The 71,729-nt window shown below is 46.8% G+C and overlaps 1 protein-coding gene across 2 annotated transcripts; it reads left to right on the forward strand.

The window, feature by feature from the left end:
• CSF1 (colony stimulating factor 1) lies at positions 17,308-38,063 on the forward strand. 2 transcript variants are annotated; one of them, XM_013962557.2, is made up of 9 exons: positions 17,308-17,753; positions 20,927-21,049; positions 22,442-22,504; positions 24,061-24,231; positions 28,236-28,383; positions 29,626-30,647; positions 31,172-31,224; positions 31,546-31,604; positions 36,283-38,063. In XM_013962557.2, exons 1-8 carry the CDS (start codon positions 17,715-17,717, stop codon positions 31,589-31,591), a joined length of 1,665 nt encoding a protein of 554 aa, XP_013818011.1. In that variant the 5' UTR covers positions 17,308-17,714; the 3' UTR covers positions 31,592-31,604; positions 36,283-38,063. The 2 variants fall into 2 exon arrangements, with proteins under 2 accessions (XP_013818011.1, XP_017901371.1); XM_018045882.1 differs by having other exon boundaries at positions 17,309-17,753; positions 30,517-30,647.

The following is a 71,729-nucleotide window of genomic DNA, read 5'->3' on the forward strand; positions in this document are numbered from 1 at the left end:
CTGGTGAGTCACGCGGCCCTGGAGACCCTGTCACTGCCAGATGAGAGGTGCAAGATCCATGAAGGAGCAAAGAGACGCCATTCCAACCCTGGCAGACTGGTTGGGGTGAAGGCGGGGTGGACTCTGGAGCCAGTGAGGGCATCAGCGTGGGGACAAAATCTGGCAAGCCTTTTTAAGGAAGCGAGAGCTGAAGGAGGAGGGCAGAGGGCCACTGGCTCCCAGAAGGGTGTATCCTGGAACTGGGACCAGGTCAAGTAACCCATCCCTCTGACATAGAAGCTGGCAAGAGTGAACTCACTGTGACGGTCCGTTAGGCAGACTGGCTCCAACCCCCAAAGTTGCTGGAGTTTAGAATTTGTTCTCTATAGGAGACGGACATCACATGTGGTGGCCTAGTTCCTCGGCTAGGTCATCCCACAAGATTCTAGTGGGAGCCAGTATGTTTAGTAAGAGAAGGCTGAGGTGCCTATAGCTAACGATGCCATTTCATACACTTACAATTTGGTTAAGAGGGTAGACCTCCTGGTAAACGTTCTGACCACAGAAGCAAAGCAAAGCAAAACAAAACACAAAGGGACACAAGGAACTGTTGGAGGTGATGGATATGTTGGTTGTGGTGATGGTTTCATGGGTATGTGCATCTTTCCATGCTCATCAGATTGTATACATTAAATTTGTACACTTTTGTGTATATCAGTTACACTTCAATATAGATGTTGAAAGAGAGAGAGCAGGGCAGCAAAAGAGATACAGATGTAAGGTACAGACTTTCGGACTCTGTGGGAGAAGGCGAGGGTGGGATGATTTGAGAGAATAGCCCGAACATGTATATTACCATATGTAAAATAGATGACCGGTGCAAGTTGATGCATGAATCAGGACACCCAGGGACAACTTAGAGGGATGGGGTGGGGAGGGAGTGGGGAGAGGGGGTTCAGGATCGGGGGACACATGTATACATACCCATGGCTGATTCATGTAGACATATGGGAAAAAACTCGATATTGTAAAGTAATTATCCTCCAATTAGAATAATTAATTAAAAAATATAAAGAAAGAGAGAGAGAGCAAGCCACAAGTTTGGGTGTGGAGATGGGGAAAAGAGGGAACTTGGAGTCTCGAATCCATACACACACAGGTGTTTTCTCAACCAAATGTTGTGGGAACCGTGAACCAGAAGACAGGAATTCTGAGTTCCCCTTGGGTTCCAGGCTCTGTGTCGAGGAGCAGCTCCAGTGAAACCCACTTCATCTCCTGTCTGGAGTTCCCATCTCCCCTGCGCAGGGGGAAGCAGAAGCCAGACCCTGCTGCTCACCTGCTGGACCGCGCAAAGGGATCCCCTCCAGCTGCAGTCGTGAGCAGCTGGAGTTAGCAAGCCTGGGAGCCAGAGGTAGGTGTGAAGAGCAGATGTGGGTGCCAGGCCTGGGCTGAGGGCTTTGAGGCAGGCAGTGAGAGGAGAAAAGGTGAGCGGGGAGCTGGGTTGAGGAATTGAGTATTGAGGAAAGGGACCTATCCCAGGAGAGGAGCTGTAGGTCCTTCCCCACGCCACTGCAGCACCCTGAGTGGCAAGTCAGAAGGGAGCCCTGTTTTCCTTTCTGTCCTTTCTTTTCCTTTCTCCCAGTCTTCCCAACCCTGCAGACCCTGCAGCTGGTTCGTAAGCGGGAGCCAGAGCTAGTGGGGCCCTCGGCCTGGACCTCTTTTCTCAGAGTGGCACCGTGCTGGGCCCTTGTCCCAGTTTTGACTGAAACATCAGGGCTTCTAAGAGGCCTTCCCTGACTGTCACTATCTCAGCCCCGGGCTCTTCTCACAACTGCTCTTACACCATCTGCTATCTCCAGTCATTTGCCTCCTCATCTATTCCCACCCCCAACCAGAACACAGGTTCCGCCAGCTCAGGGACCTTGTCTATGTTGCTCTCAACCATGAGGACAGCGCCTGCACAGAATAACTGCTCAAATTTAGTTTATTCATAAGTGAATAATAATTGCTAACATTTTTTGAGTGCTTGCGACAAGCCAAGCACTTTCTTCGTGTATTAACTTGGTAAACTGTAAGCCGCGGGGTAAATCCAGCTCCCTGTCGACTTTTCTAAACAAAGCCTTCTCGTCCTGCACGCCACTGATGTAAGTACTGTCTATGGCTGCCTTTGAGATAAAACACGCTGGCAGAGTTGAACAGTGATGACAGAGACAGTATGGACAGTAAACCAAAAATGTTTACCTCCTCACAGAACAGTTTGCTGACCCCTGTGTTAATGCATTGACCCCTCACCAATGCCTGTGAGGCCAGTTTATTATCATCCTTATCATTTTACAAGTAAGGCAACTGAGGCACAGAAGGCTTGTCCCAGGTCACAGAAAAGTAAGTGCAAAGTACTAAATCCAAACAGTATTGCTCTGAAGCCCATGTTCCTAGCTAGCTGCCATGTTCCATGACCTTTCTAGAAAGGGGCAGGAAGAGAAAGGGAAAGTCAAGAAGTCAAAAGCATTTGGATGCAGCCTCCTAAAATGGAAAGGAAAATGGGAAAATAGGGAATGTTAGGGCAGCTGGGAGGCCAGCAGACGTTATGACACTGGGCCCTTGCTCTTGAGGCTTAGTTCTGAGATCCAGAGCTCTCAGATTCTGTTCCCTAGAGCAAGAGTCCCATCCCTAAACATAAATGAGGACCCCCTTCTTTCAATCACCATTTAGGACGTGAGATCCCAACATTCTTCTTAAATCTTAAACCATGGCCTCAGCTACTGCTTATCTCCACGAGAATCAAGGACTCAGGGATCTCGGATTTAGCTCAGCTTCCCTGGTGGCTCAGACAGTAAAGAATCTGCCTGTAATGAAGGAGACCTGGGTTTGATCCTCTGGGTCAGGAAGATCCCCTGGAGAAGGGAATGGCTATCCACTCCGGTATTCTTGCCTGGAGAAATCCATGGACAGAGAAGCCTGGAGTGCTACAGTCCAACAAAGAGTTGGACACAACTGAACATCTGACACTTTCACTTTTTCACTTTCAAGGGTGACTGGAAGTTGAACATACTAATTTTTTTTTCAGTTCCACAAATTTGCCAGCTTCTAGGAGCTCTGGCATATGAACGTGCTTGAGAACCTGCCATTCTTCTGATGTTGAAATTTGGATGAAATACAACACAGAAGTTAAAGGAACCAAGAAACAGAATCAGAGGATAAACTGCAGTCTTAGAAATTACATTTGGAAATTACACCCTCACATGTGAGTTCTCCTAGTAGGGTGAGGAGCTTTTCCTTTTTAGTGAAAGAAAAAAAAAAAGAATCAAGGCAAGGTGGAGAGGAAACCTACTTGAGGTGAGCCGAGCTGACCCTGTGGGCCTTGCTGGGCAGGGAATCCAGATCCAGAGTGAGCAACTCTTGTAAGGTGCACTCTGCTGGGAGCAGTGGGAAAGCACCCACCCCCAAACCTCTGGCCTCTGGAGCCTGCTGCAAAGTTTACCTGGCACCTCCACGTTTCTACCTGCATTTTCTTATGACCACATCCTGAGAGAGGTGTTTCTTTCATCCCTGACAGAGAGGTTATGAGATTTGCCAAATGTCACAGAGCAAGTGGCACCAGACGACTCTCGTCCATTTGGATGAATTCTTTACTCATGAAATGACCTTCTGATGAGTCATCGGAGGGCCTGATAAAGGGACAGAGGCAGTCTGATGGACACTTTGGTGTTTGAATTCAATGTGTCCATCTAAGTCTCTGCTGCGTTCTCAGTACCCAAAACCTGGCTCAGTATTTTTGGAGAGTATAGCTATGACAGGTCCCAGCTCTGGGGGAGCCCCCAGTCTGGTGGAGAGAGCAGAACAGCTACACATATAGGCCTAAAATAAGCTGGAACGTGGAAAGGGATCCCCAGATGGAGGCAAAACGCCGTGGGCTTCTGACAAGGACGAAACCACAGAAGTTGGAGAAACAAGAATTCCTAGAGAAGGTGACAGCTGGGAGGTTTACTTCCATGGGTGGGGATGGGGGCTTAGTGACAGGCCTCTGGCCTCACCAGTCCTCACTCCATCAAACCCCTGTCACTCACACATGGCCACCCCAAACCACACCCCTCTCTGCCCTCGGCCTTTGCTGCTCTCTCTCCTTGAAATGCCCCTCCCTTCTCTTCTTCCCTTGGCTCTCCCCTTCCCTCCCCCGCAAACTATTCCAGACTCCCCCACTCTCTCTTGCGGGTCCCAACCCAGGCTTCCTGTCTATGGCACTAACTGCAGGCTGGGGCATTAGAGTCAGCTACTTACTTGTCAAACCTCCTCTAGCCCTGCTCGGCCGTGAGCTCCTGGAGAGCAGACTGTCTTTTACTGTGAAAACTCCAGCAACTAACCTTGAGCCAGGCTGTAGTAAGCACTCAGTAAAGATTTATTGAGCAGATGTGTATCCATTCTTTGTGGGGCCTACAGGTGGATGATAGGAGATGAGGCTGAAGCACAGGCTTGGACCAGCCAGAGGAAGGCCCTGCCACCAGGAAGAGGCATGTGTGGAGCCGCTGGGGCACTAAGTGAACCACTGACAGAATTGCCCTGCAGAGACACGAGGCCAGAGCAGAGAGATGAGCAGCCAGGAGGAGAAAGGCCGGAGGCTTGCTCTAGCATCCTGGTAAGCATGCAGCTCTCTGCAGTCTGCAAGGGTCCCCAGGCTCTGCCCACACCTCATCTCAGCGACACAGTGAGCTCCAACCCTGCAGCTCCGGCATCCCACCTGAGCCCATGATCTCAACCAAGTGCAGAGGGCCTGTGACTAGCATGTGACTCAGCAGCCAGCCCAGGGACAGGCCACAGTGGGATGGGGAAAGAGGAGCTCAGCTTAGGTGTGGGGAGGGGAGGTCGTTTCCAGCAGGGGGATGACCTGGGCTCTTGAAATCCATTCATTCACTCATTCATTGATGAATTCATCCATTCAACAAAACTTTTATTGAGCACCTCGTATATTTGGGTCCTGTGGGAGACCAAACGCTATCTGTAGAAGCTCGATTTAGTTGGCAGAAGTGTAAGAACTAGACACGCAAAGGGAGACACAAACACAGGAGAGGCAGAGAGAAAAGCACTGTGGAATCCAAAGAGGGAAAAAGCATTCCTGCTGAGAGCAACGGGAAGGCTTCCTGAGCAGGCCCATTGCAGCAGCACCTTGAAAGACATCATTTCAACAGAAGGGCCCAGGAGGAGTAGGAAGGAACAGCAGGCCAGGCAGAAGAAGGCCGTGAGCTTCTGGGGGCAGGAACTTTAGCAGTTTTGTTCTGTCCCTGATCCCTGCAGGGCTCAATAATCAAGTGTCCTGTTTCCTGAGAGAGGCAATGAACTTCTCCTGGCCCCTCCACCTTCCCTCCCCATCTAGACCCATCACTGATCACCTAAACTTCTCTCTCTACAGCATTCAGTCTCCTGAACCCTTTCTCTTCTGCCAAACCCACGCCACTGACATCAAAGGCAAAACATCTCTTCTCTTGACTCCACAAATCTTTCCTTGCATCCTTGATCTTGCCCTTGCCTGGCCCTAGGACCCCTTCTCCTCCAGTGGCCTCCGTCTCTCCATCTATTTAGCCTCTTTCTCTCTAGGCAACATCCCTTCAGCTGATAAATGTAGTTAAGTCTCTGTCAGCCCCAAACCTCCACACTTCCTGATTAGACGCTGCATTTCCTGAGGACAAGAGTCCACTCAGTACCATATGCATCTCTTTATGGGCCCCTCTGAACCTAAGGACAGGACCCTAGGCTCAGTAAACATGCACCAACATGAATGGATGGAAGATCTGATCTTGTCACCCGGCCTCCCCGCTGACCAGCTTCCTCAGCAGCTCCTCTTGAAGAAGTCAGATGTTGTGTGTATGACCTCCGGGGCTCTCTCCCACTTCTACCTTTTCTCTCCAACTCCAATCATTCCAAAACACTTGTCCTGCCCAGAGCCGCCGCACTCTCACTTACCCTGCCACTTAGCCTAGCCTTGGTGCACGCTATTTCCTCTCTCTGGAATTCCTTCCCCTTTTCTTCCTTTCTTTTTCTTTTTCCTGGCAGGTGTTACCTTTCAGTTTTCTCCCTTTCCCATTTCTGTACCTGTATTGCTATATGGCCATATAGGTACAGGTATTCTGTATCGCTCTCAATGCAGCTCCAAGGTCTCCTCCTCCTAGAAGCCCTCTAGACTCCCCGCCCACGTCTCTGCTCCGAGCACCATCTAACACCGCTGCTCTGTGTGGGAGCAGTGTGTTCACAGCCTGAGAGCACCTTGTGGGTAAGGATGGATCTTCTTCAGTGATTTTAGTCTTAGTCACTAGGGCTTGGCGATCAGTGGGTGCCAGTATTCATTAAGCGAATAAGTTAATTAATGTCTGAAAAAGAGTCAGTGGTTTCAGAGGTATGTGTCTAGTTTTCCTCTAGAGGACTGTTTCCTACCTGCCAAAAGGGGTGAAACTCCCTAGTGGCCCAGAGTGTCCAAGATGACATGGGTCCACAGTCTAGGACCACCACCCGCCAAAATTCAGCTTTAGGAAGACCCCATTGAAGTTGGCTTAAAAATTAGGCATATAGTCCATGATCTTATTTTTCAAATTCAAGGAAGGAACAGAACATGAGTTCTACTGTTGTGTTCTAAAAATATTTTTTTATGGTTTTCTGCTTTCTTCATAATAAAATAGCTTTGGCATGACAGCCTTCTTGCGTAAGTGAAATAGTGTTTTATGAGCTTTAAGGGAAGCACATATCTGGCCTAAGGAGGGGGACAAAAGGAGGGGAGAGGGGCTCCAGGCAAGATGGTTCCATGTCCCTTGAAAGAGGCCCCAGGCCTGGTGCAGGAATATTGACACCAGAGTCTAGGATCAATCATCCTTGATAAATTAGCAAATATTTATTGAGTGACTATAGGATGGGGAGCTACGGTTGGGTGAAAGAGAAGAGGTGTGTGAATCTGCTTCACTTCCCATGGCCGGTTCCTTCTGGCCATATTACCACTGCTACTTCTCTGAATGATTGTAATTAACATTCGTTGAACGTTTGCTCTGCAACAAGAGTCTGGTTATTTCTGGTATTGACTTTTTACAAACTAAAACAGGTAGCATTATATCCACTTAATTTCCACTTAACAGATGAGGAACCTGAGGTTCAAAAAGAGATTCCTACATTGCCCTAGGTTTTGCAGCTAGGAAGCGGATCTGGATTTGAAATCTGATTTTAAACCCAGAGTTCTCTACTAGTGATGGCCAACATCTGCAGGAGTCTTCCAAGAGTTCAGAGTCTTTTCTAGGAAATTTCTAATTTGATATTATCACTATTCACAGGAGTTAACAATTGTTATAGTCCTCATTTTACAGATGAACAAACTGACGTGCGGAAGTTTCCAGCAAGTTGGCCAAGGTTACTGTCTGAGGCGAAGCCAAATCTGCAACCTCACATTGAGGACTGGATCGTCTAGTTTTGGTCCCTATTGCCTTCTAGCAGAGCTGGGCACTGCAGTTTCTTAGAAGGAATTAATTCTGGGAACAGAATTCTTTTCTTTTTTCTTTTTGGCTGTGCCTGTAGCTGTTATCTTAGTTCCCCAACCAGGGATCAAACCCATGGCCCCCTGCAATGGAAGCGCAGAGTCATAATTCACTTGACTGCCAGGGAATTCCCAGGAACACAACTCTTATCTACCAGCCCCAAGGAGCCCCCAGGCATCATCATGGCCCTGCCTGGATTCTATCCCAGACTCCTGTTCTTGGGAGGGGAGAGTGGAAGGGCACTCCAGACCTGATGAGCAGGCTGTGGCAGCCCCACGCCTGGGAGATGGAATGTGAGCGAGAGGGCGGGGGCTGGGCTCAGCTGGATAATCAGGAGGCTTTCTAATGAATGGACCGATTGGTAGTTGTGGTTCTGTGGGCCAGTTGTGGTTAGGGGAAGGAAAGAGGCTCCCAAGAAACTGCATTCCTCTTCCCGTCAGCAACTCCAAGTGGGAGCTGGGAGCACAGGCCCTGTCCACCCGCTTGGCTCCAGGATGAGGCCTAGCCCCACCAACCCAGCACCCTTCTGGCCCCCAGAACAGGGCTCTCTTCACAACAGGATCCAGAGGAATGTCCACAGTAGAAGAGGGGCTTTCCTGGGGTGGAAGCAGCCTTGGCCATGTGCTGCCCCCTTCCCGCCCCCATTGTCGCCTGGCTGGAGTCCTCTTTTAATGGAGCCTGGAGTAGCCCAGACTGGACACAGGCACAGTGCCCTCTTGGCCTCACTATTTCTTAACAATGTTAGAGCTCTCCCCCTTATATGGGACCCACTATGTTCCAGCCAATGTCCTAAGCATTTTATACATAATTACTCAACTTTACAGAGTCGGACACGACTGAAGAGACTTGGCAGCAGCAGCAGCAGCAACTTTACAGAAGCCCTATGAGGAAGATGCCATTATTATCCCCATTTTACTGATGAGGGAATTGAGGCACAGAAAGGTTAAGCAAACTACCCAGGGACTCAGAGCTAGCAGGAGGCAGAGCTAGGATTTCAACACAAGCAGTATGGCTACAGAGTTGATGCTCTTACTCATCACACTTCACCACTCCACTCCTGAGGGCTGCTCAGACTCTTCCTACTCCTTGGGGGAAAAGTGCACAGCATCAGACAGTGGAAAGGAGATTTGCCATCCGGCAGAAGGACCTGGGGCTGGGCTAGAACCCTGGCCCGGGGCTGAGGGCAGCCACAGAGACGAGACAGCTGCAGACTGGAGTGCGAGTCAGTCTCGCCTCTCCTCTCCTCACACAGGGCAATCTGAGTGGAAGCCTTCCCACCAATGTCCCTGCTCTGGGCCCTCCCACCCTACCTAGCTGGGCTCTCGCATAAGGAAGCCTCCTTTTGGACTTCCCAGTTAACACTGGGCAAACCAGAGAATAAAGGAGAGGAGTAATCTTAAGCCACAAGAGATGGGAGAAAGGGGTCTGCCCCCCAGTTCCTCTGGGACTAGAACTCTTCCAACCCTCAGACTCTTCTCTGCTCCAGGTTTCTGGTTCCCTTCAGTGACATCCAGAAGCCCAGTCACTGTGGTTCGGGGGCACTTCATACACTTCCCCATCATCCCACTCACTGCCTCAAGCGGGCTTGTCCCTACGGTGTCTGTCGGGACCCTGGCAGTCTGTGAGCAGGGAGGACATGTGATTCACCTGATCAGGATGAGCACAGAGCCCAGCACACAGCAGACATTTCAAAAATGCTTACAGTATTAACAAATGATTACAGATGGCATAGACTTTCACTTCCTGTTTCCAGGTAATTGTCTGACTTATTTGCTCTGAAGTCACACAGGGCCAAAGATAGGAAGTAAGCTTGTCTGTTGCTTGGAAACCAGTAGACACATGATCCTCTTCGTGATTCTTTTTTTCCGATGAAAGTTCAGATAAGCTTTCATTCTAGAAGGACCCTCAGCTAAGGGGTTATAACTCTAGGGGAAGGCAGTGTACTTGGGAAGCCAAAATTCACTGCAAATAAATTGCTTCTTCAATTCTAGGATAGACTGATCAGCTCTGAGGAGTTCATGAGCAGCTGAGAGAACCTGTCCAACTCTAGAAGATTGAGCACAGTCTCATTTTGGCAGGAAGCTCAGGGCAGACGAAAGAGCTGGGCCCCTGGTACAGACAGCTTCCCAGAAAGCCAGCCCTCCAGGGGCAAGACTCCTGGTGGCATGGCCCTGAAGCCAGCATAAGTGTTTTTGTACCTGCAGGGACAAGGGGGACAGCTGGTCTCAACAACTCTATCAGTCATTTTCCAAAGTATCAAATGTTGCCACCTGGAAGTTTACCAAATACCAGGTCTTCACAGTAGCCGTGGCTGGGAGTTACCATTCCTGTTTAACTGATGAGAAACCCAGTTCAAGGGTCCCTCCATTGCGGCTGTAGCTGCACTACCATTTTTCCTGCTGTCCCCTGCCTCACCATTGCTGCTCTATATAAAGGGAGAAGGCATGACTAGGAGGGCAGTCCGCAGAGTAAAAGAACTTGGTGGGTAGCACAGGAGATGGGTTAGCTGGGGGTCTTAGCGCACGCTGGCTATCTCTGCCGCTCTTTGCCAGGAGCATGAGGACAGGAAAGTGGCATTTCCTCTGCAGCCCCAAGCTTCCAAGGCTACTCTATCCACCCCCAGTCCATTTCCCAAAGAGCCCTGGGCCATTTCAGTGGAAGAACGAGAGAGAGAGAGAGAGAGGAGAGAGAAAGAAGGAAGAGGAAGGAGTGGAACAGAAAGGGAGGGGAAAAGAAAGGAATGAAGGAGGAAAGAAAGAAAGAGGAGGAGAGGAAAAGACACAGAGAGGAAGAAAGAAAGAAAATGAAAGAGAAAGAAAGGAGTCTTTTGTAATAGAAGTCAACTCCGTAGAAGAGATCTCAAGGGGAAATTGCTTGTCAAATAATTTCAAGGAAATGACATTTCGACAATGAGCAAATGAGGCTTTCCTCCCACTTCCTGCCATCCGTCTCCATGTCTCTCTTTTCGATCTCTCTCCTCCCACCCTTGCTTCATTCCTCTGGCAAGCAGAATCCCTCTGGTACTCCCTGTGCCCTCCTCCAGGGTCAGCTGAGCGCTGCCTTCTTGATGATGCTACATTAGGAAACCATTAAAACCCCAAATCTTGGATCGTTCCAAATTCCTCCATGCCTCCCCCGAGACCCCGCTCCGGACATGACTCCGCCAATAGTCAGCAGGGAGCACAGCTGCTACTCTGACCAGGGAGAACATAGGCAATCCAGAGTCAGGTCTCACTCCTGAGTCCTGCCCCTGCCCCCCGCACTTTGCCAATCATGTGTGGCTTTGGAGGAGGTGACTTTGCCTGCCTAAGCCTCTGTTTGCTCCTTTGAGACAAAATGGATAGAACAGCTTCCGGGTCAGGTCTGTGGTTCCAACACTCTGTGACCACGGACGGGCATACACAGGCTTGCATGAGTGTGAACAGCTAAGGAACCACATGCAGATGGAAAGCATCCTGCTGACTTGGCCCTGAAATCCAGCCAGAACCTACCTGCCCAAGGTCTCCCAGTCAGGCAGGCAGGGGCCTGAATATCCACCTAGCACAAGAGAGACCATGAGAGATGCTGTCTGGGGTCCCCCAGCAGACCCACCATGTCTCAATTTCCAGCCTCAATTTCCCCATGTCTGGTGGTAAAGCTTGCCTGAGGCCAAGAAGATTGACAACCTCTCCTTTTACGGTAACAGAGATGAGTGAGCTGCAAGCCCTACTGCAGAGTTACGGTTATCTGGGACCTTGTTCATCCTTCTGCAGCTCCACGCAGGCAGAGCCTCCCAACATCCCACAGCCTATGATCCCAAAGCATTCTTTCATAACCAGTACTGATTCTGTGCTGCTTGTTGCCCTAAAGACCCCCACATGTCACCCATTTGACCCCTCAAACCACTCCTTGGGTAAAGCGATTATTGTCGTTGCCTTTGTCAAAAGAAAAAAGTCACAAGGGTTTTGTCTAAAATCACGCAGCACAAGAATGGCAGAGCTGGGACTTAAGTCTGGCGTTGGGACTTCCAAGTTTACTGCACCACTGTTGTGCCACTGCTTCAGTCCCATGTGAGTGGACAGATCATACTAATACTAATGCTAATACCAATAGCATTGATTACCTTCAGGTCCTGTGCTAAACACTTCACAGGCATCATCCCATTAAGTCCTCAACACTTTGGTGAGAAAGATTAACGTCTCCATTTCCTAGATGAAGACACTGAGGCCAAGAGAGGTTTATCTCAGGTCACACAATGAATGACTGAGCAGAGTTGTAAGGTCAGATAGCTTGTAAGTGATGGAGTCAGGGTTCAAACCTGGGTGTGTAAAGAATTTTAGTGAAGGGGGAGCTAGAATTTAAGGCTTATGCTGACAGAGAATGGCTACCTTCCAGAGGCAGAACTGTGTCCTAACACTGACCTTCGTGAGCCTGGGGCAGCAGCTGTCGGTGAAGGAGGGAGTAGGTAAGATTTTATTTCCAGGTAAACAAGACACATTCTGTCAGACCTCTCCGCCACGACCCATCCGTCTTGGGTGGCCCCACACGGCATGGCTTAGTGTCACTGAGCTGGGCAAAGCTGTGTTCCTTGTGATCAGACTGGCTAGTTGTCTGTGACTGTGGTTTCAGTCTGTCTGTCCTCTGATGCCCTCTATCAGTGCCTACCGTCTTACATGGGTTTCTCTTACCTTGGATGCAGCCGCTGCTCCTTACCTTGGACGTAGGGTAGCTCCTCATTCCTGACAGAATGTGGTCCACTGGAGAAGGGAATGGCAAACCACTTCAGTACTCTTGCCTTGAGAACCCCATGAACAGTATGAACAGGCAAAATAATAGGATACTGAAAGATGAACTCCCCAGGTCGGTAGGTGCCCAATATGCTACTGGAGATTAGTGGAGAAATAACTCCAGAAAGAATGAAGGGAGGGAGCCAAAGAGAAAATGACACCCAGTTGTGGATGGGACTTGTGATAGAAGCAAGGTCCAATGCTGTAAAGAGAAATATTGCAGAGGAACCTGGAATGTCAGGTCCATGAATCAGGGCAAATTGGAAGTGGTCAAACAAGAGATGGCAAGAGTGAACGTCGACATTCCAGGAATCAGCGAACTAAGATGGACTGGAATGGGTGAATTTAACTGAGATGACAATAATATCTACTACTGTGGGCAGGAATCCCTTAGAAGAAATGGAGTACCCATCATGGTCAACAAAAGAGTCTGAACTGCAGTACTTGGATGCAATCTCAAAAAGACAGAATGATCTCTGTTCATTTCCAATGCAAACCATTCAGTATCACAGTAATCCAAGTCTATGCTCCGACCAGTAATGCTGAAGAAGCTGCAGTTGAACAGTTCTATGAAGACCTACAAGACCTTGTAGAACTAACACCCCAAAAAGATGTCCTTTTCATTATAGGGGACTGGAATGCAAAAGTAGGAAGTCAAGAAACACCTGGAGTAACAGGCAAATTTGTCCTTGGAGTACAGAATGAAGCAGGGCAAAGGCTAATAGAGTTCTGCCAAGAGAATGCACTGGTCATATCAAACACCCTCTTCCAACAACACAAGAGAAGATTCTGCATGTGGACATTACCAGATGGTCAATATCAAAATCAGATTGATTATATTCTTTGCAGCCAAAGATGGAGAAGCTCTATACAATCAGCAAAAACAAGACTGGGAGCTGACTGTGGCTCAGATCATGAACTCCTTATTGCCAAATTCAGACTTAAATTGAAGAAAGTGGAGAAAACCACTAGACTATTCAGGTATAACCTAAATAAAATCCCTTATGACTATACAGTGGAAGTGAGAAATAGATTTAAGGGACTAGATCTGATAGACAGAGTGCCTGATGAACTATGGACGAAGGTTTGTGACATTGTACAAGAGATAGTAATCAAGACCACCCCCAAGAAAAAGAAATGCAAAAAAGCAAAATGGCTGTCTGGGGAGGCCTTACAAATAGCTGTGAAAAGAAGGGAAGCAAAAAGCAAAGGAGAAAAAGAAAGATATACCTGTTTGAATGTAGAGTTCCAAAGAATAGCAAGGAGAGATAAGAAAGCCTTCCTCAGCGATCAATGCAAAGAAATAGAGGAAAACTATCAATGCAAAGAAATAGAATAGGAAAGACTAGAGATCTCTTCAAGAAAATTAGAGATACCAAGGGAACATTTCATGCAAAGATGGGCTCAGTACAGGACAGAAATGGTAGAGACCTAACGGAAGCAGAAGATATTAGGAAGAGGTGGCAAGAATACACAGAAGAATTGTACAAAAAAGATCTTCACGACCCAGATAATCACGATGGTGTGATCACTCACCTAGAGCCAGACATCCTGGAATGTGAAGTCAAGTGGGCCTTAGAAAGCATCACTACGAACAAAGCTAGTGGAGGTGATGGCATTCCAGTTGAGCTGTTTCAAATCCTGAAAGATGATGCTGTGAAAGCGTTGCACTCAATATGCCAGCAAATTTGGAAAACTCAGCAGTAGCCACAGGACTGGGAAAGGTCAGTTTTCATTCCAGTCCCAAAGAAAGGCAATGCCAAAGAATGCTCAAACTACCACACAACTGCACTCATCTCACACATTAGTAAAGTAATGCTCAAAATTCTCCAAGCCAGGCTTCAGCAATATGTGAACCGTGAACTTCCAGATGTTCAAGCTGGTTTTAGAAAAGGCAGAGGAACCAGAGATCAAATTGCCAACATCCTCTGGATCATGGAAAAAGCAAGAGAGTTCCAGAAAAACATCTATTTCTGTTTTATTGACTATGCCAAAACCTTTGACTGAGTGGATCACAATAAACTGTGGAAAATTCTGAGAGATGGGAATACCAGGCCACCTGACCTGCCTCCTGAGAAACCTGTATGCAGGTCAGGAACCAACAGTTAGAACTGGACATGGAACAACAGACTGGTTCCAAATAGGAAAAGGAGTAGGTCAAGGCTGTATATTGTCACCCTACTTATTTAACTTATATGCAGAGTACATCATGAGAAACACTGGGCTGGAGGAGCACAAGCTGGAACCAAGATTGCCGGGAGAAATATCAAAAATCTCAGATATGCAGATGACACCACCCTTATGGCAGAAAGTGAAGAGGAACTAAAGAGCCTCTTGAGCAAAGTGAAAGAGGAGAGTGAAAAAGCTCAACATTCAGAAAACTAATATCATGGCATCCAGTCCCCTCACTTCATGGGAAATAGATGGGGAAACAGTGGAAACAGTGGCTGGCTTCATTTTTCTGGTCTCCAAAATCAGTGCAGATGGTAAGTGCAGCCATGAAATTAAAAGACGCTTACTCCTTGGAAGGAAAGTTATGACCAACCTATACAGCAAATTAAAAAGCAGAGACATGACTTTGTCAACAAAGGTCCTTCTAGTCAAGGCTATGGTTTTTTCAGTAGTCATGTATGGATGTGAGAGTTGGACTATAAAGAAAGCTGAGCACTGAAGAATTGATGCTTTTGAACTGTGGTGTTGGAGAAGACTCTTGAGAATCCCTTGGACTGCAAGGAGATCCAACCAGTCCATCCTAAAGGAGATCAGTCGTGGGTGTTCATTGGTAGGACTCATGTTGAAGCTGAAACTCCAATACTTTGGCCACCTGCTGCGAAGAGTTGACTCATTAGAAAGACCCTGATGCTGGGCGAGATTAGCGGCAGGAGGAGAAGGGGACAACAGAGGATGAGATGGTTGGATGGTATCACCAACTCAATGGACATGGGTTTGGGTGGACTCCAGGAGTTGGTGATGGACAGGGAGGCCTGAAGTGCTGCAGTTCATGGGGTCGCAAAGAGTCGGACACGACCGAGCGACTGAACTAAACTGAACTGAAGAAAACAAGAGGTTTATCTCAGCACATCACTTACTCCAACCTCTTATCAGTCCTAAGAACAAGTGGTGTCAACATGTTATCTATCTTAAATCATTTTGTACTGGGACCACTTGACAATGCCCAGGGGAAGTAAGGCCTTAGCCTCCTTCCTCTGGCTGGGCTCAGGCTCAGGCCTTCCTTCCTCAGGTCTCTGTGCATCCATGGCTGCCCCACGCCCTTTAAGCTCTGACTACTCCCAAACCCATGAAAGCAGAGATATGCCGAGATGTCCATCGTCACATTCCCAGGTGTAGCCCAGTGCCCAGCACATAGTAGCCACATGGTGCACATTTGTCAAATGAATGAGTTATTCTCTAATGGCTTCATGTGATTCAGTCACTATCAACCGGGTACCAAGTATGTGCTGGGCACCTTCAATTTAGAGGTAAACACAAGACAAGCTACAGTTTTTCCAGTAGTCATGTATGGATGTGAGAGATGTACCATAAAGAAAGCTGACCACCAACGAATTGATGCTTTTGAACTGTGGTGTTGGAGAAGACTCTTGAGAGTCCCTTGGATTGCAAGGAGATCCAACCAGTCAATCCTAAAGGTAATCAGTCCTGAATATTCATTGGAAGTACTGGCGCTGAAGCTGAAGCTCCAATACTTTGGCCACCTGATGCCAAGAACTGACTCATGGGAAAAGGCCCTGATGCTGGGAAAGACTGAAGGCAGGAGGAGAAGGGGACTACAAAGGATGAGAAGGTTGGATGGCATCACCAACTCGATGGACATGAGTTTGAGCAAACTCTGGGAGATGGTGAAGAACAGGGAAGCCTGGCATGCTACAGTCCATGGGGTTGCAAAGAATCGGACATGACTGAACTGAACTGAAATACAGGACCAGCTTGGAGGAAGTCTCAATCACAGTGGGGCTGAAGCTTCAGTCTGATGCTCCAGAATATAGCTATCAGCATCCCTTGAAACACTTTTAGAATACTGTGGACAATGAATGAATGACAATTTATCAGAGAAACTACAGAGAAAGGAGCCAAATTCAGTGAGACCACAGGGACGGGAATCATTGATCTGCCTGAGTAGTCAAAAAAGGCTCTGCTGGTGAAGGATGTGGTCTGACTTCAACCTTGACAGATGAGGTGTTTGCCTTAAGCACAAGTTGGGAAAGGAGCATTGTAAACAGAGGCACCAGTATTAATAAGAGCAAGCAGTTATAAAATTACTAATAGGGGCTGGAATAAGTGACAGGAGATGCCCCTTCCAGACATGTATTTCCCAGGGGCTGGGGATGGGTGGAGCCACAGAGAGACTGAAACATTGAATCCTAGGAACTGAAGAAAGAAAAAGCTCTTGAATTAGACTTTATGATTAACAGGCTCGTCCTATTTAGCCTCATTTAGATTCATTCTCATATAGAGACAAAATGAGCTTAATCGTTTCAGTAAATCCATTTTCAAAAGCAGCAGGGAACTGTAGGGCTTGGGTGCCAATCTCCCCAGGTCTGAGGCTCAGGAGGGATCCCGGGTTCCAGCCAGCGTTTACATCACCTGCAGGTCAGGTGTGGGAAGCATCTCCTGGGACACAGCAGAGTGTCCCAGTCCCTGTCACAGGACACAATTCATCCCCTGCTGGTCAGGTAGTAGCCTCTCTGCCTGTACCCTGCCCCCAGAAGAGAAGATAGAGGCTGGGCGGGCGCTTTGGGGGCTGCATAAGGGAGAGGGCTGCCCCCAAACCTGCTGACTAAGGCTCCACAAGGTGCCACAGCAAGCGCAGTCGGTCTCCAGTGTTCGCCCCTGCTCTCAGGCCATTTCCTGCTCAGATTTGGGAATTTTCAGACCCAGAGGGAAAGTCCCTTGAGACACGTATTAGAACGAGAGAGAGCGCGCGCACCGGATCCGCCTGGAGAGCGCGGAAGGAAAGATCAGGCTCTGTCCAAAATCCGCGCGCTGGAGGGCGGGAGGCGGCGGAGCCCGCATTACTTTCTTGAAGGCTTTGGCTTTGAGCGCAGCACACAGGGCGACTGGAAGACAAACGGAGAAGACCGGCCCGCTGGGTGGGGGCGGGGAGGCGTTCAGTGGGCCTCTGGAGTGTGTGTCTGTCAGTGCGCCCGCGCCTGTGTGTGTGTGCGTGTGTGTGTGTGTCTGGCGCCTGTCCAAGGTGATTTCCCATAAAGCACATGCCTCACAAGTCCGCTTAAAAGGCTGTGCCGAGGAGCTGGCCAGTGGAGCCCGGCTCGGGGAAAGTGAAAGTTTGTCTGGGTGCTCCGCGCGCCGCCGCGAGTCCCTCTACACTCCCGGGTCAGCAGCGCGGCCCTCGGCCAGGGCGCGGACTCTGCAGCGGCCAGCGATCAAGACAGCGAGCAGCAGAGCGAGGGCGGCCGACGCGCCCGGCCGGGACCCAGCTGCCCGTATGACCGCGCGGGGCGCCGCCGGGCGCTGCCCTCCCACGGTAAGCGATCGCCGCGGCGCCGGGCCCGGGCCGGGCTGGGGCTGGAGCTTGGCGGCGCAGCGCGGCTCCTCAGAGCCCACTGCCCAGCGCGCGCCGACTGCCGAGGCTCTTCCGTCTCCCGGCACCGGGCCCATCTTTGCACGCCGACTGCAAGAGGCCCCTCTTGCGCTGGGGCTGGGACCAGAAGCGGCCCTGCAGCTGCTCCTGCGGCTGCAGCACCTCTTTGGGGAAGGGAAGACTGCTTACCCCATTGCAGGGAGAGGTACGCAGAGCCACCTGCGGGCAAAGGAGAGGGGTTTGCAGTCAAGGGACAGAAGCTCCGTCCTAGACTCTCTCCACCGCCCAGGGACAGGCAGAATGGCTGTGCGCCTGAGGGTGGCGCCTGCCCAGTGGGCATTCCACACGGGCCATACGCATGCTTCTAGGTCCTGCTGGGGAGTGGGCGCTTCTGAATGGGGAAAGTTCGGGTGCCATCCACTTAGAGAATGCAAGGCAGAAGGAAGGAGCTGGGCAAGCCACTACTTGTTCCAGCTCACAGACAGGAGCTGTTGGGCACTTGGGTGGCTGGATCAAGTCCGTTTTGTGGGGGATGGGGGTACCAGAATTGCCTGGTGCCAGCTCTGGATCTTCCTGCAGATTCAGGTTCAGTCAGTCGGGGAGCTCCTGGGCTTGATGATGGTAAAGGAGGTGGAAGGAAGGTTTGGGGTTGCAGAACTGTGGGCAGGAGCTGCCGGCGGTTCACCACTGCCCTGCTCTAACCATGGGCTGTAGCTGGGTCAGCTGCTAGATGGTGCAGGGTGACTCCATTAATGGACAGTAAGGCAAACCCTGCCAGTGGGTTTGCTTCTGAGGAATTCTAGAGGAGAAACCTGGTGGGGGGGCGGGAGGCAGCGAGAGAAGCAGAAAAATATTCAGAGGATAAGGGAGGAAGGTTGCAAGTAGGGTGATAGGGACAAGCCCTTCCACGAGGAGGAAGAGCCAGCTGAAAGAGATGAGATGGGGTTAGGAGGGGAAGTCAGGAAGGGTGAGGTGACGGCAACAAGACAAATAGGGGCTGGAAGTGAGACGGTGAGGAAAGAGGAGGAAGGTAAACGTGGAAGGAAAGAGGCTGAGGGTCCACTCATGCTAAGGTCTCTCCAGGGACCATTTTGCTAGGGAATTTGGGACATGGTGAGAAGCAGGGGAGGATGGGTCGCTGGGCTGAGATGTCCCAGAGTCTCTCTGAGCCTGAAGCAGAGATTCCTAGGGCTGCCCCAGAGGCCAAAGCTGGTGGGTGGGAAGAAGAAAGGAGGGGGGAGAAGAGCCAGCCCAGCCAGACACAAGCTAGAGTGTTAACCCTTGGGTACCTGTCCAGCTCCTCCTCTCAGGCCACGTCAAGGCCCCAGGTGCAGGGGTGGTCCCCTTTGGCCACCTTCAAAGCCAGCCTCCCACATGGTGGCTGTACACTCCCCACACTGATGCTTGAAATAACTCCAGAAGCCAGGCAGCCCTTGGGGTTAAGCATTGCCCTCTCCTGGCTGCCCTCAAACATCAATATCTTAAATCGTCTGTGACAAGGCTATCTTCCTGAGCATCCCCTTCCCCATGGACCCTTTCCTCCAAACCACTGACACCTGAGGCTTGGAGCCTCAGGGGCAACCAGCCTGGGGCAGAGACATACCTTCTGTATGGCCCAGTATCCTCCCATGGGTCCTGAAGTGCAGGTTCCTGAGGGCTGGCACAGCCATTCCCACCCAGAACGCCCTCCTTAACCACCCAACAGAGCCCAGTGTTCCCTCCATGACTCTTTTCCCTCTTCCACAGTCTGCCTCGCCCAGGTCAGACCAGGACCCTCACCAGACCCTGGTGCTGAACAGCACTGGGCCATCCCGAGCCTCTTTCCTCCAGGCCCCCCTCCCCCTCCTCTCTCTGCCATCAACTCCCCCCCTACCCCCCCACCTCTCTACCCACCCCCCACCCCCCCATCTTTGAAGGTCTTACTGTGGCTTCTCCTCCCCGGAACCTCCCTGGAGCCCAGCCAGGGCTTCTCCTCCCTGGTAAGAGCTGACAAACATTTTAGGCTTTTAGTTCTATGTAAATCAGCATGTTGTTGTGGGCTGCTTCACAGCCTCCAGTGTGCTATTTGTTTGCGCTATTTGTCTCAGCATCTGAATTAAAAGGCAGAGCCCAGAACCCAGGAAGGTACCAGCCCACACCCCACCCTGACAGCATTTCCCCCGATGTGCCAGGAGGCGACATCCAGCTTGGGAGAGACAGCCCAAGAGTCTTTCTCTGCCTCTGGCTGGAGAAGGGGGTACCTAGAGCCAGGGAGAGGGCTAAGGGGACCTTGGCAAGAAGGAGGGAAGTGGAATGACAGGGTGTCAGGAGCTCATCCATCAGTCTGGGGACAAGCAGCTACTGGGTCAGGGGGGTGCTGAAAGAGGGGAGAGATCTCAGAAAATGTTCTTGCAATGATAAGAGCTGTCAGGCTGGATGCAGAACCTGATGGGGCTCCAATAGGTAGGTGTCAGCCAGGGATGGTCTAAAGTTGGCACTGCTTCCTCTGATTAATCAGTTGGGCTCTTCTTGACACACAGCCCTAGGGCTCCAAAGGTCTGTGATGCGGGATAGGTTCCCAGTGAAACTGAGTTTGGGCCCCTGGTTTTTCCATTAGCAGAGCCAGACGCATGTGGAATCAGGTAGGAGGAAGGGCTGGGCCCAGAGAGATGTCTCTGGCTCCAAGTGTGGAAGCCAGCCAGTGTAGGAACATGAACTTGAGAGGAGTGGGCAGCTCCCAAGATGCCTGGCTCAGTGTTTGACGTTGCAGAGTCAGAATAATGGGTAGAAGCAAGTCCTGCATTCGAGGAGTTTCCTATGTGACTGGCATTTAGACTGGCAGGCACAACTCCCATGTCCTCATTAGAAATTCAGTGTAGAGTGGCTTGGCCTGGGTTAATCTGGGAAAGCTTCTTGGAGGAGGTGACATTTGGGTTGTTATCAAGGGAGAGCAGGGTTGTGTGTGGTTCTTAGGAAATCTTGAGGAAGGTGACTTTGGGAATGCTGTATTCTGGGATGAGAGGCCGAGCCTATAGCACTGTAGGTCTGAGGTCCTTGTTTTTCCATCCTCAGCAGGGGAGGGTGGTTCCTGGGGAGTGTGAGAGAGCTGGGGAGAAATGATGCCCTCTCTATCGCAGACATGGCTGGGCCGTCTGCTGCTGCTGGCCTGTCTCCTGGTGAGCAGTGGTGCTACTGAGGAGGTGTCGGAGAACTGTAGCCACATGATTGGGAACGGACACCTGCTGTTCCTACAGCAGCTGGTGAGTGTGTGGCCCTGACTACCCCGGCTTCTCCCCACTGGGGAAACGGAGGCAGGGAACAGGGCCAAAGAGAGGGGTTGTAGGCAGAGGAGAGGAGAACGGCGGTGCAGGATACGGCTTGTGGCTCCCACTAGCTCCACGGATGTTCTTCTTTGACCTTCTAAAGGTCAATGCTTCTGACCCTTCACCCACCCCAATCCTGAAGCCCTCTCCAGCTCTCCTGCAGGCAGGGGACAGGGTAGGCTTCTAGCTGGTTGCCTGGGTTAATGATGGCCTAGAATGTCCATCAAGGACTCTGAAAAGGCTTGTAAAGCCTGCTCCCCCTCGATGGGATGCTTCCCTCGAGGAGCCAGCCCAGTCTGCCTTCTGTGTCCAAATGTTGCCTCTAGCTCCTGGACTCCCAGATGTGCCGCCAGCCTGGCACCAGGGCCTCAGCCAGATTTGGAAGGGAGGCTCCCGGCTGACTCCCGGCCCTATCCCGACACTTCCCTGGCTCTTGCCCGAACCCTGGGGCTGGGATGGCCTGCTCACCCAGGCCTTGAAGGAACCCATGCCTCACCCTCATCAGGCCAGCAGAGATGTCAACAATTCCTAGCATGGTTCAGTTCAGTTCAGTTCATTTCAGTCTCTCAGTCGTGTCCAACTCTTTGCGACCCGCCAATTGCAACACACCAGGCCTCCCTGTCCATCACCAACTCCCGGAGTTCACCCAACCGGCAGAATCAGGTTGCTATCATGACTGCTGTCCTGCTCAGAAGAGAATTTGCCACCCCTCTGGCCAGGAAGGCAGGGTGGAACCCCACTGGCTAAGGTCAGCTCCAGGGCCTTGAGTTTGGGGCCTGTGGGCTGGCCCGCTGTCTCTCTTGCCCCCTGTGCTTTCCCTCCTGTATGTAGCTGCTGTAGCAATACAAAGTTGACCAAGAATCGCTGCATTCTTTGAGGCTCAGAATCACAGAACCACAGCTCTGAAGGGCAGCAGCAGCTATAAGGGCATCTAGCCCCAGTCCGTATATATCCTGAATTCCTAGAGCTTGTCTAACCTCTGCTTAAATTCCTCCCAGGACAGGGAGCTCACTACCCCCCACAGGAGATTATGTCCTCTATCCTGCATTAGACAGTTCTTCCTTATAATAAACTGGCATCTGTCAGACTTCATAAAGTAGGAGGTACAAGACAGAGACTTCTTGTTCTTCTCCAGCCCTCCCCTGGCCATATGGAAGTCACAAGTCTTCCCCTAGCCTTAGCTCTGTCATCTCATGTATGGTTTGGGGAGGTGGATGAGGATCAAACCCCAGAAACTCTAGTTTCCATCCAAAAACTCTAGTCCCCATTCTTAGGCAAGCTCAGTGGAACTGCAGACACTTGCCACCACTAGCCTGCTCTCTCTTACAGATTGACAGTCAGATGGAGACCTCGTGCCAAATTTCCTTCGAGTTTGTAGACCAGGAGCAGTTGGTGAGTTATGGCTCTTTACAAAGCCCATGGGCCCATATGTATGCCCTTACCAGGGTGGGTATATGCAGGCCGGAAAAATCCTAGAGCTGCGCAGGGTATGTGTGTGAGGACCCCTGGGTGCCCAAGTCTGGGGTGCCAGGGTCCAGGGTTGGTCAGGGTCCTGGGCTCAAGTCCCCTGCTGTGCCCTTCTCCTGGCTTGGCACATGTCAAAGTCTTACAATGTGTCAAGCACTTTTGATCCCAACCACATTTGGGAACAAATGGTTCACTCATCGTGTTTATGAAAGGTCAGGGGAGAGGGCATAGCTTGGAAGCAGTGGAGGCCTGATTTGAACCCAGGAAGGCAGGCTCTAAGGCCTAAGGCAAACCAATACTTCTGGGTCACCTCCATCTAACAGCCAGACCAGCAGCCAAGGGGATCAGTCCAGCCCTTTTCCTCTTCCTCCTTATCCCACGCCCAACCAGATACCGAGTGATGCTGGTTCTACTCCTCAACATCTCTCGGTTCTAGGGCCCAACCCCATCAGTTGCTTGGACAATTTCAAGAACCTCCTAAATGGCCTCCTCTCCTCCAGTGCACTCCTCTTCCCACCACTGGGGGGAGCGCTCTGAACCACAATTTGTTATCTTCACTGCCTTTCCTGAACCTGGAGACCCCCTCACTCCAGGGGAAAGCTTTGGTTGTCTAGCCTGGGTTTACAAGTTTCAGTCTCCACCACACAGCCCAAGCCACTACCCCATTCTGTGTTCCTTCCTGCCTCCAAGCCTTTGCACATGCTCTTTCTGATGCCTGTAATACCTTTCCAGCTGTCCCCACCCCAGCCTTTATACCACACCTATTTATCTTCTTGCCTGATACAAAATCCCCATCATGGCCAGGGTTTGCTCCCATCTCTGAGCTTCTGCACACCTGACCCAAACACACTTCCGTTAGAACTGGAGACCAATCTCACAGTCCGAGGAGTAACCTCAGTGTTCCACTCACTTGCTCACTCCCACCTCACCAAGCATTTACTACAAGGAACCTATCGGACCAGGTACTAGGAATACAGAGCTAAAGCAGAGTCTTCATTGAGGCATCCACCATCTTTTTAGGGAGAAAAAACACAGAGGTTATTCTTTGGACCCTGGGGTAGTCTCCAGCACCCCTGTGGCTGGGAGGATTAGAAGGAGCCGTATGGTAAAGAGCTTCTTGTGAAAGCAAGCCAAAAGAGGGTCAGAGACAGAAAGAGAGAAGTTCCTCAGAGCCCACCCTACCGATGCACCTTCAATCTGAGCTCACCTTTCAAAAACCCAAGGACCACTCTGGTCAGAATCCACATTTCCTTCCCTCTAGGAAAGGGAATCAGTAGGAAATGCAGTCCCCAGTAGTGTCAGATCCCAGCAAGGGAGAGTGGAAGCCAGCTGAGGGCAGCATTCTCTGTCTTCTGGAGTGGATGGTCCTCTCCTCAGGAGCGGTGGTAGGGCAGTCTGTCTGGGAGGTGGGTATCCGGCACAGAGCCTGCGCTCCCAGGAGGCATCAGCCAGGTCATAAACTCCAGGTTGTTACTTTCCAGGACGATCCCGTGTGCTACCTTAAGAAGGCATTTCTCCTGGTGCAAGACATAATGGAGGATACCATGCGCTTCAAAGACAACACCCCCAATGCCAAAGCCATTGTCCAGCTCCAGGAACTCTCTCTGAGGCTGAAGAGCTGCTTCACCATGGACTATGATGAGCAGGACAAGGTAGGAGGGCCCTGGAGCTGGGGGCACTGAGAGAGAGAGGGCAGAGGGCAGCTGTAAGCACAGAGATGCTCACTGGCCTCACCCCAGGTCATGGCTCACTTGCACTCTCACTCACGTGTTCATTCCACAAACCTCTGCTGAGGACTCACAGTGCAGGAGGGACAGTATTAGGCCTTGCTGATGTTCCTCATGAGCAGGAACTACATGGTTCCCAGCCTCTGGGAGCTTATAGTTAACTAAGGGTGGCAGTCACTAAACAAACAATGACACGAGTAGATAGAATTTTAACCCATGAGGACTGTTCATTCATTCAACAAAGAAGAGTGTCTATTGTGTACTGTTGTTCTAGACTCTGGGGAACAGCTGTGATCAGACCAAATTCTCCACATTCATGGAGCTTGGTGTGAGGGTGGTGAGACAGTTAACAAAATACATAAATAAAGTAGAAGTAAAGTGGCAATGACTGCATCGCAGAAAGCAAGCCAGAAAGGGAAGACCAGAGGAGGTGAGGGAGAGAGCCAGGAAGGAGAAGTATGCGGGGCTCCAGAAGAGAGAAATGGGACTTGGATTTAAAAGGCAGTGGGGAAGAAGAGACAGGGAAGGCTTCTGAGTAAAAAGATACTCACTCGAGGTTCAAAGATGAGTAAGTTAGGAAGCATGAAAAGTGGTCAGAGTGTTCCAGAATAGAGAACGCTGGGCACAGAGCCCTGGTGAGCGGGAGTACGCACATTCAGGCCCTCCCAGCGTGGTTGGCATGGCCAAGGCCTGGGAGTGAAGGCAAGAGGGCTATGGAGGTGGGAGCCTGGGTCTCCCATCTGGGTGACCCAGATCAGCTGGGTCTAAAAAATGTGGGATTTTGTTTAAAGTGTGAGTGAGTGAAGTTGCTCAGTCGTGTGCTTGTCCGACTCTTTGCGATCCCATGGACTGTAGCCTACCAGGCTCCTCCATCCATGGGATTTTCCGGGCAATAGTACTGGAGTGGGTTGCCATTTCCTTCTCCAAGGGACCTAGTCTAGCTTGCACTGTGAGACCATTCTGGCTGCTGTGCTGGCAAGGGTGTGTAGGGATCAGGGATGGAGGCTGAGCAGCCAGCAGGAGGTGCAAGTCCAGGCGGCCTGGACTAGGTTTGTGCAGTGAAGGTGAGGCCAGGGGACACCTTCTGAGTTTAGAGAAAGAGCCAGGGGATTTGGTAATACAGTGGCCATGTGGAGCTGAGGGAAGAGAAGAGCAACAGCGGTTTTGTCGGCAGCCCATAGAGTTCTGGTGATGCTGAAGTGGGACAAAGCAGGGGAAGGACAGGAGTTTCAGGCTGGGGCACACATTGCCAACTGTGAGAAGAGAAACAGGCCCAGGAATCTCAGCATTTATTTAGAAGTCAGGCACAGGAAGGGGGCCTGGCAAGGAGACTGAAGAACAGCATAAGGGGTGGGAGGAAACCCAGGAGAGCGTGGGATCACTGAGCCTGTGTAAAAGAGCATTTCAGGATGGGAAGAGCAGTCACCTTTATCAACCGGGGTCTGAGACGTCAAGCAGGAGAAGAGCTGAAAAGTGTCTGATGGATTTGACAATGTGGATGTTGGAGGCAGGTGCCAGAGCAAGTGGACAGAGAGTGAGGAAGTGGGGACACCACTGTGGAAGAACGTGGCTCAAAAAAAAAAAAAGGTAGAAAAAGAGAGCTAGCTGGAGGGTGGGTGGGATGGAGAAAGGAAAGATTTTTAAATAAGAGAAGTATTAGATTTGTGGTTTTCCAGGGTTGAGGTTCATAAGAATCATCTGTGGAGCTTGTTTAAAATGCAGATTCCTGGACTTCCCTGACGGTCCAGTGGTTAGGACTCACACTTCTACTTCAAGGGGTGTGGGTTCGATCCCTGGTCAGGGAACTAAGATCCTGCATGCCTCATGGTGTGGCTAATAATAATGATAAAAGCAAAAGGAAGTCTTCATTTAAAAATTGCCAATTCCAAAACACCTTTCCTTTTAAACAAATAAAAACTCAAATAACTTCTAGTAAAAAAAAAAAAAAATCACACACAAACTTTTAAATGCAAATTCCCAGTATGTACCCCTAGAAAGTCTGATTCACTAGGCCTGTGGGTGGGCCTTGGAATCTGTATTTTAGCAAGCCACCTGCCCTGCACATGGCAGGGATGCTGGGAGGTAGGGAGCGGGTGAAGCTAGAGGAGCAGGTCTCCTGAGGAGCCGGCAGGGGAGGGATTCAGGGCTTGGGAGGCGAAAAGCCACTGACTCTGTTGAGACAGGTAGACACCAGGACATTCTGTCCTTGTTTTCTCTGTGACGTATGAGGTGAGGTATGAAGAACACAGATATTTTTGTAAGAAAGACAAGAGGAAGAGAGCTCACCTCTTCCTTACAGTCGCCCTGGCAGGGAGGCAGGCAGGGATTGCTGTTTTGATTTGACAAACAAGGGGATGAACCCAGGCTGGAAAGTTCGTTTGGCCAGTGTTGCTGAGTTGGTGAGTAATGAAGCCAAGCCCGGGGCTTCCCACCCCTGCGTTCCGCTCTCCTTTATCTAATAAACATTTACTGAGGACCTACTGTGCACAGCCCCTGGGCATCCAGTGGTGCTTTCAAGGACTTCAGTGCCTAGTAAAGCCCATAGTTTTTCCCTTTGCAGCTCAGTTTAAGGAAGGACTTGGGAGTCATCAGCAGGCGGGCTATAGATGCAATGAAGCCATGGGGGTGGGGTGAGTGGAATGCCAGCCTCTGAAAGTCAAGTGGAGGGGGGCATGGAGCAGCTCAAGGGGAGGGAGGAAAACCTGGAGTGTGATGTTCTCAGAGCCCCAGTGGGTGTAGGGGGCCTAGGTCCCGTGAGCAGAAGAGAAACTAGCAGCTCAGCAGACAGGACGGGGGCAGCCTGGGCTCTCCTGTCAAGATACACCAAACCAGAGAAGGATCCACAGCCCCATGCCTTTCTCCTCACCACAAATGATGCTCTTTCTAAAGGATTAGAGTCTTAGACTCCACCCACCTCCCCAGCATGGCCCAGAAGTTTTCTTTGCTCTGTGGATAAGGTTAACGGTTCTTGACACGGCCAACAAGGCCCCACAGGACCTGGTCCTCACTGACCTCTCTCTGCTGCGTCTCTGGCCACTCTCCTCCTGGATGGCTGTGCTATAGCCTACTCTAGCCTTCTTTTTCCTCTTTTAACATTTCAGGTTCTTTCTTGCACAGTCTATTCCCACCACCTGGACAGCTCTCTCCAACCCCACCTCCTTTCCTTGTTAATTCTTGCTCATCTTTTAGTCAGTTCCTTGGGGATTCCCCCAAGCCCTCATTTAGTTCCCCTTGTTAAACACTCTCAGATAATTCTTCTTAGGACTCGCTGCATTTGTAACAATGCTGGTGACCTGATGAACTCAATGTCCAACTTAGCCAGGGACCACCTCTCTCTCATTCATTACACGATTCCCAGGGCTGCCGTCTATGGGGTCGCACAGAGTCGGACACGACTGAAGCGGCTTAGCAGCAGCAGCAGCAGGTAGCCTGGCACATAACTATGTGTTAAATGGAGCCATGAATAAATGATAAATCTCACCACCTTAGGACATGCTGCTGCTGCTGCTAAGTCGCTTCCGTCGTGTCCAACTCTGTGCGACCCCATAGACAGCAGCCCACCAGGCTCCTCTGTCCCTGGGATTCTCCAGGCAAAAATAGTGGAGTGGGTTGCCATTTCCTTCTCCAATGCATGAAAGTGAAAAGTGAAAGTGAAGTCGTTCAGTCGTGTCCGACTGCGTGCGACCCCATGGACTGCAGCCTGCCAGGCTCCTCCGTCCATGGGATTTCCCAGGCAAGAGTACTGGAGTGGGGTGCCATTGCCTTTTCTGACCTTAGGACATAGGGGTCCTACAAACCGGGGTAGAGAGCAGGGAGAAAACAAGAGAAAAAGAAGATGGATGTGAGAAAGGCCAAGGGAGTTTGACAAACAAGCTAGAGACATGGGACCAGTGCTTATTCTCATCAAAGGGGCTCTGCTCTCCTTCCAGGCTTGTGTCCGAACATTCCATGAGACGCCTCTCCAGTTGCTGGAGAAGATCAAGAATGTCTTTAATGAAACAAAAAATCTCCTTAAAAAGGACTGGAACGTTTTCAGCAAGAACTGCAACAACAGCTTTGCTAAATGCTCCAGCCATGGTAAGCACGGAAGGGGCCAGCAATTGTGGGGCTGGGGCAGGGTGAGTGGAGCAGAGTGTGGGGCTGGGGCAGGGTGAGTGGAGCAGAGGTGCACTGGGTTGGCGGTGGGGGGGTGGTGGTGGTGGTGGTGCATCAGGCTGAAGGGACCCCTGGGAGGCAGCCTGGCTGCTACTCGTGTGCTCCTGTGTGTAGACGTGCTTGTTTTGTGTATGTATGTGGCTTCGTGTACCTCTGAGTGGTCCTAGGCACATGTTTTTCTGACATGTGTGTGCATGCACACCTACGTATGTCTGCATGTTGAGGCATCAAAAAGGATCAAGCTGGTGGCTGTGAGATCAGGGAATGGAAAAGGGGGCCCTCTCAGAGAGCCCTGTAGGCATGGCAGCTTTCCCACTGGCTCTGCAGGCTGGCTGAACGTACGGGGGGTTCCGTGGACAGAGCAGAGGCTCCATCCAGGAGTCAGGGCTTGCTCCAGGAGCCCTGCTGTGAATCACCAGGATAGCCTGGCTCCAGAAGTCCCCAGGACGCCTTGAGTGTCCCCTCAAGGGACAAGATTGGATTTGAAGTCTGAGCGTCATTCAAACCCTGGCAGTGCTGGCCCAGCTGCGCACATATGTACCCTGCATTGTCCTCGTCTCTGCGTCCTGTGCCACGTGTACCCGCCTACATTCAACCTTGCTCCCCAAGGCAAGGGCTGAGGCCCTGCGACCTGCCAAATGGCCAAGTCCAGTCTCGTCGCTTCAACCCCAAGGCCTCAAGCCTTGGCCACAGGCCAGCCCCAGCCTGTTCCCGCCTGTGGGCGTGGCTGTGTAGCCCCCTGCTGTGCATGAACCCACCTTGCTGCTTTCCACCCAACAGTGTCTTTGGGGCTTGAGGGTGTCTTGTGTTAGAGGCCACTACTCAACATCTTGGCTGGCTATTGTCACCCCTGGCTTGGCGTCTGGCCAGCTGGATCTCCAGAAAGGGCAGTTTTCTGGTCTTCCCTGACCCCATCCCCCAACCTGTGTGTCTAAACCCCACTCTTTGCTCTTTTCCTGCAGTTTGCTCCTTTCCTGTCTAAAGCCTGTGTCACGAGCATTGGCTCCAGTCCTGTCCTCACCTCAGCCCCAGGGCTGAGTTAGGGCCTGAGGGGACCCCCCAGACCCACACCCCCTCTCCATCCCTCTGGGAAAGCTGTGCTGGAGGCCGGTGACTCTATCTCCTCCCCATCCTTCTCTCTCCTTCTCTCTGTGGTTCTTTCAGATGTGGTGACCAAGCCTGATTGCAACTGCCTGTACCCCAAAGCCACCCCTAGCAGTGACCTGGCCTCTGTCTCCCCTCAGCAGTCCCCCACCCCCTCCACAGCCCCTATGGCTGGCTTGACCTGGGCTGACTCTGAGGCAACAGACGGCAGCTCCCTCTTGCCCAGAGAGCAGGCCCTTCGCACAGTGGACCCGGGCAGTGCCAAGCAGCGACCACCCAGGAGCACCTGCCAGAGCTTTGAGTCGCCAGAGACCCCACGCGTTGAGGGCCGTCCCACTGGAGATTCTCCTCAGCCTGGCCCTTCGGTTGGAGCCCATGTCACTGGGATGGAAGACATTCTTGACTCTCTGCTGGGTGCTAACATGGCCCTGGAAGAGGCCTCTGGAGAGGCTAGTGAGGGTCCTATACCCCAAGGGGCAGAGCTTTCCTTCTACAGTCTGGGAGGACGCAGCGTCCAGGCAGAGCCTGTCAGCCCCAGTCACATCCTCCCAGCATCTTCAGCACTCTCTGGATCAGGAAAGAGGCTGCGGCTTGCGGATGCAACTAGCACACACCTGCCCACCCTGGGCCCCATGAGACCCACTGAGGCCTGGAGTCACACACCTGAGAAGACAGAACGTCCCTCTGCCTTGCCCAGAGACCACCAGGAGCCAGGCTTGGCCAAGACACCAGCACTGCGCCCGCAAGGCCTCAGCAGTCCCTCCGCCCCCTCTTCTCAGCCAAAGCTCCCCAGAAGCCATTCCTGGGGCCACGTGCTGTCCCTTGGGGAGCTGGAAGGCAGGAGGAGCACCAGGGACCGGAGGAGTCTCGCAGAGCTGAAAGGAGGACAAGCAAGTGAGGGGGCGGCCAGGCCCCCGGCCCGTTTTAACTCCGTTCCTTTGACTGACACAGGCCATGAGAGGCAGCACAAGGAAGCCTCCAACCCCCAGCTCCCTGGTTTTGTCTTCCGCCTGCTGGTGCCCAGTATCATCCTGGTCTTGCTGGCCGTCGGCGGGCTCCTGTTCTACAGGCGGCGGCGGCGGGTAAGAAGAGCCCCATTGGGGAGAGGAGGGCATCTCGTGGGCTGGGGCACAGCCTGGGCGCAGGAACAGGACAGAGGATGACTTGGGTTCAGGCTGGGTTGAACAGTCAACTTCTGAGAGACAGGAAGTTGACTGAGCACAGAGGGTGGGAGGTCGAAGTGGAGGGTTTCTTCAAGAATGGGGAAGGCTCAGGCTGCAAGATTGACCAAAGGGACGGGGGCAGAGGAGTAGAAGACATTCTTCCTGGGCTACAGTGTGGTGAGAACCTAGAAGGGAGATGGAGGAAGAAAGTGATGCCTGTGCAGGGCAGGGCATTCCCGGAGACTTTGCAGAGCTGGGGGGTAAGGAGTCCCAGGACAGGAGAGGCCCCTGGAAGCCCCCTGGCCCTCTGGCTAAAGGAAGACCTGGGTAACTCTCTCATAGAGCCCCAGGGCAGCCCTGTTTGAGGATGGGGCCATGGCCCCCCACCCTGGCCCCCCACCCTCCCCCAGATCCACAGTGAGCCAGCTCTTTTCTGCCCCCAGAGCCATCGAGAGCCGCAGATGGTGGATTCTCCCATGGAGCAACCAGAGGGCAGGTGAGAGTTTGGGGGAGGGGGCTCTGGTAGGTACAGAGTGGGTGCTGTCTTGGCATCTATTTTTCATCTGGAATTGGAGGAGACATTCTGCCGTTTGCTGTAAGGAAATGAAGCTCAGAACGGGATGCGGGGGTGGGTGGTGAGAAGGAAGCATGTCTCTTCTTCCCTAGATATCTGGGATTTTTCCTAATTTCTTCTTAGGGTTAGGCAGTTCTGGTCTCCCAAATCTGAGAGGGCTGGAGCATGTGGGTGAGGGTTTGGGGGTTCCCTCACTCCTTGGCCTCTGCTGAAGTCTTATACCAGCCCTGTGCTCTGCCACAGCCTCCTGGCCCAGGAGAAGGACAGACAGGAGGAGCTGCCAGTGTAGACAGAATCCTAAGGTAAGACTCTGATCTGGATCTCTCTCCACTCCTTAAAACTGGTTACACCCAAATTTTCCACTCACCCTAGGTCGTTTGCTGCACCACCAACTTCCCTTCTCTCTCTCTCTGCTACTCCTTTTTCTATTTGTCGCCAAGTCTGGCCAACCCTCTGCTCCTCAGGTCCTCAGGCCTCCTATCACTGCTTCACTCCCTCCACCCCATCTGAGGCCAGGCACTGTTAATTCTTAATCAGGCTATTATTTCTGCATTGAGCTTCGACTTTTGCTGCCATCTTTCATCCCAGAGCAACCAAACTGTTTGTGTAAAGTCTTCAGCCTCCAGGGGAATTTCAGCATCTCTGCGTCACCAACCACTTCAACTCGACATTCTCAGCTTGGCTCCCAAGCTCCTCCAGCAGCAGCCCCTCACACAAATCTCTTGCCATTTTCCTCTCTATGTGCACCCTGACTGGATCCTTCCTCCCAACGAAGACCATTTCTGCCTCCCCACTTTTAGATCATGGAGCCACAGAAGCGTGGTCCTAGAAGGGCTCTCGGGGGTCATTTGGTCTAGAATCCCGCTGCAGAGGGGCTTCCCCTCTCTGCATCCCTGATGGGGAGTCAGCCAGCTTCTGGTTACACACTCTCAGCCACAGGCAAGCTCCCTGCCCTGTCCCAATAGCACCGTGGGGAAGTCCGTCCTTATTTGAACAGAATTGGCTTCCTGCCCCCTCCCCTTCCTCCCTCATGAGAGCCTTCTGATATTTAAACTCATGTGTCCATGTCCCCTTTATGAATTCTCTAGGCTAAGTGTGGCCAAGTCCCTTAAACATTCCTTATATGATATGGTTTTCAGACCCCTCACCATCCTGGTCGTCCTCCTTTGGACACACTCGTTTGTCAATGTCCCTCTGAAAATGTGACTCTCAGCTCTAGACATAGTGCTCCCCAATATTGTCTGACCAGCTCAGAGTTCAGAGGGACTGTTACCTTCCTTGATATGGACAGTGTTCTTTTATTTGTACCAATTAAGACTGCATTGCTCTTTTGTTTTGGTTTTTTAACCACCACATCATTCTGTTGTCATATGTTGAGCTTGTGGTCTATAGAACCCTAGTTCCATTTCCCCTAAACCTGTGGACTCTATCCTGTAGTTGGAGAACTTAACTTATTTTAACCAGTGTGCAGGAATTTATATTCCTCCTTGTTAAAAACCACCTTGTCGGTTTCAGCCCCTCACCCGAGCCAACTGGAATTGTTTTGAATCCTAATACTGTATTCACAGCCCTCCCAGCACATCTCCTGCACATCAGTGAGTGTCTTCTGTTGTCTTCACCCATGTATTTGATAAACATGTGACTCTTATCACTCCTCACCCCTGGAGCCCCAATTCCAGGCACTCCGCAGCCCTCCTCCCTTCCTTCCCCTCAAAACACAATCAGCCTGCAGGAATCAGCTCTTCCTGATGGTCTCCATCATCCTCTGGTTGCTCCTTTAATTCCTACTCATCTTTTTTGTATTTAACTTGCTATATTGATTTGTACTTCCTTGGATGTTGTTAATTTTCATACATTTTAAAATCTTTATGTGTATGAGTACCCCTAAGGAGTCTGTAAGCTCCTGAAGCACAGGGATTGTGTCTTCTACTTTTTTTGCATTTTCTTTTCTATCCTGAGTCCTAAACAGAGAGGGCCTCTTCATGCTTCACACTAAGAACTCAACAGATGTTGACTGATTGACTTCAGGGCTGACTGGCTGATTGACCCTGGTTGACTGTCTCTAACTGGCCAGCCTTCTGGTTGACTAGTTAACTAACTAACTAGTTGATTCTGACTGGCTGACCAACTGGATGGATGACTCTGACCAACTAACTAGCTAGTCACTGCCTAACTAGCTAGTTGATTGATGAAGCTGATTGGCTAACTGACTAGCTGGCTGCTTGCCTAAACTGCCGATTGGCAGGCTGGCTGACTAGCTGGAGAACCCATTCACGTTTCTAGTCACACCCTATGCCAAATGCAAGCAAGCACTTCAGGGCCTTCTCATATGTAGAATGACAGGTCTGGGCCACTCCTAGGGAGATAGGGTATCTGCCAAATGCTCAAAACCAGGGGAGCCTGTTTAGAGAACAGTTCAGTTCAGTTCAGTCGCACAGTCGTGTCCGACTCTTTGCGACCCCATGAATTGCAGCACGCCAGGCCTCCCTGTTCATCACCAACTCCCAGAGTTCACTCAAACTCAAATCCATTAAGTTGGTGATGCCATCCAGCCATCTCATCCTCTGTCATCCCCTCTTCCTCCTGCCCCCAATCCCTCCCAGCATCAGAGTCTTTTCCAATGAGTCAACTCTTCGCATGAGGTGGCCAAAGTACTGGAGTTTCAGCTTTAGCATCATTCCTTCCAAAGAAATCCCAGGACTGATCTCCTTTAGGATGGACTGGTTGGATCTCCTTGAAGTCCAAGGGACTCTCAAGAGTCTTCTCCAACACCACAGTTAAAAAGCATCAGTTCTTCAGCGCTCAGCTTTCTTCACAGTCCAACTCTCACATCCATACATGACCACTGGAAGAACCATAGCCTTGACTAGATGGACCTTAGTCGGCAAAGTAATGTCTCTGCTTTTGAATATGCTATCTAGGTTGGTCATAACTTTCCTTCCAAGGAGTAAGCGTCTTTTAATTTCATGGCTGCAGTCACCATCTGCAGTGACTTTGGAGCCCCCAAAAATAAAGTCTGACACTATTTCCACTGTTTCCCCATCTATTTCCCATGAAGTGATGGGACCAGATGCCAGATCTTCGTTTTCTGAATGTTGAGCTTTAAGCCAACTTTTTCACTCTCCTCTTTTACTTTCATCAAGAGGCTTTTTAGTTCCTCTTCACTTTCTGCCATAAGGGTGGTGTCATCTGCATATCTGAGGTTATTGATATTTCTCCCAGCAATCTTGATTCCAGCTTGTGCTTCTTCCAGCCCAGTATCAGACAGTAAAAGTGTCTGCCTACAATGTGCAGACCCGGGTTTGATCCCTGGGTCAAGAAGATCCCCTGGAGAAGGAAATTGCAACCCACTCCAGTACTCTTGCCTGGAAAATCCCATGGCAGGAGGAGCCTGGTAGACTACAATCCATGGGGTTGCAAAGAGTCAGACATGACTAAGCGACTTCACTTTCTTTCTTTCTTTAAGATATAACACATGTGGAATGCATGTGAAAGAGATAACACTTCCTGGGGGCCACCTTGTTGGTAAGGTGGACTCAAATGGGTCAGATGGGACACTGGCAGGGCTGTGAGAATGAGGCAGACCCCTCAGAACTGGCGAGCAGAGGATGGAACAAGGTCCCTGGGGACTTCATGGCTCAATGCTGCACCACCCTCTGACTGGTCGCCCGCCTCCCTTCTTGGCCTTGGCCCTCTGCCTGCCTAATCTCAGGCCCTCCCAAGCTTTCTTCTTCCTCCCCTTAAGATTTCACTTAGAGAGTGATCCAGGGCAAGGGCCACATACAGACCCTTACTTGGATCCTGCCCTAAAGTGGTCTCCAGGCCAGGCAGCAGGAGCCTTAGGGCCACCTGAAGACTGCTGCCCTGATGAGAGGGGGAAACACAGAGGCAGAGGTATGAGAGAAGGACCCTCAGAAAGGAAATGTGGACCCTGACCCCTCCATTCCAAGGAACCAAGAAATAGGGGCAGTGGGCTGGGGCTTGCCCACTTGGTTATTCTTCCCTTCTGGCCCCAGCAGGGCCTGTGGCCCAGCCATACCGAGCATGGCTCATGTCCAGTTTATAGTCTTCCCTGCCTGCCTTCCAGAGCATGGGAATGGGCTGGGAGCCAGAAGCTATGGTCCCATCTTTCCTCCTTATCCATCACGGGTTTTGCTGGTAGGGCCCAGGGATAGTCAGGGAGGGAAGCTCCGCACAGGGGCCAAAGTCAAACTGTTGGATGGAGTCCAGGGGATTTCTGCTCTGGGAACAAAGCATTCTGAGGACAAGGATGGGGGAAGGCTTGGAGACAGCAGGGCCCTGACTCCTATGCATGATGCAGGGAGGCAAGTCCCTTGGCGCATCCGGAAGGAGGCTGGCTTGCTTAGGGCTTAGCAGGCCAAATGGCAGGGTGGGAGTTTCCTTGTCTGGAACTTCCTCCAGTTCTTTCCCTTCAGATACTTCTGCCCTGCTGCCCTGAGTATTGTGTGTGATGACCTCTGTGATGAATGGTGTGGAGTGGGAATGAGAAATTCCTCTTCTTTGCTAGAGTTAGCAGGATTCGCTCTTGATTTTTTTAGACCAAAGATAGTGAGATGGTCTTGCCGGAGCCGGGGGTGGTGGGAGGGGAGATGGGCATCTAAGGACACTCAAGTGCCCCCTTCCCTCCTTGGTAGACCCCTACACTTGAGTAATGCCCATCCCAGCTCTGCTCAGACCTCTGCCAGGCTCTGTTACCTCCCCCTGTGGTCCCTGGTTCCCCAGGAGGAGGTAGGAGGTGAGGCCAGTCTGTCCAGAGGCTTGGGCTGCTGCCAGAGAAAGCTGCCCAGGGCCCTTGCGGTGTCTGGGGTGGTGGGGAAGGCTAGGGAAAGGATGGGAGGAAGTCCTGTCTGCAGCGCCAGCAGCAGCCCACAGGAACACTCTAGCCCGCCCACCCGTGTCCTCAGCGACCCCTCCCTTGACTCCCACTCAGCTGACAGCCTTTCTTTCTCTCCCCTACAGCTGGGCACACAGGACAGTCTCTCCATGGGAGGAGATACTGTGGGGACGGCCACCACCACCCCTCCCCAACCATTCTCCCGGGAATGTGGCCTGCCCACCATGAGAGCTCCTGGACTCCTGGAGAGCAGAGCTAGACCAGAGCAGCCAGGCTGGGGCTCCTCCGCCCTTGACCCTCAGACTCTGGACTGACTAAGAGAGGGCTGGAGGATGCCCCCCATGCTGCTGATATTTATCAGGGGCCCTGGAGGCTCCCATCTGCTTAAGGAAGGCTGCCAAGCCCAGCTGGGGACCCTCTGCCCCTCAGGGGCTGTGTCCTCTGCCCACTCCCCTCTAGGGACCCGGAGGCCCATGGGACATGGGAGAGCAGGGTGGGCACTGAGGAACAGAAGAGCCTTCGTGTCAGAGGACCTGCCTGCCGCCAAGGGATCCCAGCACCGACAAGCAGGGACTTGTCTCCAGAGAGAGAAGCATGAGGTTCACAGGGCGGGACAGCGTTGTTGGATTTCCCGTAAAGGCGTGTAGCCCAGAAGACGGGAAGAGTAGGCTTCTGGGCCTGCTGGTCTGCACTGATCGCCCGGAGCGGGTCTGTACCTTCCACTTGCCTCAGTGCCCTCTGCCGGCGGCCAGGCAGAGAGGGGATGCCAACCCGGCCCTCAGGACCTGCCTGGCCTGGCTTGGATGCCCAGGGCAAGACTAAGCGCTGGCCTCTGCCCCACCATTCCCCGAGGCCTGCCAGAGCTCCTCCAGGAGGCCGTGCAGAGCCTCTCCTCTGAAGGAAACCATCGCACTGTGAATACTGAACCTGCCTGCTGAACAGCCTGCCCCATCCATCCCGGAGAGCAAACACTTGTCCGTCCTCCCACTCCTCCAGCCTCTCCCCAGCTTCCTGCACTGAGCGCCCGAGCCGGCCTCGCCTGTCGACTGAGGGAGCCCCTGAGCCCTGACCTTCTGCTGACCCGGCTCTGACTCCCTGGGATGGATCAGGGTGGGAGAACTTCCCAGGGCCGGCAGCCAGAGCTGGTCTTTAGGCTGCGTTGTTCACCCAGGTTTCTGCATCTTGCACTTTGACATTCCCAAGAGGGACATGACTAAAGGGAGGGAAGAAAGGAGGGGAGGCACTGACACAGAGAGAGAGACTGCAGGGTGAGCTCTGACAGCAAATAGGTCTTTGAAATTGAGGGCCTGCCCCTGAGGTGTGGCAAGGGGTCAGCACCCCTGATCCCCCTGGCCGGCCTCTTTCCCTGTCCAGGCCCCTGCTCCCACCACAGTCCAAAGGCTGCTGTCAGCAGACACCTGGGCTGAGCGGTGTCCCTGTCAGGAGCCCGGGAGGCAGTGACCCCCTCCAGTTCTCGTCCCACCCCTCACTAGCATCATCTCTCTAACCAGGTGAGCCAGGGTGGGAGAGGGACTCGGAGAGTCCAGGCAGCTGCTTCCAGTCTGCCTTGAGGGCCTCAGCTCCCTCGACCGGCCAGTGGCTGCGGCTCTGAGTTCTGGGCATCAGGTGACAGGCCAGTAGACTGCCTTCAGCCTTTGTGCTACTGTGTCCCTCCTCTCCTGCTGCTCCGGGCCCTCCACCATGAGATCCTGTTGGACTTGGCCACTGGACCGGGGCCTATGAGCTTCCCTTCCAGCCCTTGAAAGTGAGGGTCCTCTGGTCCCTGCCTGCCCTGTTGCTATCCGTTGAGGAAAGGGCAGTGGAGAACTTTCCCCAGGAGGCCCATTTTCCTAGTCACAGACTCTATATTTGATACTAAAAACTCTGTATTTAAAAGCGGAAGGGGGAAAAAAATACAGAAAAAACATTCCTCCCTCACTCCCCACCCCTTGAACGTATAGTATTTTAAAGATCAAGAAAGCAAATCCAACCCATCACGGAAACTGTGTGCTCTTGGTGACCCAGGAGTGGGAGGGGCCCCTGCAGCCCCTCTGGGTGGCTACCTGGCTGCCTGCACAGGAACCCTTCTTTTCTCTGAGAAAGTCGAGAGGGAACATTGGCTCACACACTGTGAGATTTTGTTTTTATACTTGGAAGTGGTGATTTATTTTATATGAAGTCATTTAAATATCTATTTAAAAAATAGGAAGCTGCTTTTATATTTAATAATAAAAGAAGTGCACAAGCTGCCATGTGTGAGTCATGGAAAAAGTTGCTTTTGGGGTGTGGGTGGCAAAAAGGGTGGGGGGTGGCCAGTAGCTACTGGGGGTGCTCCAGCTCAGAAAGCATTTTTTCAAAATACTTGGGGAAGGAAAGTTGTCTCCAAGTTCCATTCTTGTTACTAAAACTTCCTGCATTATCACTGTCCCAAACACATTCATCTGCATATCTGGGTTTAGTAGGACAAAACCCAGCCAAACCTCATGCCTGGCCACCAGCCTCTGCCCCAGCACAGCCTAGCCCAGCCCAAGAAAACGGCTGGTTGGGCTCTGTCCAAGGGCCCGAGGGCCCTGTAAAGATGAGGCTCCTTGACCACTGAGCTCTACTGTCCAGGTCCTAGCAGGCTCTGAGGTGAATGAGCCCTGTCTGTGGACTGGGAACAAGGTGAGGTAGGCAGAAGGAAAGAGAGCCACCAAGTTTCGCGAGTGGCCCTAAGCCCTGAGCTTCCTTCTGGAGAGGAGACCAAGGATGCAGCCTTTCAGGGGCAGCGGGGTGCTGGGAAGGTCCAGAGGGACTGAAGGCCCAGCAGAGCCCAAACGCACACCCCGGGCAAGGCTGGGACAAGGTGGGGTGGGGGTGGGGCGCCTCCCCACTGCTAAGAGTGTTGAATCAATGGTTCTCAACCCTGGCTCTCCTGAAACTCACTTGGGTTGTTTCCAAAAAGACTGGTACCTAAGCCCCAACCTAGATCAACAAAATTGGAATCTCAGACACCAGGCTTCAGAAGCTTTCCAAGACATTTCAAGGGATTCACATGTGATTTAGAATCAGAAGCATGTAGAGCTGCACTATCTAATGTGATGGTTATTTGGGTTTAAATTAATTAAAGTGAAATAAAAGCAAACATTCAGTTTTTTTGTAGTACTAGTCACAATTCAAATTTGAATAGCCACATGTGTCTACCATGTTGGATAACACAGAAACAGAGCATTCGTATCACCTCCAAAATCATATTGGACAGCACTGCATGAAAGCTTGGGTCCCTGGACTTGGGAAACCAAGGTTTTAGGGTAAGAATGGGCACCAAGCCAACATGCCAGAAACCAAGTATCCAGGTGACTCAGTGACCTCTGTGTCCCAAGTCCCCACTACCACCCTGTCTCTCATCATTTCTCTTAAGCTAACTCTTCCCTTTCTATCCAAAGACCCTCAGGAAAGATTTTTGAAGAAACTTATTCATATGTTTTTTCTTCAAGTCCCAACTCAGAAGTCACCTCCTCTGAGAAGCCTTCGCAGCCTGACCCAAATCCCGGAGGCCCACTCTGGCTCAATTCCCTCCTCCCCTGTGCTCCCACAGACTGAGGGCCTGTCTGTCTCACCAGGCCACTGACTATGGCAGGAACTGTGCTGCGTCCTTCCTTGCACCCCAGGGCCTGAGAGTATCTGGCACACAGTAGGTGCTCAATAAATGGGCATCAAACAGCTAATATTGAATGCATGAACAAAAGTATAGTAAGGTAAATTCTGGCCAGATTTAATGGTGACCTTTTCTAGGGGCTTTCCTGGTATTAGAAAAATGGAATGTATTTCTAATGACTACAACTCATTAGCAGAGGAGATATTTTCAGCAGGTGTCCCCAGCTTCTGCTGGAGATGAGGCTGTTAAACCCTAACTGATCCCTGTGCAGGAGATAAAATGCATACTTCAAGGCCTTTAAGCCAGAGTTGGCAAATAAACAAACAAATGCCCATGTTCCTCACTTTCCCTTCCAGAGGCCCCAGGAGATATCCAGAAGTCTCAGTAGGCCTTTCCCGGGCCTCACGTGCTGCAGGCGTGGCTTCAGTTGTATCTGTGGAACACTATCAACTTCAGATTCACAGCCAAAGAACTCAGGCCATTGGCTTGGATCTCTTCCTACATAACTGTGTGAACTTGGGGAAGTATTTAATCTCTTTGAACCTCAGGTTTCTCCTCAACTTTAGAACTGGTTTAAGAATACAGATAAACCTGATCTGGGGCTTCCTGGGTGGCTCAGTGGTAAAGAATTTGCCTGCCCACGCAGGAGACGTGGATGAGATCCCTGGATCAGGAAGATCCCCTGGAGAAGGAAATGGCAATCCACTGCAGTATTCTTGCCTGGAGAATCCCACGGACAGAGCAGTCTGGTAAGCTACAGTCCATGGGGTCGCAGAGTCAGACATGATTTTGTGAATGAAAAACAAAATACCTGATCTGAGGCTCAAATGCAGGGATGAACCCCAAAGCACCTTGTGGACTCCAAAGGCTGCCCTCAGATAAAGCATGCTCTGATGCCGTGGTGCCAGCTGGTCCCATGGTGCCAGGCCAAACACAGCCCCTCTCTGGGCAGGCACTGGGGACCCAGGATGCTGCCAGAGCCTGGTTATACTCAGCAGAAGGCAGCAGAGCCAGGTGCTTCCTGCCAGGGTGAACATTCAGATACCTTGTAGCTCAAGGATTTTTGGCTAAAGGGCAGAACAGGTGGGAAACAGAGTGGGGGATGGCCCAGGGATGCAGCGGATGCCTATAAGCAGCAGGGTCAGGAACTCTGGCTTTGAGTATACAAGCAGAAGGGTCCAGCCAAACCCCAAACCATTATCTAGCCAGAGCCAGGAAAGTGAATCAGAGGCGACCAGGAAGAAGCTGAGGTTAACCTCATGCAGACTGCAAGCCATGACAAAGAAGGGGTTGGTGTGGGTGGGACTGGGGTCTGGGCAGGGCCTAGGTGGGTATCTGATGACCCCCGAATGAAGAGCTAAAGTTCTTAGGGGATAAGCAGTGACTGGGCAGCCTGAGGCCCAGGTCAGCTTCAGAGCAGCCCTGGGGAAAGAGCCCACATTTCCTGGCAAGTCCCCCTACCCCCCAGTGAAGGCACCCTTTACCAGAGCAACACTTTTGTTCCCTGGTTTCCTGGTCCCGTTTCTTGGAAGAGGGCTGAGCAGGAACTACCCCCCTGTATGCTAGACTGCTGAGGGAGCAAGGTGGACTGTGCTAGCCTGGAAAGCATCCTGGCAGGCCTGCAGAATGATTAAGGCAGAGGAAGCCATAGAAGGGTTTCAGGAAATGTGGCATGGTCTATTTCTCTCCTTTATTCAGTGCTTCAAAGAAGGTTGAACAGTTTCCACTGATCAACTACCTAGTATGCATGAGGCACTCTATAAAAACGCAACTCATTCAACCCTACGACAACCTCATGAGCTAGGTGTGAATATCGGTTTTTTTTCTTAGAGAAACTTAAAACTTGGCCAAGGTGACAACAGCTGATAACTGGCAAAGTCTGGAGTTGGATCCAGGTCTGAGTGCTTTCCAAATCCACTCTCTTGTCACATCACACCCCAGTAGGCATTTAACAGATGCTTATTGCACAAACAGATAGCTTGTGTCAGCCTGGGGTTGAAGGTCCCCAGGGCCTTAGCATCCTTGCCTTCTTCCCCTCAGGACTGTTTAGTCTGGCACTGGGTAGGGGGTGTGCCTATGACAGACTTCTGCTCTCTCAGCTCTTTCCCTAGCCCTGAATCTACTAGAAAGGAGGAAGGCCCTTCCTGGGCAAAGTGCCCACCATCTGTGCCTCTGGGAAAGGCCCTTCTAGACTGTCAGCCCTCCCACTGTCTTCCTTTGGTTTGGACCCTTTGTAACCCATATGTTTTCTCCCTGCCCACCTTTTGGGCATCTTCCAGGCCCCTGGTTAATTATTGGCCCAGGTGACATCTGGGCACTGATCATTCCAGCTGGTAACAGGCTTTGGCGTCATTCTTATTTTGCCTAATATGACCTTCTTGGATGAAGAGGCTAGAAATGTGTTCTTCACACACCCAGCCAGACATCCAGGGGAGGTCATCCAGGCCTGGCTTGGATCGTGTGGGCCAGGCTGGATAAGGAGCACTGAATGTGACATCTGCAGATTCAACACACTCTAGTGATTCTGGGGAGACAGGCCAAAGACTGAAGCATGGAGGGGGAAGATCCCTGCTGCTGCATCTGATGTTCTGGAGAGCCTCAAAGAGGCATCATGATCAGAGTGCACTGAGGGTGCTCAATCCATGTTCATCTTCCTAAAATGAGCTCCATGCCCATAGGCAAAAATACCCACTGTGACAGTCTACTTACCCAAAGAAGAGCTTCAGGCTTGGAAGGAATTTGGCCCAAGGCCTGTGTCATGTTCAGAGTATTTTTCGGTAGCAGCAGCAACATCCTGGGGAGGGGCTAGAAAGCTGATTTCCAGAGTTTTTGCATTATGTCATTTTAAATGTCTAGTTTTAACAGCAGCAAAATTATAAGGTATGTGAAAATACAAGAAAGATTGGTCCATATACAGGGAGAAAAAGCAATCAATAGAAACAATCCCTGAGAAAGCTCAGACATTGGACTTAAAAGAGGCAAAGACTTTGAGAAGTGACCCATATGGTACAAGGTATTTTAAATGTGTTCAGAGACTAAAAGAAACCATGGCCAAGAACTAAAGGAAAATATAAGAATGATGTCTCACCAGAGACTATCAACAAAGATGTAGAAATTATGAAAAAGGAATCAGAAATTCTAGAGTTGAAAACTATAATAACTGAAATGAGAATTTCCCCACAAGGGCTCAACAGTAGATTTAAATATCCAGAAGAAAAAAGCAGTGAATTTAAAGATAAATTCATTGAGATTATCAAGACTGAGTAACAGAAAGAATGAAGAAAAAAAGTACAGAGACCAAGGGGACATCAACAAGCATACCAACATATGCATAGTAGGAGTCCAAAAAGGAGAAGAGAAGCAAAGGAGCATAAAGAATATTTCAAGAAATAATGCTTGAAACTCTCTGAATTTGATGAAAAACATTCATTTGCTCATCCAAGAAAGTTCAGCAAAGTTTCGAAAGGCAGAAACTCTTGAAAGCAGCAAGAAAGAAGTGACTCATATGGTACCAGGAATCCACAATAAGTTTAGCTGCTTATTTTTCATCAGAAATCATGTTAGGCCCCAAAATGAGTCTCATTAAATTTGAGAGGACAGAAATTATCTGAAGAATTTTTTTCTGACCACAATGATATAAAACTAGAAATCAATTACAGGAAGAAAAAAAATTGGAAAAGCACAAACACACTACTAAAAAAAAACAATGGGTCTGTGAATAAATCAAAGAGGAAATCAGAAAATACCTTGAGACAAATTAAAATGGAAATACAACTTTTCAAAATCTATGGGATGCAAAAAAGCAGTTCTAAAAGAGAAGTTGACAGCTGATAGCAATATAGGCCTACCTTGAGAAACAATAAAACCTCAAATAAAAAACTTGACCTATCACCTACAAGAATCTAAATAAGAAAAAGAAATCATGAAGTCTAGAAGACAGTGAGATGACATATTCAAAATGCTGAAGAAAAAAATGTCAACCAAGAATTTTATATACAGCAAAACTATTTTTCAAATCTGAAGGCAAAGGAGGGGTTGTACATATACCTATGGCTCTGACCCATGTAAATATATGGCAGAAACCAACACAATATTATAATTCTCCTTCAATTAAAAATAAACAAATATTTTTAAGAAGAAAAAAGACATCCCCAGATAAACAAAAATGGAAAGAGTTTGTCATGAAGCAGATCTGACCTTCAAGAAATACCAAGAGATTTCTTCAGGCTGAAATAAAAATATAACAGATAGTCATTGGAATCCACGTGAAGAAATTAAGAGTATCAGTAAAAGTAACAGCACAGGTAAATATAAAAGTCCGAATGTATTTTTTTCTGTTTGATTTAAAAGTGAAAAAAGCAATAGTTGTAAATCTATGATGGTGGGTAAAAAATGTAAAAAGATGTAATTTGTGATAATTATAGCACAAATGCAGGAAAAGAACGGAACTATATAGGAGGAAACTTTTTGGTACCATCAAAATTAAGCTGGCGTTAATCTTAACTGATGGTTGTAATTTAAGATGCTAACTGTACTCCCCAGGACAATCATTAAGAAAACAACCAAAAATACAGAATAAAAGAAACTACAAGGGAATTAAAATAGTATACCCAAGTACTTTTCTATAAAAGCCTCACCCTCCAGCTGTCAGTGAAAAATCGGGGAACCGTAACTCCCAGAGAAGGAAAGAGGTACATATTGTCCTTGCGCTTTGACTTCATGCTCTGCTCAGCCCCTAAGATAAAAGACCTAATTTCCTTAATTTTCCAAGCACTTCCCAGATAAGACCATGCTTTTCCTCACAAAAACCCTGTGAGGCAGGCTTTATACTATCAGTTTTGTGAGTGAGGGCTCTGAGGCTCAAAGAGGATAGGGAAGCAGCCCAAGGATGCATAATCAGCAAGTGTGAAGGGTGGGGCTAAAATGAAGTCAGTTCTGTTCAAGTCAGGGCCTCTTCCTCCACAGCAAAGTTCAGCGCTTGGCATCAGAGATGCCAGCTCCCTTTTCCTTTCTTTTCCTGTATTTTAATTACATAAAATATCAAGCACATACCAAAGTAAAGAGATAGTAAAATGCATCTCTTGATGCCCATTACTCAGTTTAAACAACTGTGGCCAATCTTGACCTATCTGTATCTCTATACACTCCCCTGTCCTCCCTCCCAGTGTTTTGAAGCAAATCCCAAATGTATTTTTTAAAATGTGAAATTTTCAGCTGTGTCTTTAAAGGCAAGGGTTTGTTTTTAGAAACATAACTACAATGCTCTTATCACTTCTGAAAAAAATAATTTCTCAATATCATCAAGGGTTTCCCTGGTGGCTCAGTGGTAAAGAATCTGTCTGCCTGTGTAGGAGAAACCAGTTCGATTCTTGGGTTGGGAAGATTCTCCTGGAGAAGGAAATGGCAACCCGCTCCAGTAGTCTTGCCTGGGAAATCCCATGGGCAGAGTTGCCTGGCAAGCCACAGTCCATGAGGTCACAAAAGAGTCAGACATAACTTAGCAAGTAAAACAAAAACAAATATCATCAAATATGTATTAGTGTTTCAAGTTCTCTCTCTCTTAATTTTTTTTAGATTTTGAATATGGACCCAAATATCATTTACACATGGCAATTAGTTGATATGTCTCTTAAACCTCTTTTCATCCATAAGACTCTACAGGATCCCTTCCCCTGATCTCTTGGTCCAGTAGTTTATTTACTGAAAAAATAAAAATAAAAAACTGGTTCATTTGTCCTACAGAGTTTCCTGGAATCTGGGTTTTGCTGATTTTAGTGCTAAAGTGCCACTAATGTGTTCCTCTGACTTTCATATTTCCTATAATTTGAACATAAATGATATTATATATTTTTATCTTTAAAACTTAGAAATAGCTTAAATGTATTATTCTATACAAGGAGAATAGTTGCATAATGTTAACTGTTACCATGGAATTTTATGCAGTCATTAGCAATCACACTTTTCAAAGAATTTTGAGGGATATGGAAAATGCTTATCATATAATATTAATGGAAAAAAGCAGGAATAAAAAATACAGGGATTTCCCTAGTGGTCCAGTGGTTAAAACTTTGAGCTTTGATGCAGGAGGTATGGGTTCAATCCCTGGTCAAGGAACTAAGATCTCACAGGCCATGCCTCATGACAAAACACACACACATATGCACATATGTCTCTCTATATGTAGACATATATAATATATACTTATATGTAGACATAGACATGCACACAGAGAAAAAAGTTTAGAAGGAACCACTAACTGTAAGGAACAACTATTGTTTTGTTTTGCCTTTTTAATATGGTAATATTTATTAGCTGGATACTTCTTTTAAGGAAATATTTTTCAAATATGATTATACTTATGGAGATGAAGAATGTATTACATTATTTGTGGAGATTATCTTCCAAATATAGACATATGTCAAAATGTCAAAATCCTTCAACATAGGCTTCAGCAATACATGAACTGAGAACTTCCAGATGTACAAGCTGGGTTTAGAAAAGGCAGAGGAACCAGAGATCAAATTGCCAATATTTACTGGATCATGGAGAAACCAAGGGAATTCCAGAAAAACATCTACTTCTGCTTCATTGACTATGCTAAAGACTTTGACTGTGTGGATCACAAAAAAGCAGTGGAAAATTCTTAAAGAAATGGAAGTATCGGACCACCTTACCTATCTCCTGAGAAACCTGCTTGCAGGTCAAGAAGCAACAGTTAGAATGGGACATGGAAAAACTGACTGGTTTATAATTGGGAAAGGAGTACAACAAGGCTGTATATTGTCACCCTGCTTATTTAACTTATAAGCATAGCACATCATGCAAAATGCAGGGCTGGATAAAGCACAGGCTGGAATCAAGATTTCTGGGAGAAATATCAATAACCTCAGCTATGCAGATGACACCACCCTAAAGAGCCTCTTGAGAGTGAAAGAGGAGAGTGAAAAAGCTAGCTTAAAACTCAACATTCAAAAAATGAAGATCATGGCATCCCGTCCCATCACTCCATGGCAAATAGATGAGGAAACAACGGCAACAGTGAAAGACTTCATTTTCTTGGCCTCCAAAATCACTGCAGCCACATGACTGCAGCCACGAAATTAAAAGACACTTGCTCCTTGGAAGGAAAGCTATGACAAAGCCATGACATCAATTTGCCAACAAAGGTCTATCTAGTCAAAGCCATAGTTTTTCTAGTAGTCATGTACAGATGTGAGAGTTAAGACCATAAAGAAGGCTGAGTATCATAGAAGTGATGCTTTCAAATTTTGGTGCTGGAGAAAACTCTTGAGATTCCCTTGGACTGCAAGGAGATCAAACCAGTCAATCCTAAAGGAAATCAACCCTGAATATTCATTGAAAGGATTGATGCTGAAGCTGAAACTCCAATACTTTGGCCACCTGATGTGAAGAGTCTGTTCACTGGAAAAGACCCTGATGCTGGGAAAGATCAAGGGCAAAAGGAGAAGTGACAGCAGAGGATAAGATGGTTAGATAGCATCACCAATGAATTTGAGCAAACTCTGGGCTATAATGGAGGACAGAGGAGCCTGTGCTGCATTCCATGGGGTCGCAAAGAGTTGGACATGACTTAGCAACTGGACAACAACAATACATATACAATGACATATTTAATATGTGCAATCTATTATATGCCAGTCATACATAACTAAGCTGTTATTATTTTATAGAGCTTCCTTGGTGGCTCAGCAGCAAAGAACCTGACTGCAATGCAGGAGACCCGGGTTCAGTCCCTGGGTGGGGAAGATCCCCTGGAGGAGGCCATGGCAACCCACTCCAGTATTCTTACCTGGAGAATCCCATGGACAGAGGAGCCTGACAGGCTGCAGTCCATAGGGTCACACAGAGTCAGACACGACTGAGCGAATAAGCAGCAGCATCATTTTATAGGATGCAAATACTTCTTTATTAGTGAAATTAATAACTAGTGTTTGTAAATCTTAATACTATGTAAGTCATACAAATAAAATTCTTAGAAAATAGTCTGAAAAGGATATCAGATAATTGAAATTGTTAAGCGATGATTCTGACATTTTCAATTACTCAAACATATCACTTGGAGAATTAAAGAGTCTCTGCAATGAAGCAATTTTGGAAAAAAATTATGTTAATAGAAACTATTACTAAGGATTAGAATTATGGGGGATTTATTTTCTTTATTCTTTCTGTATTTTCCAATTCTTAGAATGTTCATATTTCTTTTATAATCAGAATGAATTATTTAAATATTTTGTAAAACTTCTACTTCTGTGTGTGAAGTTGTGATTTTCCTGAAGTCCTCCACAGGACCACAAAATGTCAACTTCTGCAGCAAGATCTAAACATACAAAGCCATTTGACCAACTGAACAAATCACTGGTCAGTTACTGGTGGGTCACTGCTTGTTTGATGTCTCTGAATGGTCATTCTGATCATAGAGCCCAGTTTGCCAGCCACATGGGCACAGAAGGAGTGGAGAACAGTTCATCAGGAAGGCCAGCAGGGCAGACTCTTTGGCTTAGCCGGCTTGGCCAGCAAGTTAGGTCTTCAGAAAGCCCAGTCCCGCTGCCCTGAGCTCTCCCCCAAATCACTCAAGACTTCGCATACATGCGTGCACACACACACACACACACACAGCCACAGAGACATGATCCTCTTGGAAGTGAGAGCCACCAGTGGCAACGACAGGTACCTTGAGCAGGGCTAGACCAGTGCAACAGCCCACCATCAGAGGCATGCCTGAGGGTCCCTCCTCCAGGGCAACAGGACCAAACTGCAGGTCTGACCCAGACACAGGAAGATGTGAGAATTCTATTTCTGAATTCAACCTTTTCCTTCCTGGTATAACTCAACCCAGATCAGTGTACTAAACAAAGTAGCTATCAGAAATTGATCTGCAAGATTTGAGTTTAGATCTCTGTGGCCCCATTCCCACTCTGACATATTAATCTTTTCTGGGATGTTTCCTCCAAAGTTCATGGGCCATTTGAACTATATCAAGGAGAGAAATAGTTTTGTTTCCTAATTTATAAGTAATCTTTTAAACTATGCCCTCATATATAAACCACTGCATTGTGACTCGGATACATTTGTCTCTTTCTCTCTCTCTCTCTCTCACACACACAGACACACAGACACACACACACAGAGTCTGTGACAGCCACACCACAACCCCAATTCCACTCATGCAGCTCAACCCCTGAGGAGACCCTCCGACTGACCAGTCTCTTCCATGTTGCCCTTGCTTTCCTTTAAGCGGATGATATATTTCAAAACTTGTATTTTTCTGTTCATAAAATTATCACAAGATGATTACAGGTAAATGGGAAAATCCAGAAAAGTATAAATAAAGAAATAGTATCACCCTTACCTACACCATTGATCAATAACCACTGCCAACATTCTGTTGTATTTTCTTCCAGTCTTTTAATAGTCTATTTAGATTTTTACATAGTCAATATCATAATGCATTTACTGTTTTATATCAACTTTATATTTAATATCATAATCATGAACAATTTCTCATATTATTATAATTTTCATAATATTATTTATTCATCTTCTATGTTTTCCTAAGCTGATTAATGAACTCACAGTTATTAACTGAGCTTCCATTATGTACAAAGCAGGTACAGGAAAGCATTCAAAGACATGTGACTACAACAATGTTTCTGTCCCTGAGGGGATGAAGGACATAGATGTGCAAAGCTTTCAGATAAGACTAGGGACAGGATGGCTGATTGTGAGGACCATTATTTTCTGAGCTAAAAAAATGTCCCGATCTGACCAAGGTGACCTTGGCAAGTCAATTGTCCTGGAAAACAGCATTATGCAAGTGTTTGCTGTTTTATTATTTTGGGACACAGAAGTATTTCAGAAACTGTTGCTTGGTTGTCAAAACATTTGTATTTGTAGCACATTCTAATGTCGGGATTGTGGGGCAAGATACTTGAAATCTGAACTGTCCTGGGGGATACAGAGTAAAGGCTGCCCTTGGAAGAGGCTTCCCAGGCACAGTGGTAAAGAACCCTCCTGCCAATGCAGGAGATGCAAGAGATTCAGCTTCAATCCCTGGGTCGGGAGGATCCCCTGGAATAGGAAATGGCAAGCCACTCCAGCATTCTTGCCTGGAGAAGTCCATGGACAGAGGAGCCTGCTGGGCTATAGTCCATGGGGTCACAGAGTCGGACAGAGCTGAGAGGCTGAGCACCCTTGGAGGAGGAAGGGACTGGGGAAGGGAGAGAGATAGAGAGACAGAGACATAAAAAGAGACAGAAGCAGAGAAAAAGAAGCCAGAGAGACGTAGTCGTTCTAGCTAATGTTCCATGAAGAGCACACCGAGAAGGAAAAATTTGAATCTTTCCTTTAGAATCTTCCTTAAAAGTCATAATCCTTTTTTAAAAAAACTCATAACCCTGTGATTTAAAAGTTCAAAGTTCAAACCCTTCGATTTAAAAGTATTGTATTTAAATCCTGAGGTACAGGAGGCACGCCTGACACACAGCCTCACCAGCCTTGAACTCCATTCACAGAGCCTGCTCACCGCTTAGCATACGGGTGGGCGAGTGGTGGTGGTTTAGTCACTACGTCGTGTCCAACTCTCGCCATCCCATGGACTGCATCCCGCCACGCTCCGCTGTCCATAGGATTCTCCAGGCGAGAATACTGGAGGGGGTTGCCATTTCCTTCGCCAGAGGATGGGCAGAGAAGGTATTCAATTCAGCTCTTCGGAGCTGGAAGAGACAAAACAGAAACAGAAGACAAATACAACTTCAAAATCAATTATTTGCTTCTTTATTTTTAACCAGGAACCATATGCTGAGCTGGGACTTTTGCTCTATTTTGCAAACATTCTCCATCAATTTTTCAACACAATATAATCTGATACGGAAATATCAGCAGAGATCCAAGTAGAACACTTTAAACAGCATTTGATTTCTGGCTCACAATAACAGACCATTTATCCCAGAAGCTATTCTCTTCATCCTTTGCATGATTTGACAGTGAGTAGCTTTCTGATTGAAAAAAAAAAATTTTTTTTAATTTGAGCAGTTTTTTTTTTTTTTAAAGAAAATGCTAACAAAGACTAGCCCTTAACTCTGTGCCTGTTGTTGAGATAGCACTGGGATGAGGCCTGATTGAAGTCATGTCACCTGGGTTTAATTCTGGACATCTTAATGAGGAGCTGGGACCCATTCTAAGGTGAAGGTGGTAGAGGTGAGGAAGCCTAGAGAAATTTGCCAATTAAGAAGCATTTATGGATAGGTCACGGAGAAGGCAATGACAACTCACTCCAGTACTCTTGCCTGGCAAATCCCACGTGGACGGAGGAGCCTGGTGGGCTGCAGTCCATGGGGTCGCTAAGAGTCGGACATGACTGAGCGACTTCTCTTTCATTTTCACTTTCATGCATTGGAGAAGGAAATGGCAACCCACTCCAGCGTTCTTGTCTGGAGAATCCCAGGGACGGGGGAGCCTGGTGGGCTGCTGTCTCTGGGGTTGCACAGAGTCGGACACAACTGAAGCGACTTAGCAGCAGCAGCAGCAGCATGGAAAGATCAGGGTTCTGTCCTACAAAATGATTTACTGGTTACAAAACAATTTTGCATATATTTTATCATTTGGTTCTCACAACATCTAGTGAAGTAGCTCTTTGTATGATTTACACAGAAGGACCTGAATTTAAAGAGATTAAGTCACTGGTCCAGTGTAATGACAACCCAGGGCTTTTATGCTAAGTTATTCCCTGCTGGATTGCAAATTTCTTATGGACAAGAACTCTGCCATACTCATTTTCAGATCCCCAACAAATTCAATACAGGATCTAGCTCAGAGCAGTGCTCATTAAATGTTTGCTTAGTGGAAGAATGTGTATGACCTTGGACAATCCCTTCACCTCTCCACACCTGAAAGTGCTAGGAAGATGGCCTCAACAGTCCTTCCTAACTGGGAAGAATCAATGGCAATGCCTCTCTGAATCCTTCTAACATCTGTGGGTACTGAATGTCAATGGGGCAATAGTCAGGTCATCTAGTACATTATGTGCTCCTCGTGTCACTCAACACTTGTGGATTTACTTCTTATTGCTGCTGTACCAAACCATGACCAAACTTGGTTGCTTAAAGCAATACAGGATTTCTGTGGTGGTACAGTGGTTAAGAATCTGCCTGCCAATGCAAGGCACATGGGTTTGATCACTGCTCCAGGAAGATTCCATATGCCGCAGGGCAACTAAGCCTGTTTTCCACAACTACTGAGCCTGTGCTCCAGAGTCCTCAAGCCACAACTACTGAGCCCATGGGCTACATCTCCTGAAGCCTGCAGAGCCGTAGAGCCTGTGTAATGAGAGAGGCCACTGCAATGGGAAGCCTGCACACTGCAACGAGAGAGGAGCCCCTCCTCACTGCACTATAGGGAAAGCCCCAAGTGCAGCCACAGAGACCCAGCACAGCCAAAAATAATTAACCAATCAATTAAAAACAATACACATTTATTCTCTTTTATCTTGGGGGACAGAAATCAGCTTCATTGAGTTAAAATTAAGGTATTGTTTGGACTGGTTCCTTCAAGAAGCTCTGAAGGGAGAATCCATTTCCTTGCCTTTTTCAGCTCCTAGAGACCACTCGCATTCCTTGGCTTGTGGCCCTTCCTTTGCCTTCAAATTACATCATTCCAAGTTCTGCTTCCACCATTACATTACCCCCTTAACTTCTGTGGCCAAATCTCCCCCTGCCTCTCTCTTCTCAAGACACCTCTGATTATATTTAGGGCCCACCTAGATCAGTAACATTCACAGGGATTAGGATTGAATATCGTTAGGAGCCATCGTACAGCCTACTGATGATCACTATACTTACAAATTCACCTCTTCATTGTATACTTGCCTGTCTCTCCAGTAGGCTGTGAGCAACTTGAGAGCAAAGTGTCTACCTTATTCACCTCTGTTTCTAATACGGTGTTTGACACATAGTTGTTGTTGTTTAGTCTCAAAGTCTTTTCTGACTTTTTTGCAACCCCATGGACTGCAGCCCACCAGGCTTCTCTGACCATGGAAATTTCCAGGCGGGAATAGTGGAGTGGGTTGCCATTTCCTACTCCAGGGGATCTTCCCAACCCAGGGATTGAAACTGCGTCTCCTGCGCTGCAGGCAGATTCTTTACCACTAAGCCATCCAGGAAGCCCTTCACACACAGTTGGTGCTTAATAAATAATTATACAAATAAAATAACCCTGTATCTATGGATTGTTTCCACGGAACAACATTCCAATGAAATACAACTTCAAAGAAGCCTTAAAAGATGCTGCTGCTGCTAAGTCACTTCAGTCGTGTCCGACTCTGTGCGACCCCATGGACTGCAGCCCACCAGGCTCCTCCGTCCATGGGATTTTCCAGGCAACAGTACTGGAGTGGGGTGCCATTGCCTTCTCCACTTAAAGATGAGTCAGTCTTTAGCAAAATTTTCTTGCAGACATAGAGGAGGAGGACATTACATGGCAAAGCTTCCTAAAAATGCCCTGGAGACATGCCTCCCTCTCCTTCAGGCCCCTTCACTTGCCTGCCCATCCAACTGCCCCAGGCAGCCAAATTTGTAACTGTTCCTAGGGAAAACACACGAGCATCAGGATTTAATTTTGACAGTATTCGCTTTTAACCAATGGCCAGGCTATCATGGGAGAAAAAAAAAAAAAACAAACAAAAAACACCATCCACTTCCTAAACTCTTAGGCGTGTTCCTGGATCTGTCTGCCACACAGCAGGGTCTGAGTCCCCGGTGGTGCCATTTGGACATATTTAGGACCAGTTCTCAGTCACAAGAAGAAATTCAAGGAGAACTGCCTCCAGCCAGGGCCCAGAAGCTGACTCCAAGGAGGAGTCAAGGGAGGAGAGAAACCTGCCTGACAGCCCATCAGCCTGAACGCTCAGGGATGCCCCACCTCCCCAAGCCAGTACAGCATCTCCAGTGTGATTGCCTTGAAGGCATTCCTTCTTCTTCCTCCCAACTTCATGTCAAATCAACAGTAACAACAAAAAAAATGAGTGTGGATAAAATCTCACTTGGTTCAGTAACTCTCAGCTATAAATTCCTTATGCTCCCATGTGATCTCGCCCTTTCTGATTCTCCAAGCTGTGCTCATAGACACTTTGTTGTACAAGCAAGTCACCCCAAGTGCCTAAAAATGACAAGAGCTCCAGTGCAGGAACTTTACCTGTTTTGTTGCATCTAATCCTCACAGCGACCCTATGAAGTAGGTACTATTGTTATCCCACATTTTCCCCAGGGGGAAGCTGAGCCACAGAGAACTTAAGTGACTTGCTCCAGGTAACTGGTGGAGATGGAGTTCAAATCCAGGCAGCCTGGCAACTTTAAGCAAATACCTCATCTTCCTGGTTACCTGGATTGTGAACTGGACAAATAAATTGCTGCTTCTCCCCATCCTACCATGTCCTCTATCTAAGCTTTCAGGGATCCTGCCTCATATGCTGAGGGCTCTGGAGCCACATGAAATTCCTTAATGCGGGACCCTTCCTCTGGCATTTTCTCATCCTCATGTTTGCCACCCCTGTAACTTCTGAGGGCAGCTCCCAAGCCCAGGGCTCCCTGTGAGGTCCTCTAGTTTCCAAGAACCATTGAGATGGTTTACTGCTTCCTCCTCTAGGTTCTCAGCCTGTGAGGAGACATTACATTACTTTGCCAACAAAAGTCCATCTAGTCAAAGCTATGGTTTTTCCAGTAGTTATGTATGGATGTGAGAGTTGGACTATAAAGAAAGCTGAGTGCTGAAGAATTGATGCTTTTGAACTGTGGTGTTGGAGAAGACTCTTGAGAGTCCCTTGGACTGCAAGGAGATCCAACCAGTCCATCCTAAAGGAAATCAGTCCTGAATATTCATTGGAAAGACTGATGCCAAAGCTGTAACTCCAATACTTTGGCCACCTGATGCGAAGAACTGACTCATCTGAAAAGACCCTGATGCTGGGAAAGATTGAAGGTGGCAGGAGAAGGGGACGACAGAGGATGAGATGGTTGGATGGCATCACTGACTCAATGGACGTGAGTTTGAGTAAACTCCGGGAGTTGGTGATGGACAGGGAAGCCTAGCATGCTGCGGTCCATGGGGTCGCAAAGAGTAGGACACAACTGAGTGACTGACCTGAAGGAGGCTCGGCTCAGCCTCTGAACTATTCAGTCCTGCCTATCTCCTCCTCCCTTTAACTAACTGCAGGGTAAGTGTGTCCACAAGACCAAGTTAACAGCCGCAAGAGCCTAAGTTAAACCTTGACTTCCAGCCTCAAGTTTCACCAAGGAATTCCTTATATTTTTCATTCTGAAGAGTTGGCATCACTCTGTGTAAGGCGGTCCTTCATTTGCTACAATTAGTGCTGGATGCCTTGCCCCAAAGGTGAGAATTCTGATCCCAAAGTTGACCTCTGCTTAATTATAGAAAGATCACACCTAAGTTCAATGCTTTGGATGGTAATTATGCTGTGTTGACAGTCACATTCCCAAGTGTTTAAAAAAAAGTCCCCATATTGCCAATTTTAATGGTCCAACATGTTATCATAAGAAAGTTTGCTTAGAAATTCCTTTACTATTTATTTAGCACTTGGGCCATTTCCAATTTTTCACTTTTTTACATAGTATAAAAACAGGTTACTTTTTTTTTTGCTTCCTTAATTTTTCATTTATTTACTTCCTTGTCGATAAGTTTCATAAAATAGAATAGTCTGGAAGAGATAAACATTGTTGTAGTTTTTGATACATATCACCTGATTGTTTAAATGTTTAAGAAAATAAACTCATATTGTCACCAGCAACATATCAGTACCTATTTCCCCAACAGTTTTGTTAACAAGCAGTCTATCACTTTTATTTAATAGTTTGATAGTTCTAGAATATCTTTAAGTTGCTTAAATATATTTTTTTATTGCTTTCAAGGCTGTATATTTTTCTATGTGATATTTGTTCTGCCATTCTATTTGGAAATAAACTCTTCATCTCTGGCTACTTAGAGTGGAATCCAGACACAAACTATATATTTGTATCAGTTCTTCCCTATTTTGGAATAAGCTGCTAAGAACTATATTTTTCATGTATCTTTTGCTTCTATAGCCTTGATTTATATGTGCATGGGAGTGTCCATGCTGTGCCACTCCAGTCATGTCTGACTCTGAGACCCTATGGATGGTAGCCTGCCAGGCTCCTCTGTCCATGGGATTCTCCAGGCAAGAATACTGCAGTGGGTTGCCATGCCCTCCTCTAGATCTTCCCGACTCAGGGATCCAAACTATGTCTCTGATGTCTGCTGCAGTGGCAGGCAGGTTCTTTACCACTAGCGCCACCTGGGAAGCCTGTTTTAAATGTATCTACCATAAAATTTAGAATCATCTTTACATATTCATATTTCTGTCTTGTCCTTAGTAATATTTTTCATTTCTTCAAGTCAGAAATTTATCACCTCTTCAAACATGAGACAATCATGTCATTTTTTCCTATTCTTAAAAATACTAGTGTACATTTTACTTTAATGCATCTGAAATTTATTATTTATATGGTGTGATACATTACTCTAGAGTAAATAACTTCCTTTCTAGTATCCCATTGCCCAAATAATTAATAGCCAATGAAGTCTTGCCGCATTTTTGTATTGTTTCTTTTTTGTTGTGATTAAGCTGCTAAAGTAGGACATCTAAGCTACAGGAATTTCTGTTTTGTTTCATTCACTCAGCAAATATTTATTGAGCATCTGCTATACTCCAGGCCCTGTTCTATGTGCTAAGGGTAAAGCAATGAACAAAACAAACATACCTGCACTCCTGGGGCTAACATTCTGGTAGAGGAATGAGGGGAAAGAGACAAACTTTTAAAATAGATGGTAGATGGATAGATAATAAGTAAGGTGGAAAAGGGCTTCCCAGGTGGTACTAGAGGTAAAGAACCCTTCTGCCAATGCAGGAGACATATGAGATATGGGTTCGATCCCTGGGTTGGGAAGGTCCCCTGGAGGAGGACATGGCAACCCACTCCAGTATTCTGCTTGGAGAATCCCATGGACAGAGGAGCCTGGAAGGCTACAGTCCATGAGGTTGCAAAGAGTCAGGCACGACTGAAGTGACTTAGCATGCATGCACAAGGTAGAAAAGAATAATAGGGAGGCTGACATTGCGGGGGTGGTGAAAATTGAATTTTTTTAAGTTAATTTATTTATTTTAATTGGAGGCTAATTACTTTACAGTATTGTAGTGGTTTTTGCCACACATTGATCTGAATCATCCATGGGTGTCCCCCATCCTAAACCCTCTTCCCACCTCCCTCCCCATCCCATCCCTCAGGGTTAACCCAGTGCACGGCCCTGGGTGCCCTGTCTCATACATCGAACCTGGGCTGGCGATCTATTTCACATATGGTAATATACATGTTTCAATGCTATTCTCTCAAATCACCCCACCCTTGCCTTCTCGCACAGAGTTCAAAAGTCTGTTCTTTACATCTGTGTCTTTTTTGCTATCTTGCATATAGGGTCATCATTACCATCTTTCTAAATTCCATATATATGCATTAATATACTGTATCGATGTTTTTCTTTCTGACATACTTCACTCTGTATAATAGGCTCCAGTTTCATCCATCCCATTAGAATTGATTCAAATGTGTTCTTCTTAATAGCTGAGTAATATTCCATTGTGTATATACACCACAGTTTTCTTATCCATTCATCTGCTGATCGACATCTAGGTTGCTTCCATGTCCGGGCTATTGTAAACAGTGCTGCGATGAACATTGGGGTACATGTGTCTCTTTCAATTCTGGTTTCCTCTGTGTGTATGACCAGCAGTTGGATTGCTGGGTCATATGGCAGTTCTATTTCCAGTTTTTTAAGGAATCTCCACACTGTTCTCCATAGTGGCTGTACTAGTTTGCATTCCCACCAACAGTGTAAGAGGGTTCCCTTAAAGCTGAATTTTTCAATGGAGAGCTTAAAGACCTCACTGAGAAGATGACATCTGAGCTAAGACCTGAAGAGAGGGAGGGAATAGGCATGTAAATAGCTGAGGGAAAGAAGGTTCCAGCTGAGAGAACAGCGGCTGTAAAGGAATGCCCAGTTCCCTGAGGAAGGTGCCTGATGTGGGGTGGCTGTCGTGCTAAGACAGACTGTGGGAGAGCAGTGGAGACGGCTCACGTGTTAGGAGGCCCACAAGAGTGGCACTGGCAAGAGGCCGTGGGGACTTCTGTCAGGCTGATGGAGGTGAGGCAGTGAAAGGGGGCAATGCTAGATCTATTTTTGACCTCGTAGATGTGGACAGTGGTGAAAAAGAAGGTCAAAGATGACTTCCGATATTTGGGGCAGACCACCGGAAGGGTGGTTTTGCCACTTACTTAGATGGAGCAAACTCAGTTTTGGATTTGGAGAAATATTTTGGACTTTGGAATTGGTCCTGTTTTAAGTTTAAGATGCTATACCAAGTGGAGATGTTCCACGATATATTTTTTCTGTTTGGGGACCTAGGGTTTTGATAAATACTTTTTTTGTAATGCATTTTAAATCTTACGAGAGTCCATATTTTTTCCCACTATTCTCTCTCTAAGGTTGATATCAATTACTCAGCTTCTGTAAGTACTTTATAAAGCCTTTACCTACCACTGCATTAAGTCTATTAACACTGTCACATTTATCAGATTTGTTTTCAATAATGATCTGGTATATCTCCCCATTGGTTCATGTCCTCCTTTTCTTTTCCTGTTATGGTTTGATAATTTTCTTGGAATAAATCTTGCGGCTCAAAGAAAGTCCTCAGACTTATTTTTGGTTTGTGGTTATAAATGGAGTCTTTCTCCCGTTTTTGTTTTATGTCTTTATTAATATGCAGCTGTATTTCACTGACAGATGGAAATGCCTTTGTTCTATGTGGGTTTCTTCTGGCTGTTATCTTTGCTGAATTCATTTATTAATTCTAGTAATTAAGGGGTTGCTTTTCTTGGAACTTTCAGGTGTATAATCACGTCAACTATAAAAACCATGCTTTTTATCCCTAAATTTATATGTCCTTCCCAAATAGCTATTTGGGGCTTCCCCACTGGCTCAGCTGGTAAAGAATCTGCCTGCCAATTCAGGAGATGTAAGAGATGTGGGTTCAATTCCTGGGTTGGGAATATCCTCTGGAGAAGGAAACGGCAACCCACTCCAGTATTCTTGCTTGGGAACTTCCATGGACAGAGGAGCCTGGTGAGCTACAGTTTATGGGTCACAAAAGAGTCGTAGATGACTTAGTGATTAAATACTGACAAAATTTTTCTTATAGGTCATGAATAGTTATATTTATCTTATAACCCAGTCTTTAAATTTATTTTCCCCTCATAGAGAAGTCTATCTCCTTAACATGTAATATAAATAATATGATCTTTTATTGTGCACTTATTTTTATTGCACAATAAATATGGACTTCCCTGGTGGCTTAGACGGTAAAGCTTCTGCCTGCAATGCGGGAGACCCAGGTTCAATCCCTGGGTCGGGAAGATCTCCTGGAGAAGGAAATGGCAACCCACTCCAATATTCTTGCCTGGAAAATCCCAGGGATGGAGGAGCCTGGTAGGGCTACAGTCCATGGGGTTGCAAGGAGTCGGACACGACTGAGCGACTTCACTTTCCTTTCACTTTATTTTTATTGCACCATTTTTTACTTCCCTCTTTTCTTTAACTTTGTGAAGAAACAAAGGCATCAACCTTTATGGTAATATTCTGACAGTCTTGAATTCCTTTTGAAATTATAGATTTTTAGCTGGGATTTGGCAGATATTTGAATGTGGGCAGTTTTTTTCCAATAGTGTCTCATTGACATGTGTTAACAAATCTGGGAAGTAGATATTATTGGCCTCGCTTTGTATACTTTGAGGCTCAGGGAGGTTAAGTGACAATGTTTTACACCTAGTAAGTGGAAGAACCATAATTAAATTGTATTAAATATTATATTACCAGTTGGTTTTACTTTGATTCATTAACCTTGCCTTTCAGCAACATCTCAGGTGGATTACTTTTTCCTAAGGGTTTTTCTGTTTTGCAGACATTTTCATCCCTGGCTGTGGTCTTTGCCTCTGGGCTCTGCTGATAAATAGTATCCAGACTCTTCCTTGCTCTTCAAAAAGAGAAGCTGGAAGCAGTCAGTCTCACTTGCTTATTGGCAGAGGGGAGGCTCAGATCCAAATGTGCCTCTCTCCAAAGTCATGAGGTAACCTCCATGACAGTGTTTCTGTAGAGGCAGTCTAGGGACCTTGCCTTAGACACAAGTGAAAAATTAACTGCACACCAGCAAAACAAATTCCCAGACCACATCCTGGACTTACTGAGTCAGAAACTCTGAGGATAGGTCCCAGGAATCCTAACTTAATCTTAACAGACTCCCCCAGGTGATTCTTACACACACTAAAATTTGAGAATCTCTGCCAAGTTTGGCAAGTATGCTTCCTATGGTGAACACACGTAGAATGGCCCGAATGACATGTCCTTGTGTAACCTTCTCCCTTGAGTACGGGCAGAATATGTGCCCTGCACCTAACCAATAGAAAATGGTAAAGGTGACGGGGTAGACACTCATGTGATTTATTGCAGTATGTAAAACTATATCAGAGGAGAGAGATTCTCCTTACTTGAAGAGGTAAGTTGCCACGAGAAGAAACGTGGGTGACCTCTATATGCTAAGAACAGGCCCCAGATGACAGCAAGAAAATATGGACCTCGGTCCTACAATCACAGGAACTGAATTCTGCCAATAGCTATGTGGGCTGAAAGAGGACTCCAAGCTCCACAGAAGAATGCAGCCCAAACTCAAATCTTGATTGCAGCTTTGTGAAATCCTGAGCAAAAGATCCAGCAAAGCCACACCCAGACTCCTGACCCACAGAAACTACCAGATAATACACGCGGATTGTTTAAGCTGCTAAGTTTGTGATACTTTCTCTGAACAGCAATAGAAAACTTATACCCCTCTTTTCTAGAAATTTCAACATCTAACTCTCCTTTTATCACGTTAGTTATAGACTTGGGGAGAAAGGCTATGAATAATTATCCATTTTTAATCTAAAGTGTATCTTTTAAAGTAGGTAATTCACCATCATATACTCCTTATAACATTTAAAAGATCGACACCAAGTATTAGCAAGGATGTAGAATAACGGAAACTCTCATACACTGCAGGTAGGAATGGAAAATGATTCAATCATTTTGCAAAACTGGCATTTCTTAAGAAGTTAACATACATATACCATACAGTCCTGCCTTTCCACTTCAAGGTATTTACTAAAAAAAAAAAAAAAAAATGAAGACATAACTGCATTCAAAGACTTGTACATAAAGGTTCATGACAGCATTATTCACACAGTCCAGATCTGTAGACAACCCAAATGTTACCCAACAGTTGGCTACATAAACAAAATGTGGTACAACTGTAAGATAGAATACTATTCAGTAAGGTAAGGCAAGGTGAAGTCACTCAGTCATGTCCGACTCTTTGCGACCCCACGGACTGTAGCTTACCAGGCTCTTCCATCTATGGGATTTTCCAGGCAAGAGTACTAGAGTAGGTTGCCATTTCCTTCTCCAGAGGATCTTCCCCGCACAGGGATGGAACCCAGGTCTCCCACATTGTGGCAGACACTTTACCATCTGAGCCACCAGGGAAGGCACTATTCAGTAATGAGCTATCAATACACATAACAACATGAATGAATCTTGAATCATTATGCAACGTGCAAAAGCCGGATACAGGAGTACATATTGTATGATTCAGTTTATATCAAATACACACTAACCTCTAACAACAGAAAGCAGTTCAGTGGTTGTGAAGGACCAGGGAAGAGAGAGAGATGGACAGCAAAGTGTCATGGGGAATCTCTGGGGACGATGTAAATGCTCTGTATCGTGATCATGGTGATGTTTTCACAAGTGTATAAAATTCTCAAACCTCATAGAATTGTGCCTTTTAAATGGATGTAGTGTAACTGTACATAACTAATTCCTCAATAAAGTTGATAAGGAAAAAATAGACCCATGTGACACAAAATTCAAAAGGCACAAAAGGTGTAAAGCTAAGATTGTCCACCTTAGAGGCAGCCACTGGTACCAGTTTCCTTCTAGAGATATTTTTACTTGAGATAAACTGAAAACCTTTACATATCAGTACCTTTAAAAGAAAAATACTCTCTCATTTTTTAATAGTTGTATAGTTGTTCTTTTATGGATGTACCAGAATTTACTGAACCAGTTTCTAATGGAGGGAAGCAGTTTTTAATTATTTCCAGTCTATTGATAAAGAAAACAACAATGAGCTTATTAAATTGTTGGGTTAAAAAGTATGCAATTTTTTTTTAATTTTAAAGATATTGCTAAACTATCCTCCTTAGAGATTATATAGATATATATTTCCACCAGCAAGGAGAGTGCCTATTTTCTTCACACCTTTCTGACACAGTATGTAATCAGACTGTTCAATCTGACAGGTGAAAAATATATATCATTTTAACTTTACCTTGTATATATCTTATTATGAGTGAGGTTAATCTTTTCATTAAAAAAAATTATTTCTAGTGTCTTTTAATGGAGAAGGCAATGGCAAGCCACTCCAGTACTCTTGCCTGGAGAATCTCATGGACGGAGGAGTCTGGCAGGCTGCAGTCCATAGGGTCGCTACTAGTCGGACACGACTGAGCGACTTCACTTTCACTTTTCACTTTCACGCATTGGAGAAGGAAATGGCAGCCCACTCCAGTGTTCTTGCCTGGAGAGTCCCGGGGACAGTGGAGCCTGGTGGGCTGCTGCCTATGGGGTCGCGCAGAGTCGGACACGACTGAAGCGACTTAGCAGCAGCAGCAGTGTCTCTTAAAGTCACATTTTTGTGAACGACTTCTTCATATCTGCATACTTTTCTATAGCACTGTTGGTCTTTTCCGTATTGTCTTCTAGTAGTTCTTTATATGGGCTTCCCTGCTGGCTCAGATGGTGAAGACTCAGCCTGCAATGCATAGACCCAGGTTCAATCCCTTGTTTGGGTAGATCCTCTGGAGAAGGGAATAGTTACCCACTCTAGCATTCTTGCCTGGAGAATTCCATGATCTTGACTCAGATTCTCTAGAAAACAGGGGCTGAGACAAAGTTCCCATTCTCATGCTTTACTGGGAGTGCAATCCTATGAGACTGAGAGTGACGGGGGAATGGAAGTGAGGCAGGAAAGCAAATACAAGGTGGCATAGCATAGAGCTGCCACAGCTTCACGAGGAAACAGTGTCTCAGTTACGAGAATGCTAGGTGGAGGGAAGGTAGAAATGGGGATGGGAAGTTTATTCATATCTGTCATTTCCTCACCCCCTATCTGTAGTCTCTCATAGTTCAACATTTGCTCACAAGGCATCACGGCCCTGAACTTCGGGTTGCATCACCCAGAATAGCTGGTGGGGAAGCCAAGTTCCATGTCCCGTAGCATGATGCTCAACCTGAATCCAAAAGAGGGGGGAATTACATTTTTCAGATCTGGGCACCAATGCAACTGTGGTTCTAGTCCAGGCTTCATCCTGGTGGAGGCCAAGTTAGGCAGTGTGTTGGGGATAAGGTAACAAGGGCAGTGGCCAGACACTTCACTGAACAAGAAACTGAGGTCCTGCAGGAGCAAGTAGATCTGAACAATTCTGGAGGGAACTGGAGAAAAACAAAACAAAAATATATATATACATATATGTATGCATACACTATAATTTTGTATATTAATGAATATGCAATTCCCTCCAGAATTGTTTGGATCTACTGTAATATCCAAAAATAATAATTATCTGTATTTTATATTAATAACAAATAATTATATATTATATACTATTATATTAAAAGGATATTATATATTGTCCTTTTTGCTAATATTAAGTTTCAGATATACCCTCATCCCAGTTTGCTATTTTACTTTGACCATTTATGGTGATTTTTTTTGTCATGTAGAAACATTTGATTTTCATGTGACTAAATTTATCAACGCTTTCTATTATCAACAAACAGCTTTAGCTGTTTTGTACTGTAGGATCATGAAAAGGAAGACACAAACTCTCTCATGTTTTCCTCTAGCGCTTCTAGGATCTCAGTTTTCAAAGATTAAATATCTCTGATTCATCTTGATTTTATTTTGGTATATAGGCATAGAATATGGATCAAATTAATTTTTTTCCAAATGGCCAATAGTTGATATAAAAGGATGCCTTTACCATATATTAAATTTCCTTATTTTTGAATACCTATTATTGAATCTTTTACCTACAGAGTCCGAAGTTCAATAGATGGAAAAAATGATTCACGAAAGGAGAACCATGCAATTGGACAGCTAGACTTTGTCCTGCATTGTTACTCACTCTAAAAGAGGCAACAGTGGACAGACAGGCAGTTAAGACGTAATTAATACTGCATTTTGTAATCCTGTGGTCAATGTTTCATCTCCTTCATTTACCAGATGTTGCTGGCTGTGGAGACATTGCCCCATCTTGACATACTGTGCCTTGAATTATAGCTTCTTCCTCTGGAGAATATCATAAAATATAAATGCAGTTTGAGCTGGCCATTTTTATCTGGCACGGTCTGTGGAATATCCTGAAAGGTGCTTAAAGTGCCAAAAGACTGGGGTGAATAGGAAAAAGCAGAAAAAAAAAAATACTGAAGAAACTAGACCTCTGAAACAACCCTTGGCATATAGCATCAACAATTCCTTGTGCGCCCCAACGCAATATTAATGTTGAGTTATTTGCAGTCTATCCCTCTGGGCTAGACTATAAGTTTCTTAGGGACATATACTGGATAGAGACTGGCCTGTGTTTAATCCCAGGGCTAAGCTTAAAGCCTGAAACACAATAGTTGCTTAAAACATGTTTGGGGAATGAAGGAAATAAAGAGCAGGATAATGAATCAATTCAAACCACCTCCTTTGAAAGCTTTATCTGACACCAACACTACTCCCTTCAACCTGACCTGGATTCCGAGGTCCCAGTATGCCCTTTCACTTAATCATTGATTTCCTGACTTATCCACTTGTCTGTCTTCTCCATGACAGTGTGAACTCTTTTTTATTAATTGAAGTATAGTTGATTTACAATATTTTGTTAGTTTCAGGTATACAGCAAAGTGACTCAGATATCTATATATATATAAAATTTTGGATTATTTTATAGATTATTAAGATATTGAATATAGTTCCCTGTGCTATGCAGTCAGTCCTTGTTGTTTATTTTATATGTAGTAGTGTGTATCTGTTAAACTCAGACTCCTAATTTATCCCTCTCCCCCTTTTGTAATGGCAGGTTTGCTTTGTATGTCTTGAGTCTATTTCTATTTTGTAAATCAGTTCATTAGTACCATCTTAGATTCCACATGTAAGTGTTATCCTATAGTATTTGCCTTCCTCTGTCTGACTTACTTCACCTAGTATGATAGTCTCTATCAACGTGGTCCATCCATGTTACTGAAGAGTGTGAACTCTTTAGAGACACGGACTCTTCTTCAGGTTCACATCCCTATAGCATCTAGTGAACACTCACCAAACATCTGTGCAGTGGATGAATGGATTGCAGTTACAGAGGCAAATTATTAGAGAAGGCTTGCAAGTTATTAGGGGTAGCTCGTGTCTCTGGTTTTCAGGTCCGGAGAAGAGATGTCTTCCCAGAAGAGACAATATGGTTGAGAAGAAAGAGTCTATGCTTCAGAGAAAGAAGACTTAAATTCTGATTCCAACTCTGGCCACACTGGACGAGGTGCTTTTTTGTTCTGAGCTTCAGTTTCCTGCACTGTAAACTAGAAATAATTAGGACTGAAGATAAAGTTTGGAAAGTTCCCCCACAGGGCATGGCATGCAGCAGGCCCACTATAATAGCTGGGCTACTGCTATTGTTATTAATATCTACTATTATTGTTAATAAGTGGTATAAAGGAAATACAGAGGAAGCTGTTAAACTTAGTTTCAGATAGCTTTGAAGGAGAGAGTTTGGGCATAGCTTGGAGTATGGCAGAGGGGCCTCCAATAACCATCAAAGACACCTACTCTGTCAGGCACTCCACATGTGTCATTTCATTAAATCCTTGCAACAAACCTTAACATCAGTGGTATCATCCCAACTGTCTAAGTGAGGAAACTTAATCACAGAGCATTTCCCTGAGTTCCAAAGTCACAGAGCTAATAAGTGATTAAACTCGATACTTATCCTATTCTTAATAATCCAGGAGCTGAGAATGTTCTGGGAATAAAACCTAGATTAGAGAACTCAAGAACCTAGATATTGAGTTAAGCTGGGCTAAGGTCTTAAGTAAGATTATAAGGCTACACATACTTATTTTTTCATTAACCTGAAACTTATCACCCCTACTGTTATTAAAGATGCCTTAGCATTTTTAAATAACTGAGCTTGTGCTGAACCACATGGATTGCATTTGGTGTGGGAAGCTGGTCCTTAGAAAAAAATCTCTATGTACCTATGCCTTTAGCAGCAGAAAGTTACCAGTGGTTTTAGGAAAGCTGCCTTTTAAGGAACGGCCCTGGGCCTGGCTTATCACATGAAGAGAGAAGTTCATTGGTTTGCATTTCCCGAGCACACATCAGATGTTTGCCTTAGCATACCACACATTCTCAAAGGGCACAGAACATGGAGACTCACCCCAGGCGTGGTTGTCACATAGCATCATCTCGCTGCAGCTTCTCTGACCCCTTCTCTGGTGTATCTGCAGTATCTGACCTCATCTTGGTTATATACTGCTCTTCAGCATCAGTTCCCACGCATCGCCTGCCATTGTTGTGCAAGCCTTCTCTCCACCAACCAGATGGTCTTAAATGTGCTCTGACCACCCTCCGCCCAGTTCCCAATAAGTTGCAGAGTGCTTGATAGGTATTCCAAAAATATGCTCTGAACTGAGAGGTTCACTGAACAAGAGGACATGAGCAATGTCTCCTCTTGGCATCAGTTTTATGTGGCATCAGTATTCAGGAGGGGTGGAGGGGGTTGTGGAGCAGGGGTAACTTCTTTAAAACCTCTCTGTTTGTATATATATCTCCCCTACAGAGAGTCCTGCTGAAAATAAACATACCCTCCCCTGTGTGTCTCCACCACAGGCGGGTCATAAGACATGGATAAGAACTGGCTTCTCTAGAGGAGCTTTTCCAAAGGATAGCATCTATTTACTCAGCAAATATTTGCTGAGCAAAATGGGAGGAGGAATGGCATTCCAGGAAGAGGGAACAGTTTGAACAAAGCTAAAGATGAGGGAAAGCCAGGTGTGTGTATAGGGTCCAGTGAGCAGAGAAATTCAGATGATAAAATCTGAAAGGCAGGAGGGAACTGATCAAGAAGAGCTTTGAATTCTTGGCAAAAGAGTTTGGGCTTATTTCAACAGGCAAGAGGGAGTCAAAGAAAGATTTTGAGCAAGAGATGGACAGAATCAAAGCAGCTCATTAGGAAAATCAATTTGACAGTAGTGGCTAAAATGAACTGAGATGAAGAATAATTATATAAAGCAGTCAGCAATGATAGAGTACTTACTATGTATCCAGCACCATGCCAGCCCTTTATATCCATTGTCTCATTCAATAAAAGTAATAGTGCATTTAAGATTCTGTGCCTGGCATGTGGTGTCTTCCAATCCTCATCATCACCCTGGGAGTTGAGTATTACCACCTCAATTTTACAGATGATGCTTGACCTCAAAGTAAGGATGTTAAGAATATTACGTTCAAGGTCAAAAACAGAGATAGTGGCAAAGCCAGGATTTAGAGTCAGATCAGGTCTGATTTCAAAGCTGACTTTTTTTTTTTTTTGAGCTACAATGCATGCAAGGATCTAGTTCCCCGACTAAGGATCAAATCCGTGGCCCCTGGAGTGGAAGCAAAAGTTTTAACACTGGACCACCAGGAAAGTCTCCTGAAGCTGACTGTTATGGGAGGGAAATGTTAGGAAATAATTGTAAAAGTCCAAACAAGTGGTGATGAACTGGGGGAGGGGCAGAAGGTAAGGAAAAGCGGAGATGGATGCACAGCTGAACTCTGAATGCATAACAGATGCGACAGGGCAACTGACAAGACGATTGGAAAGCAAGAGTAGCCAAAGAGGCCCCAAGGTTTGGAGCGCGGGTAAGCAACAGAAAGGTGGCACTATAATGAAAATCAAGAAAAGAGCAAACAAAGTAAGTTAAAAGGACTTAAAATATGCTGAAATATGTTGATGGTATTATCAAGTACAGGTATCTTGCAAGGATTTGGGAAAATTACCCTATTCCTTACATGCTATTTCTCATTTATAATTTCTAATTCTTTCCTTTGAAAAAATTCTTTATCATTTAAAATATACGTAATATAAAAGTTACACTTTAACCATTTTAAGAGTCCTTTCTTTTTTAAATTAACATAAATTGACTGCTGGTTTCTGGTCTAGCATGCAAGGAGCTTGGAAGTCATCACTCCATCATAATACCAAGTAAAAATCTGGACAAATTGGAAACTCAACAACTCTTCTTAGATCTATCAGAGAAATGAGGTCCCAGGGCAAACTGCAGATCTCCCCAGATTGGGGAGACAGACAGACAGACACAGAGCATCACTAATTCCCAAAGCAGGAACTTCCGTGAAAGCCAGTATTGGGGTAGAACAACCTACACTGTAATTAATTAATTGCTAGACACTCAGGATGGACAAATATGAGAGCTTAAAACTCCAGGAGGTCCAAGCAGGGGAGATTCCCCACACTTCTGCGAGTTTTAGCTATAGGAACTCCACTAGGCTCTCATGAGAGCCCTCGTGATTCTGGCAGGGGAAGGGGAAAATGACCATATTGAAATAAGCTAGCAAATTCTTTCTGTTCCTCTTAACAAGGCCTGCTCTCAAGAGGAACTGCTTTATCCAACTTATTGGGCCCAACTTATTGGGGTTTTATCACAGCTTAATCAACCTGGGAGAAGGGAAATACTCGATTCCACCCACTCTAGACATTCTATTCCACCAAAGGGGAGAGAAAACTGAGAATCACATATGCAATTCACAACCCAGGGGCACAGACTCACTAACAGCCCAAGTCCTAGTCACAGGAGTACAGAATGCTTACCCTGCCCCCCACACCTTACCCCACAACACTAAAGGCCTTTTTACCAGTGTGCCTTTTATCCAGTACATCATGGCAGGCTATCAACCAATTTTTTTTTTTAAGTTGCAAGGCATGCTAAGAGGCAAAAAACACAGTTTGAAGGGACAGAGCATACATAAAAACCAGATTCAGATATGGCAGGAAAGTTGGAATTATCAGACCAGAAATTTAAAACAACTATGACTAATATGCTAAGTGCTCTAATGGGAAAAGTAGACAACATTCAGTAACAGATGGATAATGTAAGCAGAGAGATGGAAAGTCTAAGATAGAATCAAAAAGAAACGCTAGAGATTAAAAAAAAAATACAGTAACAGAAATAAAGAATGCCTTTGATGGATTTGTTAGTAGACTGGATATGGCTGAGGAAAAAAACCTCTGAGTTTGAGGATATGCCAATAGCAGCTCTCAAACTGAAAAACAAAGAGAAAAAAATGCTGAAAAAAATGGAACAGAATATCCAAGAACTGTGAGACAACTACAAAAGGAGTAACATTTGTACAATGGGAATCCTAGAAGGAGAAAAGGAGAAAATAACGGGAAATATCTGAAGCAAATCACAGCTGAGAACTTGCCCCGAATTACTGACAGGCACCAAACCACGGATCAGGAAGCTCAGAGTACACAGAACAGGATAGACGCCAATAAATAAATAACCCTACACCTAACTATGTTATATCCAAACTGCATAAAATCAGAAAGGAATAGAAAGTCTTGAAAGAAGCCAGAGGAAAACTCCACTACACCTACAGAGGAACGAAAATAAGAATTAATTTGACTTTTCAGAAACCATGCAAACCAAGTGTAGACAGAGAAAAATCAACCTAGAGTTCTATACCTTGTGAACTTACCTTTCAAAAATGAAGGAAAAATAAAAGCTTTCTCAAACAAACAAAAATTGAGGAAATCTGTTGCTGGTAGATCTGACTTGCAAGAAATGCTATTTCTTCAGAGACAAGGAAAACTCCATCAGTCAGAAACTCAGATCTCCATAGAGAAAGGGAGAACATTAAAGAAGAACTAAATGGAAGTAAAATTAAAACTTTTATTTTTCTATTCTTAATTGATCTGATAGATAACAATTTGTTCAGAGGGAGGAATTAGGAATACTTGTTATTAGAAGATACAGCACTATTTCTGCAGTGGTGTAGTGTTATTTGAAAATGGACTTGGATTAGCTGTAAATGCATATTACAAATTCTAGGGTACATTAAAAAAAGTTTTAAAAGACCTATAATTGGGGACCTCCCTGGTGGCCCAGTGGCTAAGACTCCATGCTCCCAATGCAGGGGGCCTGGGTTAGATCCGTGGTCAGGGAACTAGCTCCCACATGCCACAACAAAAAGATTGTGCAGGCCGCAAGCATGACAGATCTCACGTGCCTCGACTGTCACCTGGTGAGCCACATAATAAATACTTGGTTTAAAATATGTATAATTGGCATGCTAAGAAAAGAAAGAAAAATGGAAATATAAAAATGGATCAATTAAAACTACAAAACCAGAAAACAAGTAAAAGAAATAAGAACAAAAAATAAGGATAATGAGTAGAAAATAGTAGCAAATATGGTAGATATTAGTCTAACTATATCCATAATCTAGAGAAGGCAATGGCAACCCATTCCAGTACTCTTGCCTGGAAAATCCCATGGACAGAGGAGCCTGGTAGGCTGTAGTCCATGGGGTCACGAAGAGTCAGACACTTACTGAGCAACTTCACTTTCACCCTTCACTTTCATGCATTGGAGAAGGAAATGGTAACCCACTCCAGTGTTCTTGCCTGGAGAATCCCAGGGACGGCGGAGCCTGGTGGGCTGCCATCTGTGGGGTCGCACAGACTCGGACACGACTAAAACGATGCAGCAGCAGCAGCATATCCATAATCACTTTAAATTGTTAATAATCTACCAAGTAAAAGATACAGATTGTCAGAGTGGATAAAAAACCAAGACCCAATTACATGTGGTCTATAAGAAACACTTTAGATATATAGGTTCTATATAAATATGATTAAAACTAAAGGGATGGGGAAAGATATACTCTGCTAACAATAATTAACAGAGTAGGCGGGACTTCTTTCACTCAGCATAATGCCGCAGAGATTCATCAAGATTGTTTCCTATATCAATAGTTTCTTTGTTTTTAATCCATTGGATGAACTATAGTTTTTTTTAGTTTTTTTTTTTAATCCATTTACTTACTGAAAAACATTTAGATTGTTTCAGTTTTGGCAATTGTGAATAAGGGTGCTATAAATATTCCTGTACAGGTTTTCATAGGAACATAAATTTTCATTTCTTTAGGGTAACCACCTATGAGTGCAACTGCTGGTCCATATGGTAATCTGTGTTTCATTTAAAAAGAATTTGTCCAGTTGTCTTCCAGTGCGGCTGCATCATTTTGCATTCATACCAACAATGTGTTGGAACAACATTCCACTGTATGAGAGCACCCATACAATGGACTTGGTATTGTCAGAAAGCACTTGGTATTGTCAGTATCCGTGTTTTTATTTTAGCCATTCTAACGTGTTGTGCAATTTCATGGAGGTTTTAATATGAATTTTCCTAATGATTAATGATGTTGAACATCATCTCATGGGTTTATTTGCTTTATTTATCCTCTTTAGCAAAATGTTTAAGTCTTTTACTCATTTTATTGGATCATTTGCCTTCTTATTGTCAAGTAAGAAACATTTGAAAATTCTTTAGATATTTTACACATCTATTGTTGGACATACAATTTGCAAATATTTTCTCCTAGTCTGTAACTTGTCTTTTCATTTTCCTTAATTGCTTCTT

The sequence above is a fragment of the Capra hircus genome, chromosome 3, assembly GCF_001704415.2.
Source record: "Capra hircus breed San Clemente chromosome 3, ASM170441v1, whole genome shotgun sequence".
Taxonomy (NCBI): Eukaryota; Metazoa; Chordata; class Mammalia; order Artiodactyla; family Bovidae; genus Capra; species Capra hircus.

Coding starts and splice junctions, on each gene's coding strand:
- CSF1 (XM_013962557.2), top strand. CDS start 17,715: ATGACCGCGCGGGGCGCCGCCGGGCGCTGCCCTCCCACG. Junction 22,505..24,060: donor TTGTAGACCAGGAGCAGTTG/GTGAGTTATGGC, acceptor GTTACTTTCCAG/GACGATCCCGTGTGCTACCT. Junction 31,225..31,545: donor ATGGAGCAACCAGAGGGCAG/GTGAGAGTTTGG, acceptor GCTCTGCCACAG/CCTCCTGGCCCAGGAGAAGG.